We start from the raw sequence: 72,089 nt of genomic DNA on the forward strand, positions 1-72,089 counted from the left end.
CTTGTCTATAGACTGGGCCTTCATGAATCCACCATAGGTTGGCCTCGAGCCCAAAGTAAAACGAGGCCAGCTCGACTCGACGTTCTTCTAGGCAACCCAATACTTCAAAGATCTTATCGAACGTTCGGATCCATTCCTCAAGTATTACAGGGTTTTCTTCCCCATCAAAGATATGAGGACGATGACTCAACACCTGACAAGCTACGTTGCAATTCCTATTGGGCGGAGGATGGTTATTGTTGTTGAGGAGATTGTTGCTCAGTGCCTGGGCGATCTGGGTCGACTGATGCAAGTTCTGAGCCAACTGTTCATTGGTAAGCGTCTCAGGGGTCCTTGCACGGTTTCTTGGTGGTGTCATCCTAGATTCTACAGGTTTAACATCGGTTATATATGTGGGTCAGGAACAGGCACCCTTACCTAGCGTCTTAATTACAAGAATGAAAGCTAAACAAGGAACGAACATAGGAAAACTTAACAGAAAGCGATAAATAAACTCACAACCTCACCACGCGTCATAAGATTCCAACATCCTAAGTACTTAAATATCTAGAATTCGAGCTTAACATCTTAAAGTCTAATCCATAAGGCATTAACCTAGGGTCGAACTTAGCCTCTGATACCAACTGTAACACCCCCGATTTTCAGCATAATTTAAAACCATTAAAGCTTACGAAATAAGAATAAGTCTATCATTAAAACCCAAATAAACGAAAACCAAACATAATAGTGTAGGGGTGCTATGCCACAACTAAGCGTGAGAACCTAGATGCACAGGCTACTAACTAGCTAATCATAATCCATAAACATCATTTGCATACAAAATGGCGCACGGGCCGTCAAACTAAGGCTACTCACTAACTAAACTAGGAACCGCAACTCCGTCTAACGCACTCATGAGCCAACTAATCTGTACCTAAAAAACATGCGGTGTAGCAACCGTTAGCGAATAATGCTAAGTAACCCACTCCCACGTGTTAAGTACAATATATGTATAGATATAAGAAAACCATTTTGAGACTTGGGAATACATAATTATAGTCCTAAAGAACTCTAGTTTTCAAATCAGGATGAGGACTCATGACATACCATTAACAACGACACGACATGACACATTACGATACAAGCATACAAACTATGGCCACAAGACAAGACAACAATAAGAAACACAATAACAGACCATGACCACCAGACACGTCTATGTTCCAACCTTATACCAAGTTCCAACCTTTACGCCGCTCTAACCTTATATCAGTTCCAACCTGTACCTCCAGACCACCCTGTACTCCATCAGCCTTATCCCTCCGGAGCAATGCTCCCCTCCAACATGACCTCCAACATACCACCGATCTCTCAGCACACGCAGTGCCATTACATAAACTTGATTGTACCGCATCACAATAATCTAAACCCAAGCAGTTCACATAACATAGGTACCGCAGCACCATAACATAAGCACGCGTAGTGCATCATACCACTAACATTTTTTTTCCACCAATCTCATATCTTTTCATCACCCATGGACATCAACACCACATTCAAGACTCAACAACAACTTCATCAAGGGATAACCAAGGAAAGGGAGAGCTTACGAATAGACTCACAAAGACATGTGACATCAATATAAACATACAACCTATGGGGAATAACATAGATCATACTTTGGACCCGCACAATAAAAGTTTAGACCTCATTCATAAACACGACTCACAAATCCTATTTACGGTACCTAGGACATTATTCTAGACTCACAAACACCAAAGGAGACACTGCGGTACACGGGGTTCGACCAAACAGAGACCGAACGGCCCCGCACCAGCCCGTACCAGCGGGCGGTACGGCGGGTGGTCAACCACCCGCCGGACTGCCCGTCGGCGGAACCTCCCGTTCCAGCGGGTGGTCCTCCACCCGCTTGCCGCTCGCTGGAGCACTTCGCCGTTCCGGCGGGTGGTCGGATTGGGGTTCGTCCCCCCACCGATTACCCACTGGAACAACCCTTCATGGCATTTTTCCCACTTCGGGAATTCACCAGTTATGCCCAAATTCAAGTCCAAACACCCCAAAACTCACATCAACAATAATAGGGACTTGAATACATAGAAAGACTCGACGAACAACATTATTGAACCCTAAACACGAGCTATAAACATGCTTAAACAGAAGAACATGCATATAATTACCCCAAGATCATCAAGAACATCAAAACTATCAAGAAACCACAATACGAACCCTAAATACAAGCTCTAAATACGCATAGACACAAGAACATGCTTACGATTACCCCAAGATTATCAAGAGTATCAATAGATCACAGTATAAACCCTAAATACAAGCTCTAACAAGGCATAATCACATGATAATGCATTCCATCATTCACGGATTCCAATAAATCATAACATAGCAAGGAAAATAGGTTTTGTAAGACATGGGTTACCTTTTAGCTTAATTAAACTTGTCACGAATTCTACGATTCTTCCTCAGGGTTCTTTCCTAATCGATCATTCCTAGGCTTGTTGATGGGGACTTCTTTGACTATCTCTTTGGGAGGGATTTTCGAGTGAGAGGGAGAGGGATGGGTGAAAGGGTTCCAATTGATCCCTGGTTCTTCTTAAATAGGTTTAGGATTCCTAATGTGAATCTGAATAGTATTGGGCGTACCTTCTTTATTCTAACGGGCTTAAAGGCTTAAATACAGACAAGGGTTCACGGTCTACCATGGACCATACCAATTATTTAAGGGATCCCGGCCAAATTAAATCCTTTTTTGCTACTCCTAACGAAATTAATTAAATAATTAATTCGGATTTAAAGGGTAAAATTATGGGGTGTTAAAAAAACTCTCCTACCAACCAGATTCTTTCCCAACCTTATTCTTTTTCCTTTTTTCTTGTTTTTTTTTTTTCAAATTTCTTGATTTTTTTCAACTTTCATGTTTTTTTTTTTTTGATTTTTTTTTGATACGTAACCTCCAAATAAGTACAGTAAATAGCAAAAAAAAATTCGGACCAAGTGGTTACACACAAGCACTTCAAAACAGAATGAAGAATTTCAAGAATCACCTAGAAAAACAGAATCGCTGCCCTGAATTTGAAGATCAATATCTCAATGACCAGAAGGAATTAGCATATGTGTAATATATCAAAAGAACGCCCAAGAAGAGATATACAACATATCAAAATTTAATATTAAACTGACCTGTGGATCTCAAGATAAAGGTCATTCTTTGAAACTGGTCACAGAATGCGGAAATCTAGACAGGGTATGATTGCGACGTGATTGCGCGTAATTGCGCATAGGATATAGGTAAGAGTGAGATGGCATTGTTTTCTTGACAGAATTTTTGGTAATATGGTGCTTCAGAGGTGTGAGGTATCGTTGATATTGGATGGGAAAATGGGAAAACTCTTTTGGGATAGTTTTTCAAGAAACTAAAGAATATGTATCAAAGATTCAAGAACACAATCAAGAAAGAATTTTTTTATTTTTTATTTTTTGATGTATAAGAAACGAAAAAAAAACAGTATGTAAATTAAGAATGATATGTTCTTCTTTTTTTTTAAACCTAAGGAAAAAAATTTGCAATGTTTATGATATATGACCTAAGGAACCAAATTTGTAATCATTATGAGATAAACATAGGCTCTGAATACCAAATTGATATCAATCTAGTCCAAGGTTCAAATAAGATGGAATATTGTCCCAAGAATGCTCTCAAAAGTAAAGATAGAGATGGAACAAAATACCTTAAATATCATGGGAAACCCTTAGCCCCGAATCCTCAAAGACTTAGAAGAATCCCATTGTAGCTTCAATTACCTTGTGATGTAGCAAAAATGAGTGATGGTGAGTGTACGGGTGTGTAATTTCGTCCTCAAGGGATTGGGATTTATGGCACGCAATACGCAATCACAAGCAACTAGACACTAGCATAAGGAAATCAACAAGAAGCTAAGCAAATCATAACGAGATTGAGGCTACAGCAACTAAAAAAAGTAATACAAACACATATTAACAAGATGTAAACACGAAATAAAGAAATATGACTCAAGATAGAGAGCATTATCATCTAGATGCTTTAACAACCTATGGGATTAGGGAGAAATCACACAACCAAGGAATTAAGGGGATGCACGTAGGAATCCTAGTCTATAAGTCACTCATGTGAACAAATTAACAAGGATTAGAACAAGGAATTGCCCCACTCTCGTGGTGAATCAACTCCAAGTTCTTCAAGAACACAAAACATCCAAAACCTCCAATTTCCCCCATTTTCATAAGAAAAATCAGGTTTATGCAAAAAGTGACTTGGAATCTTGACCCAACTCTCATTGAGGCCAAAAATCCTCCAAAACATGCCAATGAATGTTGTACACCAAGCATTAACAATATATAAATACAAAACCTTCACAAACACATGAACCCTAGGTTGGAGTTCTTTCCTTTTTTTTTCCAATAATCACAAATCAAGCATCAAGATAGATAATACAACCCTAACACAAGTCCATAAACTAACTACTCATTATTAAATAGCATAAAGAACACAAGAATACAAGCATTAAACATAAATCTTGCAAAAGAAAGAGATAAAAGGAAGAAAGCTTCTCTATTGAAAATGGATGGTGGAATCTTGAAATGTTGGAATCCAAGCTTCAAATCCAAGATTACAAGCTTCAAAAGTTTTAAGAAACATAAATTTAAGCTTAATCTAACCTAAAAATATGAAGGGGAATGAAAGAGAGAAGCTAGGGTTCAAGCATAGCTCAAAACCGAGTAGAAATGACAAAAAAACGAACTTAAATAATTTCAGAGCATAGGTGACACGGCCATGTCCCTGGCTGTGTCCAAAATCTGCTCTTCTGGGCAGAGCTACAAAAATTCGCCCAGAAATTCACGGCCACCGACACGGCCGTGAACTTGGCTGTGTCTTTTGGCCTTCAAAACCTCATAATTCAAAACTATCGTCTTCATGAAAGTTGTAGTCCTTCGAGTCTTATTTCCAATGACACAAGAATTACTTCATTTAGACATTCCTAGGCCGAGATATGGTTAAAAAACTAAACAGTGGTCAGTTTTGGATTGTAAGTTTTGAACTTCAACTTCAAGGACAAGTTTGACCCCTGTGGCTTCCTTTTTAGGCTTTTATGTATTTATAAGAATTGTTTCCCTTTGAGTCTCCTTTCTAATGGAACAAGAATCACTTAATTTGGATACTTCTAGAGCGAGATATGACCTGAAAACGAAATAGTGACCAATCCATGCGAGAATTCCAGCTTGTTGACACTTGTTCCACTTTTGCCTTGGTTTAATTTGTCCATATGATCAACACCATTGAAAACATCACTCTTTGGCTCCTTTGGAAGTGTTGCATCCATCTCCTTAGCTTCACCTTGGCTCCCCTTGACTCCAAATCCATCTAACATGGTCTAAAATCCTTCATTTCTACTCAAAGATAATGAATTGTGCATAATGGATCAAATGAGCAAAATAAAGATCATTTTGAACAACATTGTGACACTTCATAAACAAAACAAGGTTAAATATGGGGTAGACATGTAGTATAAATATGAACAATTATGCACTTATCACCTTGATGATGCAATTTTCAAATAACTAGAGTCGAATCTAGTTTCCTTTGATTCATGAGCGAGTCAACGAACCTAAATATAAGGTTGAAGAAAGGAAGATTGATTCGATTCCACGAATCAATTTGCTAGTCGAGTCCACGAATTAGCCACTAATTGAGTCCACAATTAGCTATAAGGTTTCTTACACAAGTGTAAAGAAAAACTTAAAAATTTTATTGAATGAAAGCCCCGTAAAACTACTATGCATGTGTCCTATTTATAGGTATAGGGCAGCATTGTAATCCTAAGTACAATGGGAAAAATATTCCTAAACCTATTCTAGAAAGCAAGTAAATATAGTCCTATTTAGAAAGGGATTTATGGAATCCTTTCTAAATACAAACCAGTGTTTTCTCTTTCAATCCAAACAATTTAAAATAATGATGACTAAAAATAATAAGGCTGATTTAGGCCTAATTTAATCTCCAAAATTAGCACTTAAACAATAGTAAAAAGCCTTGAGTTCTTATTCATCTTTTGCAAATGGGCTTGACTTGGAATTCCACCATCTTTGAACATCATCAATGAAGAGTTGCCTTAATTGATTAGACCTGGGTCTTGTGATTGGCCAAATTGGTACTCTTAATGGATCTTCATTATGTTGGCCCACATCACCCTTTGCGCTGGCAATACGAGGTCCCGACCGAGCTCCTGGTACCTAGTCGGCGCGTCCTTTTGTACAACGATGAGGGTAATGAGGAGGCACTACAGATCGAGAAGAATTTCTTGGAAGAAATGCGGGACACAGCCTACGCCCAAATGGCCGAGTACTAATAGGCTGTAAAGCGTTACAAAGATAAAAGAACCAAAATTAGATACCTTCAGGTGGGAGACCTCGTACTTAGTGATCGAGAGGTCAGTCACCCCACCGAAGGCGGAAAGATGGCAATTAAGTGGGAAGGACCATACAAAATAGCAAGTGAGGTCTACCCCATGACCTACCGACTGGAGACCACTGAGGGTTAACCTATAGAGCGCACATGGAACACCCACCGTCTTAAGAAGTTATACCAATAAACGACTGGTTGTGCCTTTATTTCTTCCCTTTTTTTTTTTTGTTTTGTCTTTCTTTCGTTAGACAATTAGTTCGTTGTAGGAACCTAGTGGCCTGTAATTTCGTGGAAATTCCCTTTCTAGTTGGCAATAAATTTTGAGTTATTTCGGTTAGAACAACATTGGTTATCGGACGTCGCCTTTTCATGTGAGGAGCTTCGATGGGCGGTCATGCCGCGATGGAGTTCGAAGTTGTCACCTCATCCAAGCGAGGGAGGCTGACTCCGCCTTTTCAGGCGAAGAGTTTCGTTGGGCGGTCATGCCGCCAAGAAGTTTCGAGTTGTCACCTCCTCCAAGCGAGGAAGGCTGACTCCGCCTTTTCAGGCGAGGAGTGTCAGTGGGCGATCATGCCGCGAAGAAGTTCAGAGTAGTCACCTCCTCCAAGCGAGGAAGGCTGACTCCTCCTTTTCAGGCAAGGAGTATCTGTGGGCGGTCATACCGTGAAGGAGTTTGGAGTTGTCACCTCCTCCAAGCGAGGAAGGCTGACTCCGCCTTTTCCAGCGAAGAGTTTCGTTGGGCGGTCATGCCGCGAAGAAGTTTGGAGTTGTCACCTCCTCCAAGCAAGGAAGGCTGACTCCGCCTTTTCAGGCGAGGAGTGTCAGTGGGCGATCATGCCGCGAAGAAGTTCAGAGTAGTCACCTCCTCCAAGCGAGGAAGGCTAACTCCGCCTTTTTAGGCGAGGAGTATCGGTGACCAATCATACCGTGAAGGAGTTTGGAGTTGTCACCTCCTCCAAGCGAGGAAGGCTGACTCTGCCTTTTCAGGTGAAGAGTTTCGGTGGGCGGTCATGCCGCGAAGAAGTTATTGAGCATATAGGTTATTGGGCACAAGCATGAGTTCTGAGTTAAAGCTTGATTATATGAGAATATAGGTTATTGAGCATATAGAAGTATATAAGTATATCTATTGAGATCTTTGACTAAGTGTCTTGATTTCTTATCTTCATACTTGAGAATTGTGTATGATTGCAAAACGTTTTCCAACCTATATCTATAGTACTTTACAGGGTTGAGTAGCTTTTATACTTAGCATTATTTGCTAACGGGTTTATTTTCCTATGTGTTTTTTAACCCCTTTTAGGTGGACCCAGTGCTTGAGAGCGCGCGTGATAGAGTAGTGCATAGCTCTAGATTTAGTAGCTATTAGATCAGTGCCCTCTTCCCTTATTAGCACTTTGCTGTTGGTTGTAGTTGAACCACCTTGTTTTGATGGTGCGTAGACACTGGGGTTTGTTTCCCTTGTTATGGTGTTTTGTTGAGCTTTTGACTCTAGCTTTCAGTTGATCTTGTTAGCTTGTGTAGTTATCAAGAGTGGGTGACTGTGGAGGTGACATTCCTCTTAGTTTATTGAAATGAATTGTTATCCTAGTTTATTTAATCTACCCTTGATTAATCCCATTTAGAATGATTATATTGGGTTTCAAAGTTTAGAAAAAGGGGATGTTACACTCGTAGGCGGTCAGCCTCACCCACCGAGGGACTTGGCCGTTGTGGAGTTCGTTCGTCTCTCGGGGGCTCGTAGGCAGTCAGTCTCGCCCACTGAGAGACTTAGCCAATTTAGAGTTCGTTTGCCTCTCGAGGGCTTGTAGGCGGTCAACCTCGCCCACTGAGGGACTTGGCCGTTTCGGAGTTCATTTGTTTCTTGGGGACTCGCAGCCAGCCAGCCTCGCCCGCTGAGGGACTTGGCCGTTTCGGATTTCGTTTGTTTCTCGGGGGCTCAGCTCGCAAGCAACCAGCCGTGCCCACTAAAGGACTTGGCCATTTTGGAGTTCGTTTGCCTCTTGGGGCTCGTATGCGTTGATCCTTGCCGGCCCTTCTGGAGTTCGCTTGCCTCTCAGGGGCTCGCAGCCAGCCAGCCTCGCCCACTGAGGGACTTGGTCATTTTGGAATTCGCTTATTTTTCAGGGGCTCGTTGGTAGTTAGCCTCGCCCACTGAGGGAGTCGTGGGCAGTCAGTTGCAAGTTGGAAAACTACTTAGCTAAATACAAAAAGAGGAGAAAGAAGCAAAAGCCCCGCGGGTAGAAATTCATTTTCAAAAAAGCCCCAAAGGGCAGTCAGATTACATCCAAAAAAGAAGGCAAAATAAAGGCTACTCTTAGTTGGCCCCCTCCGATGGTCCAGAGTGGGCGTCCCCAGGAGCGGCTACACTGGTATCTTGGCGACGCCTCAGTAACTGGCCAGCTAGCTCGGCCTTGTCTTCTTCCCCGACCAAGTCTAGCAACGCCGGTCCTTGGCTCCCTACTAGAGTGTCGGGGTCATCGGCTAAGCCAATTTGGCTGCCTACCCCTCCGACTGCCTGATGGTTCAGGTCGACCGCCCCCTGTACATATGCAGGGGTAGCAGGGTTTACATTGTCCTCCTACAAGGCAGCCGGGAGCCTATAGCGGTGCGGGCTGAAGTCTTCGTATCTACCACCCATGGCGGTATAGATCTCCTTCTAGATATCCGCCATCCCAAGCTAGTAGTCTTTCGTCCCCGCCTGTGTCTGATCGATCAGGTAGTCAGGTCTTCACTTCAATCTCTGACAAACACCTAAACTGAAAACTATCTAATTTTTCCATAATAGTTTTGTCAATTACAAGTTGGGGTTTAGACTTAAAACACTAACAAAAGTTTTATCTTTCCAATATGATCAAGAACCAAATTGTTTCCATTTGGCAACTTAGTAATGGCACCCTTGACTGGCCTATAAGAGTCATAATAATGCAGATTGCTGACAATGTGATATGTAGCTCCACTGTCAATTATCCAAGTAAAAGATAAACAAACTTGCCTTCTACAGTAGTATCCTGAAGAGGCAGGAATCTTGACTGCAGGCCAGATTGTGTGGAATTGTCGTTGGGAGTATAGTTTGTGACAGCAACTGCAGTGAAACTCCCTGGGCCAAATGTTAAATTGGTAGATGGGGCTACATTTGCAATAGTTTTTTTTTTTTTTTTTGAAGATAAGACATCAAATTCTTCAACTAATCAGCAGTGACACCAAACTTGTCAACCTCTACTTGATGAGAGGTTCTATAACTTTGGCCTTGACTTTGTCTTGATGCCTGCTGAGATTGTTTGCCTCTTGCTTTAAAACCCAGTGGATAACAGTATTTCTCATAACATTTATCAACGATATGACTAGATTTTCCATAATATGTGAATTGATGCTTCCTGTTATTTTGATTCAAATTCAAATTCTTTCTGTTATGTTATTGTTAGTAGTTGTACTAGGCATGCAAACAACTGTATTTCCAATACTTGCATCCATGTTCTCAGTAGAATTCACAATGATAAAATTAACATTCAAATTGTTAAAATCAACTTGCTAAGACATTATCTTCCTCTCTTGCTTGATAATCATTTTGTAAGCATTAGTTAATGGATCGGAGGTAGTGGTTCAATCAAGAGAATATGAGATTTGATACCTAATTATTCGTCATTCAAAACTTTCAGAAACCTCGTGACTGTGTGAATGTTTTCAGATTCCGAAATAAAGAAAACAAACAACAAATTGCACAAGTGTTTCTGGATTCCAAATACTGTCATCATAACTAATCTTCTTCATAGTTGCACAAAGGATTAAACAAGATGAAAAAACAAACAGGGTAAATTACCCTTTCTGTGAAGCACATAAATAAGACGAACATTCTTGTATTTGGTAATGAATCAATAAAGATGGGATAGAGCGAAGGACAAAATCTAATTAAATGAAGAACGTGGAATTTGTGTTGAAAGCATCAAATTTCGATCCAGAGGTTAACATTGTCTGCAAGCCTTTTTGCAGTAACCTGGAACGTCTGGAGTTCCCACCATATACTCGGGATTCTTGGTGCATTCTCCGAGAGCAGCCCACCTCTCACAGTTATCGTGTTTGTCAGTGCAGCTCCCGATGGATATGATCCTGTCAAATGAATCCACATGAATCCACTTTGTTGCTGACCACTTCTCGCCCTCGATCACAGGACAGCCACGATGGAGGCTATCGGTATCGGGAGTGGCATCTGGATGGAGATTGAAGAAAAGAAGCGCATCTCCTCTATGAGGCTTCACTGAAATATTCCCAGAGAAATGGAAGACGAATATAGCTCGTTAACTCACTGCAAACAAAACAGAACGTAACAATGCTTCAATATATGACTTGTATACAATGGTTACGTCACCTGCAATGCCTTTTTTGGCACACTCGGATAGATCATCATCTGAAACCACTGACCTAAGATGAGATGATTCCTGCAAACAGTTTTAAAGGATTGCTTGCAACGATAGACTTCCATTAGCTTAAAAAAGGTAAGAGAGATGGTAACATGCACACAATGATTGTTTAATCAGACCATGCAATTTGAAACGCAAAAATTATCTAAGAAAATTTGGTCCCTATTAATTGATTTAAATAGATTTAGTCACTTAATTGTCCATTATGTTGCACTTCCAATTGCTGGTATTATATAATTATCAAACCCTGTTAGCAAACTCTTTTTAAGAGGTTATTACTTTTTAGAATCAATATCCACGGTTAAAGTTTCATTTCTCCATGTGAACGTCATTTTTAATAGTGAATATTGATTCTAAATGATAAAAATAACCTCATAGGTTAATGGAGTTCAACAATTTTATAACACTAGGGACTAAAAGTGCAACATTATGAACAATATAGGGACTAAATTTGTTTAAATTAACATACAGGATCAAATTTTCAAAAGTGAAACAATTCACAGGCAAGTGTCGTTTTCCCTTCCTTCAATAATGGGATTCTTGACTATAGAAAGGTTCAGTTGCATGGACGTGCCATTTTCCCTTCCTTCAATAATGAGATTCTTGCCTATAGTCTATAGAAAGGTTCAGTGGCATGGACGGCTAGCCCAACTCGGTTGTTTGGCCCGACATTGGATTGTTTTCAAGCAACCAAGGTTCTAACACTACTTGTTTGAGCTATCATAATATGGATAGAATAGGTTTCACTTCATAGAGAATTTTTTCATAATTTATTTTGAGATTTTGATTGCACATTTTGAACGTGTGTTTAATCACCTTCCATCCAAGAAATGAGTCTGTCTAGTATACAAACCTCCTATTCCTCAAAGAAAAGATATTAATACACCCGCACACATATATACACATTGCCAATATCCTGACTAACAATTACCGCAGTATTTTGAAGAAGCAATAACGAAACTGACCTCTGCTTTAGGGAACACAGTTTCACCACCCTTTCCAACATCACTAAGATACATGAGTACAGTCGCTATGCGGTGTCCACCACGAACAATATTAACCTTGTCCAAGAAATAATCATAGTGTGGTTCATATTTCTGCCCTTCCTCATAGTGTAGTACTTGAATGGATTCTCCATTATCTGATGAAAAGAAATATAGGTGTCAAATGATTGCAAGCTTTGAGATGCATCTAAAATTTTGACATGAAGACAATACAGCAAGGACTAAAGCATATCTTAAAATTCAAAGTTAAAAAAGAAAAAAAAAAAAAAAAAACACATTGATGCTTCACTAACATTCATATATAGTAGCACTAAAAAATCTGCTTTATTGTTTTTTCATAAAGAGTAGTACAGGTAACAAAATTTTACAAACTAGTCATTTAGTTATAATTAATTAGCTTGAAAATAATATAGAAATTAGTCAATAAGAATCACACCTTTGGGCAGAAAAGTCCAAGTTGCAATCTTTTCTTCGATCCCAGAAACAATTGGATCCTGCAGCATGAAAGGGTGTAGAGGAGATAGAAATAATCAGGAAACCCTATAAACAAATTTACTTGTATTAGTGTCTTGCAAGAAACTATATATGGGTGTGTTTGGTTCGAACATGGGAATTGGAATCATTCATATTTGGTAATTGGAATGAGTTTTGGTGAAAGTATTTTGAATGTTTGGTGGTAGGGTATAATTGGAATGATTACCAATATTGATATTTGGTTACGTGTTACCTATAATCGGAATAAAGCTTTTAAAAATACAAAAATAAAAAATAAAAAATAAAGGCAATTGATCTTAAAAGTGCGATGAAATGAGTAGGCAATGTAGTGAGGAAATCCATGAAGTGAGGAGGTGACAAAATGAAGAGGGATAAAACTGAATTAATGGAATGATAGGTGATTTAAATTAGGTAATGAATTTTGTCAGTAATCAAATTCTATACTGTGTTTGAAAAATTATCAACAAAACAATGTGTATTAACCAATCAATTTCTCTATTATTTTCCAGGATTAGTATACTGCATAGGCATAAATGCATTTATTTACAACTCTATGACAATGATGATTTAATTGTGTATATGAATAAAGTAACAAGAAATTCAGATAAATTCAAAGAACTAACCTTATCTTTAGGAATGAACATTCCGGAGCTAGTTCTAACTTCACTTAGCTTACCCTTCCCCGACTCACTATCCGCCACCACTGATCTCTTCAGCTCTGATTTCGCCTATAAATTAATTCCAAACACAAAATCCAGCTTTCAAATGGAATTAAATCTCACAAATTCATCACAAAAGCTTCCAAATACTTACAAGAGAAATCAAATGGTTGCATTCTTCCTCGGTAAGGAAACCTTCATACACAAAAGCTCTGGAAAATACAATAAAACGATATACAGCTCAGCCAGCGAAACCACAATAAATTGTGAGATTTTGATGAATCATCCTGGAAAATCTCAGTCGCTATACCTGGGTTTCCAAGAAATTTGCTTGACCTTAGATGGATTAATGACTGGTGAGCCTGAAGATTCATGCACGATCGACGCGATCACGGAGAAGAGGAAGAAGAGAAGACGAACGAAATCCATGATCTCCCCTGTGGATGATTCAAGCTTCTGTTTCATGACTCGCCATTTTGGTGTCCCTCACAGTCACTTTATTTTAAATCTGCACCGAAAAGTTTTGTTTTTCGCGTGACATATTTCATGCAACGTGTAACATCTATTACCTATATATTAATTACAATGTTACATCATACAATATCAACCAAGGGTGTGTTTAAAAATTCGGAAAATAATTTTCGAAAATTACTTGAAATTTTTCAAGTTTTATGTGTTTGGTAAGTAATGAAAAACATGAGTCAATGGAAAAATAAGACTTGGTCCAAGAAAAATGAGCCTTTATTATTATTAATTTTTTTTTTTGGGGGTGGGTGGGGCGAAGAGTCAAATATCCCCTTTTAAATATGCAATTACACTCATCCACAATTTATTTTAATGCAATGAAACCCAAAAACTTATTAATGAGCTGCTATCACAAGTCATTACGATTCCACCCGCTCTCCGGCGAAATTTCAGATGAAAAAGTGACAACGACCGGCGACTACTTTTCCTCACCTTCACTCCGCCATGGATCCCCGGCTGAAGAATGTATTGCGACTACTTTTCATGGCGGTTACCTCGTTTGTCGCCTCCATTACCCCGGTTGAGTACATCAGGCCTCCGTGCAGGAAAACCTTGAGTTTAACTAGGGATCCATACTCTTCTTTTCAACCTCACCAAGTAAGATATTGAAAAAAAAAAACAAAAAAAAAAAAAACAAAACAAAAAAAACAAAACAAAATTGAAGAAAAAGGAAAACGAGATTATCGGTGATTCTGTGAAGTTACCGTTTGTCTTTCTGTTGATTTCGTAAATTTTTTTTTTTTTTATGTTGGAGTGGAAGTATTTGTGTCAATTTTGGAAACTAATGCCAGTGAAATTTCAAAGAAGAAACTTGTAACACCCCCATTTCCTATTCTTTAGAGCCTAGATTTAAGCAGTCTAAATAAGTTAAAAAGAAAGGAGATAAAGATAAGCTAGGATATATAAATTCAAAAACAACATCTAAAAGAGAGTGTCACCGCCACAGTTACCCACCCTCGAGTAACTGCACAAGCTAAAACTTCTACAATCTAGAGTCAAAAGTTCAATACATAATAGAAAGGGGTATGCAAACCCCGGTGTCTACGTACCAACCAAAACAAGGTAGTCTAGCCACATGAATATCTAACATCAAATCACCAAAGAGGGAAAGAAAGGATAACTAAGGCTAGCATCTACTATGCTCTAGAGTTACACACTACTACATCGAATGCGCGCTCTCATCATGCATCAAGTCCACCTGAAAGGGGTATAGGAAAATAAACCCGTTAGCATAAAAATGCTAAGTATAAAGCCACTCAACCATGTAACATAAATATAGATATAGATTTAGAAAACGGTTGATATTCAAATACATCAAGTATGAGCATAGGCAACATGGAAATCAAACGGTAGATCACAAGTAAGGATACTACATATATATAAGCATGTATACTCAGCAACATATGCATATGTTGGAAAAAATAGCTTGAAATGGCATAAAATGACATATTAAGTGGCTATTTTGTGGTACAATTATCAGTGGGGTCCACTTCCGATTTGGATCGGGTCAAAGTGGATTCGGGTTCTTCGTAGTGAGACGAAGAGATTGATATATTGTGCGCACAAAACGGATAATGGGTGAATGAGATATTGATTCTCAAAGGAGACCCATTTGAGTTGGAAAATGAAGGGAAAAAGTGAGCTTTTGTCCCACATTGATTTGGGAAGAGGATTTGCCCCACTATTTATATATGAGCTCTTATTAAGCTTATTGAATTGTATAGTATAGAGGCTCTATCTCACGCGTAAGCGGTGCAAATCAAATCCCAAAACTTCGGTGTTCATTTTCCAACAAAGCCACGAAATTTCGTGTAGATTATTGTGTTAGTTTCGGCCAAGTGGCCGAAACTATTGAAACTCTTGCATGGGAATTGCAAGTTTCGGCCAAGTTGGCCGAAACTTTGCAAAAGCAGTGGCCGAGGATTCAGCTGTTATGGGATTAATTCTTTGAATTAAATCCAACTTTAATTTTTGAATACTTGGCCGAAACTTTGCAAAAGCAGTGGCCGAGGATTCAGCTGTTATGGGATTAATTCTTTGAATTAAATCCAACTTTAATTTTTGAATTAACACCCATGTTAATGGTTGCTGTTACGGAAGTTGTGGGGTGCTCCTAAATGCCATAATAAAGGTTATTCACTCCTCAATCCCTATATAAGGAGGGGGTAGAGTGCAGCAAATTTATACAAACATATAGTGAAAAGAACACACAACACAAGAAGTGTTTTCTCTCCTCAAAACTCTGCTTCTACTCCTTTCTTAAGCCGAACTGTGTTCAAGGCTTTGCTCTAGTTCGCCGGGTTCGTTCGTTTGGGTGCTCGAACGTCGAACCGTAGCGCGTTTTATCCTGGGAAACCTAGGCCACGGCGCTCCTAGCACTTTTGAGAGGTGGCAAATAAGGTTTTAAGGAAAGAGTGGTCTCTTGACTCACGCTAAAAACCCTTACCCAAACACGAGCCAATCTTTCCTTCTTTCGGTTTTGGATTATGCTTCAAAGCAAAAATCCTCCTTTTATGTTATAGTTTGGTTGGAATTATAATCTGTGTATTATAAATTCCATTTGGTTGATATGTATATATATCTTTTCCGTAGATATTCATGCATATAACCATGGTGGTCTGATTTATATATATATTTGTGTGTATATATATATATATATATATATATATATATATATATATATATATATATATATATATATATATATATATATATATATATATATATATATATATATATATATATATATATATATATATATCAGATATAATATATCGAATAATATTTTATATACTTCGTGTGTGTATATATAAATATTATTTTACGATATTAAATCGATTTTTGGTTCATTATCACCAACGATCTTAAAACCTTAAAATTTTGATAATGAACAAATCGGTGGAGTCCAAGAGTATTGGATCCGTGAATGTTGCCGGAGGTGCACATTCAAATGGTCGGAATGGCAACGATGTTGCACATTTCGTGATGCCAGTTGATGGCAGCAACGTTGGAAATAATATTTCCATGGGAGTTGCAAAGACACACGATGGTGCTCCGGAGAACTTTGGTTCACGAACCGGTAGACCTGTGGCTGGTGACACACAATTGGTACCTATTGTGTTGTCTAGTGGATCGGCTAAAAGCCATGAAGGATCCTATGATGGTGTAATGACAACATGGTCTGAGGACTATGGTAGTGTTACAAATGACTTCAAACGTAATCGAAGGAAACTCAAGCGGAAGCTTAGCTTTCAAGAAGATTACGAAATGAAGGAGAAATGCCACCATGAAGCGAATCGTCATCCTGGTGAAAAGGTTGAGGACAATTTCGCTATTTTTAAAACATGTGGATGGTTGGACGAGTGAGGTCACAACTGAGGTACCCCCGATGTGCGCTATGGACCACCCTTCGTGGAGTGGACGATTGGAAAATGGAACAAGGCACACGGGTTGAAGGATCACTACGAGATAGGAATAAGGAAATTAATTTCCAATGTAATTTTCCTATTTATTTATTTTGAATAAATGTTGTAGTATCCTTATGATACATTTTATTGTTGAATAAAATGAATTGTTCCATTTGTGGGTATTGAACTTTGTATATTTTGAAATATTCTTGTGTAATATTTTCAATATATAAAAGATTCAATACGGGTGCGTAATGCATCATGGAGCATTATGTGGAAAATGCTAAAATGGCGTAACAGCCGAAATTAAATGTAACAAGCGTGTTACATGTTGAAATCCCGCAACGAACTTCAGTTCAGGTTCATGTAAAACGATACGGATTTCAAGAATCAATTTGTCAAAATTTGAAATAACTATATAATCGTGAGCGTAACAGCTCAAGTGTTGAATATTTTAAATAATATTCTAAGAACGATCATATGAGTTTGATTCAACTAGTCGGAAATTTGGTTGATTTGTTCTTGTTAATTGTGTTATAATTAACTTGATCAAAATTCCAAATTATACTAGTATGAAATATGATTTGAGACAAATTGTTGGGACGTCAAATTAAGCTTGAGCTTAATGAGAAATGCTAATTAAACTTAGCATTGTTGAAATGCTAATTGTAGTGCTTAATAGCACTGGACGTCAAAAATGTTGAATTAGCATTACGCAAGAGGCTAATTAAATTTAGCATTGCGAAAAAGTGTTATGTGATTTGCACGAAAGGAGGCTTGGCTAATTGTGTAATTAGCTAATAATCCTTGTGCTAGGTAGCACTGGAATTATAAATTAAGCAACCGAATGTTGCTGTGAGTTTATAAAAGTAATAGAGATTGCTTTGGAATCGGCGCGTTAGTTTGGGAGCAATGATTCGTGCTTGGTATAGCATGTTTCGTGCTTCACTACTAAGCACTGATTCGTGCTTCAATTTCGGAAGCACTGATTCGGGTTTGTGGCCTTTCGGTCAAAACCGAATGGATTCGTGAGGGCTAATCTGTTAGCACCTACGAGATGTGTTAGCGTGTAACACATGTTTATTCTTTAAAGAATAAAAAAGAGAAAAACCAAATTAATTGTGGATTAATGCGGTTACGAACAATCGTTGTGGTGAAAAAAGAAACACCTATTGGTGATTTCAGCGCAAGCGTTAGTGTCGTACTCGAGTGTACGGTACGGTATTCACCTCAGTCGAACGTTGTTGCCGAACATAAATATCAAGACGTTGATATGTTCGGGTCTACCTCAAAGTATGTGAGGTGAGACAATACTTTGGACAAGTGAGTACCTTTTAAATAAGGTTACCCGCATGAAATTCTTACGAATTGTAGTTACGTAGGAAGTTTCCTAATAATGCACGAAATGTGGGGGTGTCTTGCCAAAGGTGTGTATTGGTTCTTAGTACACGAGTCCAAGAGTTTGGAGGTACATAAGAACACGAAAGATTGATTCAAGAAATTCATCGTTCTTGGAAGACGTATTTTTGTGAAGGATCAATAAAGGACCTAACACGTTGAAAGGAACTTTCGGCGTAACTATGGTCGAAGGGTGTGAAGAGAACCCGAGCTCAAAGCTAGACGTAGCAAGAGAGATAGGATTGAAAAATCCTTTGGTCCATATTTTCTGACGTACATGTTAGAGTGTGATGCGCACAATCTAACTTGTTTACTAGGAAATAAATTGGATTTTCTGACATGGTTGTTAGAAAATGAGCCTCGAACATATGTAGAAGTGGTGACTTCTACAGGTGGACCAACCCGAGAGAGGCTATCGAGAGTGAAGTAGATTCTATCTTAAAGAATCACACTTGGAACTGGTTGTTCTTCCTCCGGGTTGTAAAACCTTTGGATCCTAAGTGGATCACTAGTCGGAAGATAAGACCGGTTGGTTATATTGAAGTAAAATGGTCAGGCTTGTAATTGTAGATTACATGCAACGCGAGTGCCACGATTACTTCAATATGTATTCTCTGGTGATGAGAATGAAATCCATTAGTATGACACTTGCCATAGCCGTCTAACGAGACTTGGAAGTTCATCGAAATGGATGTATCACTTTCTTAATAGACATGGAACGACCTGAGGGTTTTGTGGTTCCGCGCTATGGAAAGAAAGTGTGTAGTTGGTGAGATCATTGTATGGTTTGAAACAATTGCCTTAGTATTTGGCATGTAGGTTTTGATCATACAATGATGTGTCACGAGTTTAGTATAAACAAATGTGATAAATGTCTACGTAATGCGTACGATAGACGAGGTCATCACTATTTGTCTATACACGATAAACTCAATGTGGGTAGTAACGATCGAATTCTACCAGGAACATGATTAAATTTGATATTTAACATGAAGGGCATGAGTTTGGCAGATTTAATCTTCGAGATTAAAATCATTAGAAGACCGGATGGTCTCGTGTTAAGCCAATCTCATTAAGTTTGATTGAATCCTTGTAAAGGATGATAATCAAGTGGCTTGGACACCGTTAGATACTAACATACAACTAGCCAATAATCATGGAGATTGTACTTCTCGTGGAGAACACATTCAGATTATTTGGTAGTTTAATTGTATCTAATGGGTTGTACTAGGCTGGATATTGCCTTAGCGGTTAACGAACTCGGTAGACATACGAGTAACCCTAGTGTTGCGCACTAGAAGGCAATAGCGTGAGTTATGAGATACATAAGGCATGCTCGTACTCTAGGCTGCACTATGTGGGATATCTAGCCGTACTTGGAAAGTATAGCACGGATATCAAAGGACACTAAGTCCATCAAAGGCTACGTCTTTACGTAGGCCAGTGCAGTTGGTTGGACGGAAATTCTCGAAATGAATTTGTGATAGCTAAGATCCGACGGGATCAAAGCTGAGAGCCTTACACTCGTGTCGCGAGCGAGTAGGCCGAATGGCTATGCCATTTTTCGGGAATGTTCTTAGTGGTAAACTCGTACCTCCAATTTGTGTGCATTGCGATAGTCAAGCCAAAATTGGTTAAGTACAGAGTTAGATGTAGAATGGTAAGTCTAGACTTATAAGTCGTTGACATAATACCATTAAACAATTTCTCACAACAGGGGTTATCTCTATTGATTACGTGATGTCAAAAGATAACGTAGCGGCCGCTAACTCGCTAACCCGAGGGTAAGCAAATGGTTGTGGAGAAATTGGAACGAGGAATGGGTCTAAAGCCCTTGGACTAAAAGTTCTATAGTGGATACCCAACCTAGCTGGCACCTAGGTTCAATGGGACAACTAAATTATGGAACGGAGCGTGTCACTCTAGGGGTCTCGGACTCCCTACCACTCCTCGTTAGAAACAGTGACTCCCGCACGAGGCTAGCACGTTGATGCTTTAATGATTCTTGAGTATGCGGGATACTCGAGAAAGAATCACCTATGTAAGAGAGAAGTGAGGGTCGCTTCAAAGGAGAATTGTTGGGCACAATTCTTTAGAAACTCTCGCAGAACCAGGAACGGTGACCCACGACCAAAATGGGCACACTCATGAGAACAGAGCATGGTTGGAAGGTTCCTGTGTGAGATATGTCATCGTCTACACAAACGGCAGTCGGTTCAAAGACATCGCGTTCTACCGTACAGCCAGTAGAGTAAACACATCTTCACAAGGGAAGGTTCAAAGGGTATAGTGACTCCCTACCTATCCTATGTAGGGATCGACCGTTTGAACACAGTTGTTTCCGATTTCAAAATACCCCGAAAATCAATTTTTCATTCATGTGGGGGATTGTTGGAAAAAATAGCTTGAAATGGCATAAAATGGCATATTAAGTGGCTATTTTGTGGTACAATTATCAGTGGGGTCCACTTCCGATTTGGGTCGGGTCAAAGTGGATTCGGGTTCTTCGTAGTGAGACGAAGAGATTGATATATTGTGCGCACAAAACGGATAATGGGTGAATGAGATATTGATTCTCAAAGGAGACCCATTTGAGTTGGAAAATGAAGGGAAAAAGTGAGCTTTTGTCCCACATTGGTTAGGGAAGAGGATTTGCCCCACTATTTATATATGAGCTCTTATTAAGCTTACTGAATTGTATAGCATAGAGGCTCTCTCTCATGCGCAGGGGGTGCAAATCAAATCCTAAAACTTCGGTGTTTATTTTCCAACAAAGCCACGAAATTCCGTGTTGATTATTGTGTTAGTTTCGGCCAAGTGGCCGAAACTATTGAAACTGTAAGTTTCAAAGTCTCGGCCATGGGAATTGATTATTGTGTTAGTTTCGGCCACTTGATTATTGTGTTAGTTTCGGCCAAGTGGCCGAAACTATTGAAACTGTAAGTTTCAAAGTCTCGGCCACGTTAGGCCGAATTTGCAAGTGAATTGCAAATGGCCACGTTAGGCCAAATTTGCATGGGAATTGCAAATTGCAATTGCAATTGCTAATTTCGGCCAGCTTGGCCGAAACTTTGCAAAAGCAGTGGCCGAGATATGCGCACAGTATACACGAACCAGAAAGTTGCAAATGGCCACGTTAGGCCAAATTTGCATGGGAATTGCAAATTGCAATTGCAATTGCTAATTTCGGCCAGTTTGGCCGAAACTTTGCAAAAGCAGTGGCCGAGATATGCACAGTATACACGAACCAGAAAGCTTCTATTTGTGACTGTTGGGATTTAATCCAGCTGTTATGGGATTAATTCTTTGAATTAAATCCAACTTTAATTTTTGAATTAACACCCATGTTAATGGTTGCTGTTACGGAAGTTGTAGGGGTGCCCCTAAATGCCATAATAAAGGTTATTCACTCCTCAATCCCTATATAAGGAGGGGGTAGAACACAAGAAGTGTTTTCTCTCCTCAAAACTCTGCTTTTACTCCTTTCTTAAGCCGAACTGTGTTCAAGGCTTTGCTCTAGTTCGCCGGGTTCGTTCGTTTGGGTGCTCGAACGTCGAACCGTAGCGCGTTTTATCCTGGGAAACCTAGGCCACGGCGCTCCTAGCACTTTTGGGAGGTGGCAAATAAGGTTTTAAGGAAAGAGTGGTCTCTTGACTCACGCTAAAAACCCTTACCCAAACACGAGCCAATCTTTCCTTCTTTCGGTTTTGGATTATGCTTCTAAGCAAAAATCCTCCTTTTATGTTATAGTTTGGTTGGAATTATAATCTGTGTATTATAAATTCCATTTGGTTGATATGTATATATATCTTTTCCGTAGATATTCATGCATATAACCATGGTGGTCTGATTTATATATATATATATATATATATATATATATATATATATATATATATATATATATATATATATATATATATATATATATATATATATATATATATATATATATATATATATATATATATATATATTTGTGTGTATATATATATATATATTTCAGATATAATATATCGAATAATATTTTATATACTTCGTGTGTGTATATATAAATATTATTTTACGATATTAAATCGATTTTTGGTTCATTATCACCAACATCATATACAAGGATACTTTCAAGATAGATAATATGCAAGAGATATAAGTGACAAGCAAGACTATACTTTCATGCTTGTACTCAAATGTAATAAATGATACTTTACTTCTCATATACTCATCATAAGGCATATGCTATGCAACAATGGAATTCTATAGATATATATATATATATATATATATATATATATATATATATATATACTAATACTCTCGATCAGAATAATAATATTTTTCTGCCGAGGACCTCAATCATATCTCATGTTTCTCTTTTCTCTTCTTTCTTTCAAATCTGGGTCATGCGAGGCAGGTACTCCGCCGCGGCAAAGCCTCAGCGAACGGTGCTTCCCACACAACCGCCACATCCGTACCAACGGAACCTCAACTCGTGGGGAGGTAGGAACTTCACGATTCGTGAACGGACCTATTCGGGCTCGGCAAATATCAGTCGGCCTAACCTCATCACACCCACAGAACCTATGTCTCGTTGTTCTTGTTTTTCTTTCTTTCTTTCTTTCTGTGGAATCAGGTATCGTACTTTCAGTGTGCACACCCCCTAACTAGGATTCCAAGCCCAGCGGGTAATATCCAACCTAGCAGCTCGGGATTTTTCGACCAAGTTACTTCTAATATACTCTTCCGGCCTTCTCTGACCGTATCATTCTTCTTCTCATAACTTTCTCTTTTTCTTTTTTCATCCGAAAGGACATAGTCTCAACGGGAGCCTCCAAAACATAGTTTTTCCTCACATCACATAAATAGTATATATCTCATTAAACTTCTCTTTTCTATGATGGGAATCTTGTAAGGAATATAGCGGAATAATGCGGAAGCGAAGAATCGAAAATTGAGAATTATTGAAGTTAAATAATAGAGAAAATATATAAATGACAAAATAGGATGGAAAGTATAAAATATATATATTAATCTCTTGAAAAGAGAATATAAGTGAAAAATATATATATGCTATGTAAGAGATAGAATAGGATAGAGATGAATTCAATAAATTGATGTAATGAGTTGCATTACAAAGAAAAGACATTAAGCTATTTATACAATCAAATTGGGAGAGAAATGATAGCATGCGGCAATACAAAGAGGAGAACCGCAATGAACGGAGAGAACGTGTGAGGCGCATGCGACGTGGTGCTGCTGCATGGTGACATCATGTTGGTCTACAAGGATTTTGAGGCACACTTGTTAGGAATATAGCGGAATAATGCGGAAGCGAAGAATCGAAAATTGAGAATTATAGAATTTAAATAATAGGGAGAATATAATAAATGACACAAGAAATAGGAATATGGAGAAAATATATATTATATTATCACTCAAAGAGTATTAAGGAAACTAATATAATATATATATGTATGCTACGTGAGAATAAAGAGAAAGAAAGAAGATGAATTCAATGAATTGATGTAAGAATGAGAGGTGCATTACAAAGGAAATTAACAATGCTATTTATCCTCTAAGAAGCAACAAATGAGGTAATTGCATGGAGACACAATGGAGACAGTTGCGGCATGAAGGAGGAGATGCTCCTATTTCGGCGAGAACTGCAAGAGGGCATGCAATGTGGAGAAGGAAATTTTCTACATGAATTTTAGCCACAAATTATTTATTTCTTAATTCTCAATTTTCGATTCTTCGCTTCAGCATTATTCCGCTATATTCCTAACAAGTGGTATCAGAGCCAAGTTTATTTGAGAATTATTTTCAAAGATGTCGACTGTTACCAAGTTTGATATCGAGAAGTTCGACGGGAAAATTAGCTTTTCTATTTGGAAGGTTCAGATGGAAGCCGTTCTAACCCAGAACGGTTTGAAGAAAGCGCTAGCTGGGAAGAAGAAGAAACCAGCTACAATGACAAATGAAACTTGGGAAGATTTGGATGACAAGGCACATTCAACCATTCTTTTGTGACTGTCTAAAGAGGTTCTACGTGAGGTGGTAAGTGAGACAGTTGCGTCAGATTTGTGGTCCAAGCTGGATACGCTTTACATGGCCAAAACTCTGGTGAACACGCTAGGCCTGAAGGAGCGTCTGTACACAATCCGTATGACGGAAGGTACTTCTATTAAATCTCACTTGGATGAATTCAATTCTATTTTATTGGACTTGGAAAATATTGATGTCATAATTGAAGATGAGGATCGCGCTGTTTTATTGCTTGTATCTGTAACACCCCCTAATTTCCACGCTAAATTAAGCCTTAGACATGCAGAATTGCAGATAACTAGTCATAACATCATACACAGCGGAAGACTAAACAGGGAATATATGAATAGGAAATAAAGGGTGCTATGCCACGTCCACTCAAAGGTGAACGCACAGGCGAAACATCTGCATAAATCCATAATCTAAATTCATTCAGAAACAGGAGTACTAATGTCTAACATTGGCACACAGGCCACAACATCTCAAAACAAAGGGATCTAAGCTAACAGGTTCTAGACCGCACTCTCATCTACTCATCACCTAAAAGAAACACATAAAATAAGGGACGACGCCCGGTCAACGAATGGTGCTGGTAACCCACCAATACATGTGAAATATCATATGTAGATAGATTATATGTATACAAAATCATTTGCGAAATGGGATATAGTATATATCAATTTCAAAAGCCAAGATAGAGATCAACACAAGACTCTATGCACTCACAAAAGATAAGGGAACACATCCCAATACGACAAGAAGCAATAACGACTCACAAGAACTGCTCAAGGTATAATCTACCATCACACAGTAGATTAACACCCGACATGCATAACACAAAAGAATAGGGACACACCCATTGGCAGCACAAGCCTTTGTGACATCACACGTCACAAAATAGAGAAATACACAACAACGGCTACACAAGCCTTCGTGACATCACCCATCACGAATTGATATGCCTTCCTTATGCCCGGTTCCAACCTTATGGCTACCCCCAACCTTATGTCTAGTTCCAACCATTACCTCCAGGACCCCTGTACACCAAGTCCAACCTTTTCCCTCTGAGGACCGTCATCCCCATCCGCCGACAAACCGCCAACAAAACCACCAATTCATAGTACACGAGGGTACCGATCACACACATGGCAACACATGCCTCCCAAGAAATACGTGAACCCAACACACAGGTCACAAACTCCATAATCACGTCATGGCCACCACGAGGACCACTTCCGTACCTTGGTGACTAATGTCCCATACCATTAATCGTGCAATCCAGGTACAGCCACACACACCACACCACAACAGGAATCAATCAACGGATCACAACAAAGATATGAAACCATACTCAATCAAGGAATGGATCACAATCCAACCACAACGATGAATAACACAAGTTATCATCAACGATAGGAAGGTACAAACAACACACACGCTAGCATTTAAACACCGAACTAGCATGCTTATAAAACGGGTAAACCGAAAGTAGTTCCGAAGAACACACAAGACTCATCACGGTTCAACGAATCACAATGTTGAACACTTAGCACGATTCAAGACACCAAACCTACATGGATTCCTACCATATAGTTCTAGACATACGAAACATCAAGAAGACGCTCAAATAGTTCCACAAATGAACATCGGGAAGTCAAAAGACCAAATACCGAGTCAAAAGAATCACAGGGAACAAATCCCCGCCAAACCACACCATGTACCCCGCGGGTGGGCCCACGGGTGGACCTCTACCCGTGGTACCGCCCGCGGGTACACACCCACAAGCCACCTGTACCCCGCGGGTGGGGCGGCGGGTAGGCCACTGCCCGCCGTTCCGCCCGCGGGTACACGCCTGTACAATTGATGAAAGTAATTTCTATATATCAAAAGAGAACAAACGGCATGGCTATATATACAACTAGACTAGCAGAAAGATAGTAACAAAAGGCTAAAGACTAGGTTCACAAGCTGATATATCGTAACTGTCTAATACACCCCCTCAAGCGGTAGGCGGACACGGTACAACGCCAAGCTTGAAACGGAGGTCTTGGAACCGGGAGGCAGAAAGTGGTTTGGTGAAGATGTCGGCAAGCTGATCATTAGTAGAGACGAAGTTCACCTTAAGATCTCCGGACGTGACTTTGTCTCGAACAAAGTGATAATCCACTTCCACATGCTTGGTCCTTGCATGAAATACTGGATTCGAACAGAGGTAGGTGGCGCCGAGGTTGTCACACCAGAGAACTGGGGTGGTGAGACAGTCCAAGGCGAGATCCCGAAGTAGAGACTGAATCCAGACGACTTCTGCTGATACATCGGCTAGTGCTTTGTACTCCGCCTCAGTTGAGGAGCGTGCAACAGTACGCTGTTTCCTGGAACTCCAAGAGACAAGATTAGGGCCAATAAACACTGCATACCCAGCTGTAGATTTCCTGTCGAGTGAACACCCCGCCCAATCGGAGTCTGAAAAAGCGTGAACCACTGGAGACACTGAGCCAGTTAAATGAAGAGCCAGATGTTGTGTCCCACTGACATACCTCAAGACGCGTTTAAGAGCGACCCAATTGTCCTGCTTAGGTTCGTGCATGAATTGGCACAACCGATTGACCGCAAACGACAAATCTGGCCGTGTGAGAAGGAGGTACATTAGAGAGCCAACTAGTTGGCGATAAAGAGTGGGATCTTCCATAGGTGATGAGTCCACAGAGGGTGTCGACGTAACTGCTGTAATTGGCGTGGCTAGTGGTCTGCATGAGTCCATCCCAGCTTTGCGAGGAAGAACCATGGAGTGTACAGGGCTTCAATGCCGAGGAAGAACCATGGTACACCAAGATCACGGATTCTAAAGGTCGAAGAGAGTCGTGTTAACACTGTTTGTACCTGTGAAGCATCATTACCAAGCAACAGAATATCGTCTACATATATCAAGATGTAGATTCGAACTCGTCCAGGATCATAGATGAACAGAGATACGTCTGTTTTTGACGGGCGAAACCCGACACCAACAAGGAAATCATGCAGCCTTCGAAACCAAGCCCGAGGTGCCTGCTTTAGGCCATACAACGACCGCAGTAGTTTGCAGACATGGGTGGGGTACCCTGGATTGGTATAGCCGGGTGGCTGGCGCATGTAGATATCCTCCGTGATGCGTCCGTTTAGGAATGCATTATGGACATCAAGTTGCTTCATGGTCCAGTTATTCGAAACCGCATAGGCTAGTAATAGCCGTATGGTAGCCGGTTTGACTACCGGGCTATAAGTCTCTGAATAATCGATGCCCGGGACTTGGTTGAACCCTTTGGCAACCAAGCGGGCTTTATATCTATCAATTGATCCGTCTGATTTCCGTTTTATACGATATACCCATTTACTGCCTATTACATTCATAGTAGCATCAAAAGGAACTAAAGTCCACGTCTGGTTCTGTAGAAGAGCATTGAACTCCTCATCCATAGCGGTGCGCCACTGCGGAACCTTGACTGCTTGGGAATGGCATGTGGGTTCATCGTCGTCAACAGAGGCAATCATGGCTCGAGGAGGACGCCTTTGTTGGTGTGTCGTTGTGCGCAGGGCCATGGTATGTTTTCTTGTCGGTGAGCGTTTCCTCCTCGTCCTAATTGTCGCGGTCGATGAAGTGGACGGCTGGTAAGAGGAGGATGTGGCACCACCTGATGATGATGGTTGAGATTGTGGAATAGCGCCTCCAGTGGGTGATAGAACCGGAAAGCCACTGTTGCTGGCATCTGGCTGTAGTGTATTGCCGCCAGTGTCTGAATGCAGAATACGGGCACACGCCCATGGGTATTGTGAACCGCTCCCAGTCGCCTGCTGAGAGTGTGTCGTTGTCAACTTATAAGGAAAAACATCCTCGTTGAACCTTACGTGACGAGCTATATAGATTCGCCCGGAGTCCCTGTCAAGACACCTGTAACCACTGAAAGAGTCGGGGTAACCCAAAAACACACGTGACACAGAACGGAACTCCATTTTATGGTGATTATAGGGACGCAGGCACGGAAAACATTCACAATCGAAAACTCGGAGCATATTGTAATCTGGCAACCTATGGAAAAGACGGGAATATGGGCTATGATTTTGTAACACGGATGTTGGCATGCGATTTATTAAATACACAGCCGACTCAAACGCAAACGACCAATATTTATGGGGAACTTGACTGTGGGCCAACAGGGCCAGTCCTGTCTCCACTACATGCCGATGCCTGCGCTCAACAAGGCCATTTTGTTCATGTGTGTGTGGGAAAGACTGTCTATGTAAGATCCCTGCGGATGTGAACACCGAATGCAACTTACGGTATTCACCACCCAGATCGGACTGGATGCCTTTGATGGGACAGGAGAAATATTTCTCAACAAGAGAACGGAAATGAGTAAAAATAGGATAAATGTCGGTTTTATTTTTCATTGGATAAAACCAAATGTATCTTGAAAAATCATCGACAAATAGGACAAAGTATTTAAAACCGTCAATTGAGGTGACCGATGATGGTCCCCAAATGTCGGTATAAATTAATTCCAAGACAGATTTAGTTGTATGATTAGTTTGAGATAAAGGAAAGCGTGTGGACTTTGCCATTTGACACGCGGTACAAATATTATTCATAGAGTTCAAAGATCGACTGACTGAACATCCGGATAAGATTTGACGGAGGACCCGAATATGTGGGTGGCCCAGGCGGTTATGCCAGATTTGAGGTGACGTTTTCGCTGACACTAGAGCCACCGGAGATGACGTTATTAGCGAATACATCCCTCCAATGCTTGGACCTCTAAGGAGCGTTTGATGGGTGACCAGATCCTTCACAAGAAAACAAGTAGGGTGAAATTCAAAATAAACGTGATTATCTTTTGTGAATTTCTGAACTGACAACAACGACGCACGTAACTTTGGGACATGTAATATACGGTTTAGAGACAGTGACCGTAACGGGGTGGGAATAGAAACCGAACCAGTATTGAGGATAGACAGACCTGTACCGTCGCCAACCTTTAAGTGTTCTGTGCCGGTGTATGGTTCTGTGTCATTAATTATATCCTGATTTGGAGTAGCATGAGCGTTCGCTCCTGTATCTGGTAACCAGACATTAGTGAAGGGAGCAGAATGCAAATCATCTTGATGAAGAGCCACATTTGCATGCGGGGCATGAGGACGAACTGCAGGAGGTGGAGGGTTGCCGCCAGTGCCATCGGAATAACGTCTATAACACGTTAACGCCGTATGCCCCGGGATATCGCAAATTTGACACCGTATACTGCCTCGACCACATTGCCCCCTCCCCCGCTGTCCACGATGGCTTCGTCCGCGACCACGAGCGACCGGTGGCTGCTGGCTGAAGAACGCCGCCGGCGGAGCAGCAGCGGCGGAATGAGCATCTTCTAGAAATAGGTACTGGTGAGTGGCGAGAAGATCAGCAACCTCCGGTAATGTTAAGGGATTGCTGTTTGCGGTCAAGGAAGCAACTAGGCCACGGTATTCCGGTCGGAGCCCCCTGAAAACATGAAGATTCTGTTCATCTAGGGAGACCGGCCGGCCAGCTTGCATGAGCTGTTCGATGAGAACCCGAGCTCTGCCCAGATAGTCTGAAGGGGAGGAATCACCTTGGCGCAGATTCTGGAGTTGGGTGAGAAGGCTTAGGGATCGTGCTCTCGATGAAGAACCAAGCGCAGTCTCGACGGCAGTCCACAACGATCGCGATGTTGAATGGCCAATGGCCAAGTAGAGAACTTCTTCGGCAAGGGAGGAAAATAGCATGCTCAAAATGGATTGATCTTGTTGGATCCATAGAGCATGCGCAGGGTTGATGGCCGGAGGGGCATCGGAAGACGACGCAGCCATGAACTCCGGCGGACAAGCGGTGGTGCCGTCAACGAAACCATATAGGTTCTGACCTCGTAAGAACGGCACAAGCTGCGCTCTCCAGAACAGGAAGTTCGAGGCGGTCAGCTTAATGGAGACGTAGTGATGAGCTTGGTTCAACATATTGGAAGATGGGGTGGTTCGTGGTGCAGTTTCCGGTGGTGAGGTGGTGGCAAGAGCCTGGTCGGCAGAATTATCAGGGGATGAGCTGTCATTAGAGGCCATAGGATCGATAAGAAGGCTTATCTGATACCAAATTGATGAAAGTAATTTCTATATATCAAAAGAGAACAAACGGCATGGCTATATATACAACTAGACTAGCAGAAAGATAGTAACAAAAGGCTAAAGACTAGGTTCACAAGCTGATATATCGTAACTGTCTAATATGTACCATAAACAATCCCTTCGGGGATTTTCAACTCCAAGCTCAAATTCAAGTCCAAAACATGCCAAATCTCACCAAATATAACAAAATGACTTGAATCAAAGGAATAGCCAAGCAATGACATACAAGAACCCTAATAACAAGCTCTAGATATGCATTTTCACAAGACAATGCATCAACACTCACATTTCATAGCAAAACACATGTAGAATCCAAGAAATCATCATATAGGTAAGCAAAATAGATTTTGTAGAGCATGAGTTACCTCTTGAAGACTCAACTTTCACTTTAAACACTTCACAAAGCTCTCAACAAGGTTCCCTTTCCACACCCACTTCAAGAACACACCAAACAAACATAAAGATTTCACCTTTATAAAAAGATACCTTAGAAAACACTAAAAACACAAGAGGAGCTTAGATCTTACCCTCCTAGATGCTCAAAAGTATGAAAGGTAGAATCTTGAAAGAAAACTTGAAAGATCTTGGTAGCCCTAGGTGTGGCTAGGAGAGAAAGCTAACTAGCTTTTTAGAGAGAAGAAAGAGAGAGCTTATGATTTTTCTCTTGGAGAGTGTTTGAAGAAATGAAATTTGTCTTCCTAGGTTAGCTTGAAAGACTATTGCCAAGGAAATGTCTTATTTTCCCTTACTAAGATGAAATGTGTAAGGGAACAAGGGAACAACTCACAAAGCTTTAGGTACAACTTTTGACTTTGGGTTGACTAGTCAATTAATAGTCCCCGACTATTGACTTTTCAGGAATTTAAGGAATTGAATTAGGATTAATTACTTAATTAATCCCTTAATTGAATTTGGATTACGGGGTGTAGTATCTCTCCCTAAATCATACAAGCATTTCAAAGAAATTATGTTGTACGGTAATAGTAGTGATACCCTTACTTTCGACAATGTTAAGTCAAACATATTGTCCAAAGAAAAGTTTGACTTTGAAATTAAGTCTGGGGACAAAGGTGAAGGCTTGACTGTAAGGGGTCGTTCACTTGAAATCGAGAATAGCAATAAAAATTCTAGATCCAAGTCCAAAGGACGGAAGTCCAACAAATCCTGTAAGTACTGCAAGAAGCAGGGTCATGATGTGACTGAATGCTTCAAGCTGAAAAACAAGCAAGAGAGAGATTAGAAGTCCGCTAAAGCTTGTATTGTTGAAAGTGATTCAGAAGGCGATGTTATGTTATCTGTTAGCTCCGGTTGCAAACGGAGCGAAACCGAGTGGATTCTGGACTCTGGTTGTACATTCCACATGTATCCTCACAAAGACTGGTTCATCTCTCTGGAACCGGTTGATGGTGAAGTTGTCTTGCTTGGTAATGATACCCAATGCAAGGTTAGTGGAATTGGAAGTACTCAGATTAAAACTCATGATAACGCTATCAGGACTCTTACCAATGTTCGGTATATTCCTGATTTGAAACACAATCTGATATCCTTGGGCACGTTGGAATCTCTGGGGTGCAAGTACATAGCTGAAGGTGGAGTTCTAAAGGTTATAAAAGGCTCTCTTGTTCTCATGAAAGCTTCTCGTTCGGGAAGCTTATACATCTTGCATGGCAGTACTATGACAGGTTCAGTAGCGGTATCCTCATCGATGTCTGATGCGGATCTCACTCAATTATGGCATATGCGTCTGGGGCATATGAGTGAGAAAGGCATGCATCTCCTGAGCAAGAAAGGTCTCCTTGGTGGTTCAGGTACGGGTAAATTACAATTTTGTGAGCATTGTGTTTTTGGGAAACAAAAGAGGGTTAGTTTCTCTACTGCCACACACCGTACCAAAGATGTATTGGAATACATACATTCTGATTTATGGGGACCAACTAAATTCCAGTCTATGGGAGGTTGTAGATATTTTATGTCTATTATTGATGACCTTTCTCGTAAAGTCTGGGTCTATTTCCTGAAATATAAAAATCAAGCATTTTTTATTTTTAAGAAGTGGAAAATACTTGTTGAGACTCAGACAGGTAAAAAAGTCAAGAAGCTCAGGACAGACAATGGCTTGGAGTTCTATGAGTCAGATTTCAATGACTTTTGTGCGGCAAATGGAATCGCCAAGCACAAGACCTTGCCTGCTAAACCCCAGCAGAATGGTGTTGCCGAACGTTTAAACATGACTCTATTAGAAAGAGCTCGTTGTAGCCACAAAAATTAATTATTTCCTAACAATCTCCACCTTGGATCAAATCCACTGTGGGTATTAACAACTGGAACAGTCGAGGCCGTTTTTGGGCCGAGGCCGTTTCTACTTCTTGCTATTTGGTAAATAGATCTCCACATTCATCCCTTGATTTTAAAATTCCAGAAGAAGTTTGGTCAGGTAATCCTGTTGACTACTCTATCTTAAGAGTTTTTGGATGTCCTGCTTATGCTCATTCCAGTACGGGTAAATTAAACCCTCGAGCTGTCAAATGCATTTTCCTTGGTTATGCTTCTGAGTCAATAGGGTATTGCCTATGGTCTCCTGATCCTTAGAAAATCATTCTGAGTCGAGATATCACTTTTGACGAAAATGCACTACTTTCTTCTGGAAAAGTTCCCAGTACAGATGAGACACAGAGTACTGGTGAGAAGGTGGAGTTTGAGTTCAGGCCCATTGACAGTATTACTACCACTAATGGTAATACTAAAGATGATGCATCTACTTGCATCACACCTCTCGTCGAGCCACAACGAGAGTATTCCATTGCTATGGATCGTCCTAGGATGACAATAAAAAAACCTGCTAGGTATGCTAGTGATGATGAAATCAACATGGTTGCTTATGCACTTTCAGTCACACAGGAAATTGATGGTGATCCATCCTGCTATTCTGATGTTTTTCCTAATTCTAAGTTCAAGTAGTGCTTGAGTTTAGTCGACTGTTCCAGTTGTTAATTCCACAGTGGATTTGATCCAAGGTGGAGATTGTTGGGAAATAATATTTTGTGGCTCAAAATCCATGAGACCATCCTGCTATTATGAGGCTCTTCCTATTGCTAAGTTCAAGGAGTGTTTGAGTTTAGTCAACTGTTCCAGTTGTTAACTTCCACAAATGGATTTGATCCAAGGTGGAGATTGTTAGGAAAATAATGTGTGGCTCAAAATCCTTGTAGACCAACATGATGTCACCATGCAGCAGCACCACGTCGCATGCGCCTCACACGTTCTCTCCGTTCATTGCGGTTCTCCTCTTTGTATTGCCGCATGCCCTCATTTCTCTCCCAATTTGATTGTATAAATAGCTTAATGTCTTTTCTTTTTAATGCACCTCATTATATCAAGTTACTTCTAGGACCTAGCGGGTAGTATCCAACCTAGCAAACAAGATGTCATCCACATATAAAACAAGAAAACAAATTTTACTCCCACTCACCTTTTGGTATGTACAGTTATCTGAGGGATTTTCAACAAAACCAAATGAAGAAATTACCCCATCGAACTTGATGTACCATTGACGGGAGGCTTGTTTTAAACCGTATATGGATTTCTTAAGCCTACATACTAAATGCTCACCACCCCTAGAAGAGAAACCTTCAGGTTGTTTCATATAAACCTCCTCTTCTAGATCACCATTTAGGAAAACGGTTTTCACATCCATTTGTTGCAACTCAAGATTAAAATGTGCAACTAATGCCAGAATGACCCGAAGTGAATCTTTCTTTGATACAGGAGAAAATGTCTCCTTGTAATCGATTCCTTCTTTTTGAGTAAATCCCTTGGCAACAAGCCGGGCCTTGTATCTCTCAATGTTGCCTAATGAGTTCCTTTTAGTCTTAAAAACCCATTTACAGCCAATGGTCTTGGCCCCATTAGGCAACTCAACAAGATCCCAAACTCCATTGTCCTTCATGGAATTCATTTCATCTTTCATGGCTTCTAACCATAAGTCAGACTATGCACAATTTGTGGCTTGAGAGAATGTTTCAGGATCATCTTCAGCCCCTATGTCAGATTCTTGTAGATACGAAACATAATAACTAGGAACTGCTGATCGCCTTATCCGAGTAGACCGTCTTAAAGCTGGACCCTCATCACCTTGTATAGGCTGCGGGGCAACTACCTCTTCAGGAACTGGTGACAGTTCTTGAATTGGTTCAGTCTGCATCGGCTCATAATCTTGTTGTATATCCTGAGTTGGTTCAACCATTGGTTCGAAATCTAGTTCAGGCGGCTGCTGTAAGTCCTGAACTGGTTTTTCCAAAGGCTGATCCTCAACAGTTTGTGGAACCTCAATGGTAGGTGGTATATCTGCAGGCAGAACTAAAGGAGCACTGCGGATAAGTACAACCCCACAAGATGACGTAGAAGGTTGAGAGTCAATATGATCGAAGGAAGGAACTAAGTCCTTAAACCGATCACTCCCACTAATCAAGTCATCTTCAAGAAATTTAGCATTCCTTGATTCCACTATCCTAGTAGTATGAGATGGACAATAGAATCTATAACCCTTAGAAGATTGTGCATATCCAATAAAGAAAGCACTAACTGTCCTTGGGTCAAGTTTCTTCTCGTGTGGGTTATATATCCTCACCTCAGACGGACATCCCCAAACACGCATATGTTGCAAACTCGGTTTCCAACCTTTGAATAACTCAAACGGTGTCTTAGGGACAGCCTTAGTTGGAACACGGTTTAATATATACGTTGCTGTCTTAAGTGCTTCATCCCACAACGACTTCGGAAGCTTAGAGTTGCTAAGCATACTCCGCACCATATCCAGAAGGGCCCGGTTTCTTCTTTCAGCTACACCATTTTGGCCCGGAGAACCAGGCATGGTGTATTGGGCAACAATCCCATGCTCTTGAAGAAACTTAGCAAAGGGACCAGGTGCTTGTCCATTCTCAGTGTATCTACCATAGTATTCACCACCCCTATCAGACCTAACTATGTGTATTTTCCTGTTACATTGGTTTTCAACTTCAGCTTTAAATGATTTAAAGGCATCCAATGCTTCATGTTTATGATGAAGTAAATACACGTAGGAAAATCTTGAGAAGTCATCAATAAAGGTGATGAAATATTTCCGACCAGGTATTGTCATATCAGGACAACATATGTCAGTATGAATAATTTCCAACAACGTTGAACTTCTATTGGCACCTTTCTTTGACTTGTTTGTCTGCTTACCCTTAATGCAGTCAACGCAAGTCTCAAAGTCAGTATAGTCTAGAGTAGAAAGTACTCCATCCTTTACCAACCTTTTAATACGTTCAAGGGAGATATGACCTAATCTCCGATGCCACAACATTGAGGAATTGTCGTTAATACTACACTGTTTGGTGCCGTTTTGAACATGTAAAGAATTGTAAACTGAATCACTCTTTAATTTAGGATGGAAAAGACCATCAGACATTGTACCAGTACTAACACAAGTAGAATAACGAAATAACTTGAAATCATTGGTATTAAATTCAAAAGAATATCCGAATGGTACAAGTCTAGATACTGAAACTAAGTTCCTAGAAAAACTAGGAACATAAAAAGTCTTTTTTAACGTCAATACAAAGCCATTGTCCAAAACTAAATTGCAAACTCCGACAGCTTCTACTAATGATGCAATCTTGTTTCCAGAAAAGATGCTACACTCAGTTCCTGGCGGTTGTCTTATTTTTGTCATATCCTGCAAAGAGTTTGCAATGTGGATTGTTAAACCAGAGTCAACCCACCAGGAATTAGTATTAACTTCTGACATGTTAGATTCGAGACAAACAAAAGAAGATGAAATGTTACCTTTTTGGGACATCCATTTCTGAAACTTGATACAATCTTTCTTCATGTGTCCCTTCTTTTTGCAAAAGAAACACTTTTGTATCTTCTTAATGTCTGCTTTAGGGGTTAGTTTCCCCTTAGCAGCCATTGTAAGTCCCTTAGGTTTTCTAGACTTTCTTTTAGGCCTTGTTGTGGCCATAAAAGCACTTTCCCCAAGCTCAGTTACAAGCCGCGTTTCCTCTTGAGTACACATGGTAATCAATTCATTGATAGACCATTCTTCCTTATGTGTATTATAGGCAATTTTAAACGCGCTATATTCCTGAGATAGGGTATTTAGTGCAAAGTGCACCACAAAGGCATCTGGAAGAATAATTTTCAACTTCTTCAATTGAGCCGCAATGTCCCTGAGTTCCATGATGTGTTTCCGCATTCCCTTGACAGTGGAAAGACGCATATTGATAAACTTCATTATCAGGGTACTTTCCAAAGATTTGTTCGCGTTAACAAATTGCTCATCGATGGCCTTGAGTAATGACTTAATTTTCTCAACTTCTTCGACGGGACCACGAATATCTCTGGCAATTTTGGACTTAATGAGGAATACGCCCAAGCGATTGGCTATTGCCCATCGCTCGTATAACATTTTTTGTTCCTCAGTGCTTTCCGCAGTAAGCTCAGCAGGCTTCTCTTTGCGGAGAGCATAATCAAACCCCAATATTCCCAAATTCAATAGAATAGCGTCTTTCCACTCTTTGTGATTATCATAATTAAGGATAGGAATATCAATTGTTATTGATTGAGTGATTGGAAGAGTGACTGTAAAAAGAAAATTGAAAGCTTGGTTAGAATTTTTCGAGGCACAAAATTAGAGAGAGATACTGAAGTACATAACATTACCAATGTAAAATTATGCAAAGATAAATTCGGATGCCATAAAAATTGCCTGTGGCCTAAATTTTTACGCATAATGAATCTACCAAAACTGAATTGTGGAAACGGAATGGGTGCGATTTAGTTTTTCCACCCTTAATGACAAAACTACCAAAACTATATGCCGATACATAATCCCTGTGGGCAAATTATTATCATAGTATGGTATCTCATCCTAATTAACCCTACAAATATAACAAAATTGCCTGTAGGCTAAATTTTGTCATATCACGCAGAGTGAATTACAATATTCTTGCATTAACTTTATGTGAGTAAAACTTAATATGTAATTTTGGAAAAATTAAAGATGCTGTGGCTACTCTTTAATTAACCAAAGAACATAATCACATTAGCAAGAAAACCTAATAAACAAACAGATTAAACCAAAATATGATAAACAATCTTTAGGTATACTCCCAGGAAAGTTGGTCGAGACGAAGCTCGGTTAAAAACCAACTCCTTAGACAGAGTAGTGTCGCAAGGGGACTAGTAGCAACAAGGCTTTTAAGCCAGGGCCATAGAACTAGTATTCCTCCCCAAGAAACTTCCCTAATTCATGTGTTCTCATTTTTTAAGTAAAATCGTTTGAGAGATCTAAAGAGTTGTTTCACCTATGGATAAGGCTTTGAATAGGGTAAACTACGTAGAATTGTTTATGTACTTTATGTGCTTTAGAAACTTTATAAAACACGAGTGGAGTAATGACTGAAGATTGAGTAATAATATGCATAATCTAACCTGAAAGGCACTAATTCACCTAAAAGGCACTAAATAATGCATAGCATATAATTCAGACCTAAAAGGCTCTAAATTTTTCTTAACGAACATACTTTTCTACAGGCATAATTATAACAGTCAAATAATTATTGCAATAAAGAGAAAAATAGCATTCTCAGATTATGCATATTACTCACAAAATACTCCACAATTAAATTGCAACACTGAATACAATTTAATCTAAAATATTATTAAATTAAAATTCAACTGAAAAATTAAAAACTGAATAATTGTTCAAAGTTGAATAATAATTTAATAATAGACTTAATAAAAAAAATTTCAATTGGATAATTTAATTAGAAGAAGTCCAAATATGATGAAGGAATTAAACTGAATGAATTAATGTTGTACGGTATAATACATACCAGGCCTAAAACCATATCAATTCAGATTTGGCCTAAAACCATAACAGGCCCAGATTTAATAAAAAAAAAATTATTTTTTTTATCATTATTATATATGAGCCCAGGTCTGGCCAAAATGGGCCAGACCTGGCCCAAAACCTTAAGCCCTTCATCATCCATCTTCTTCATCTGAATAATCGCAAGCCAGCACCGGAATTTGAAAAACAAGAAGAAATTTCCGACGAAGCAGCGAAAAGGCCAAAAATAAAAAATAATTATCCAATTTAATTTTTTTTTTGTTTCTTAATGTGGAAAAATTATTTTCAGCAGTTCAGAAAATTTAATTGCGGACTCAAAAATATTTACACATGTATCTCAATTATACAAAACCGTATACAACATATGCAAATATTATATATATGCAATTAAACGAAACGAACCAGACAGAGATTATATATGGCGACTGATACCAACTGTTAGACTAAAATATCACATGCATCACTATAATATGTGATAATAGGATCGACTAACCTCCAGCCATAGTTCTTGATATGGTTGAGCGATCCGGACTGCTACAGAGATAACGAGTATTTTGTCTCTCACTTTACTCAGCTCTCTCTAGATGGTGTATGAGGTATGTAATGTGAGCAGTGAGAGGACTAGTGACCTTATATAACCACTGGCCATCATTGTGGTTGATTGTCTTTAGGTCTCCTAAACCCTAACTAGACTCCTAATCATAATGATAGTATAGTTATTAGGTTATTAGTGTTGCACCACATATCAAATACTGAATATTATCATATATATATATTACAACCTCATGGTCAAATCTATACTATAATTAAAAACAAAATCCTATTTACTTGATTTTCTGTCCAAACAATAGTAAATAGTAAAGGTAAATTAAAAAAAGAATGAAAAAAGGAACATAAATATTTCACAATAATATTTTACATCATCAATAAAAAATGTAATGGAAATTAGGTAAATTGAGAAAAGAAATGAATATTAATAATTCACTGAAAATTAAAAATGAAAAAAAGGAATTGAAGTTAGGTTAATTTAAAAATGAAATGAATATTAATAATTGACTTAAAAAATGATCCATAATTGACTAAAATGAAAAAAGAAATGGTCAGATCATTGCATTTCAATTTTTCACAATAATATTGTACGGTATAATACATCAAATCACAATTATGTCATAAATCTTTCACAATTTTAAATAATAAAATGAAAATTAAAAATGGAACGAAAATATTTTAATAATAATATTCTACATCATCAAGTAAAAGTAAATTAAAAATGAAAATGAAATATTTAAATAATAATAATATTCTACATCATTAATTGTAAATGCATATTTTAAACCATAGTAAAGGTAAATTAAAAATGCAACGAAAATTAAAAATGAAATGGAAGTATTTCAATAATAATATTCTACATCATCAATTATAAATGGAACGAAAATTGGGTAAATTATCACTGCATCTGATATTCTAATTGGCTAATTGACTGAAAAAAAAAAGAATAATTGACTGAAAATGAATATGACATTACAAATTGGCTGAAAATATAAAAAGAAATGAATACTAATAGTTGAATGCAAATAAAAATGATCCATAATTGATTAATATAAAAAAAATAAATTGTTAGATCATTGCATTTTAATTAAAAATGGAACGGAAACTAAAATTTGACGGAAATATGTCAATAATAATTCTACATAATAAATAGTAAATGCATATTTTAAAAAATATTAAAGATAAATTAAAAATGGAACATAAATATTTCAATAATAATATTATACATCATCAATTAAAAATGGAACAAAAATTAGGTAAAATTATTACTACATATGATATTCTATAATTGACTAAAAATATAAAAGAATAATTTGCTAAAAATGAATTTGATATTACTAATTGACTTAAAATATAAAAGGATCGCTAATTGACTAAAACTCTACCATTATATATTTTCACCCGAGTCACCTCTCTTGATGGACTGAAGGTGTTAGTTCTATATGATGATGGACAGGATTTCGTTGCTACTACCAATGTCGTCAACAAAGAGGTTTCAATAATGTGTAAATACAATCGTTGATATTATGTTTTTTTTTAATTGAAAAAAATGCAATATATCTAGACAAAAATATTTATATATTCTATACAAATGAATTAAGATAGCAATTCATTCCTATAACTGAGTTGATAGAGAACGAACACATTTGCCTAATTTATATAAAAAAAATACTAAACACATTTGCCTAATTTATATAAAAAAAAATACTAAATAAAATCTCCAAAGTTAAAGTACCGCATGCGTACAACTACACATTACCTATTAATTTGAGTAATTATTTGCTCAAATTCAAATAATGATAACATCAAAACACATAAATAATCCAAACAATATCTTCCATTGCACTATATAATATTTGATGTTCTAATTTAAATAATTATATATCAATCCAAATATTTTTAATATATTATAACAAATCCATTCCGTGCATCGCATGGGCGAAAATACTAGTTTTATATAAAATCATTTTGGAATAAAGAGTTTAAAATACTTTATTTTCTCGTTTGGCCAAAAATTATCGTAGGAACAAAAATAAATTTTATTTTAAAACTTTATTAAATAAATAGGAATTCGGAGAAAACATTTTGGGTTGTCACAAAACTGTGTCAAACCCTAAGAATTTTATTTAAGCTCCATAGTATGCAAAAAACAGTACGTAGGTGATTATGACTTCCATTTGTTGCAATTTTTTGAACTGAGTAAATCCATTTTTAATATATTTGAATCCGGTGAAGCTGGGAACATATCGTCATTTATGGACTCTGAAGTTTGTATTTTCTAGATAGATATTCATACGTTTGAATTTCGGGAGCAAAATATCAGTTCTTGAAAATGATTTGGGGATTGGTGTTTATAAGTTTTGAAAATGACTGTAGGTACGCATATCCTTATTATGGATTCTGAAGTTTGTATATTCTCCGTGACCTCAGTCGCCAGTCATTTTTTCGCTTGAAATTTTACCGGCACCCACCTTTTTTGTTTGAAATTTTGCTAGAGGGTGACTAGAATCCTAATGACCTATGATAGCAGGTGATTAGTAGGTTTTTGGTCTTCATTGCATCTGAATAAATTGTTAATGAGTATAATTACACCTTTAAAAAGTTTTAGGGGGTTAATTGACTTTTCAGCTAAACTTTGATGACCTATTTGACCATTTTTCATTTAAAAAAAAAAAAAAAAACAAAACAAAAAAACAACTTTCTCTTTTTCTTGGGGGAAGTCACTTTCCGAATACACAGTGCGAGCAACTCAGTCTTCATCTTCAGCATAAACTTTTGGCACTCTGATCCGCCTGAAGCCAGACGAAAACCATAGTGCTAGATATCTGGTTGCTGAAAACAAGCCATCTGGTAGTTACAAAATTATAAGTTTGACTCTTAATATAAATAGGGATGATAGTTATAGCCCCAAAATGGGTTTAGCCAGCCCCGCCAGCCCAAAAGGGTGGGGCAGACATTGAATTTTATTACACATATTTTTGGCAGGATTTTAGCCCGTTTCGCAAAATGGCGGGCTTTGGCGGGCAGGCTTGACAGGTTGACAGGGGGCACGCCAAGTCCACCTAGTATGTATAAATTTCTAATATTAGTGTATATATTGAAATTATTGACAATGTGCCCAGAGTTTAATTACTTATGAATGCTCCAAGTATAAGTATTAGTTAAACTGTAAAGAAATAAACTCAATGAGGTGTTTATTTTGTTTTAACATATAGTTACAGAACTAGTTCTTTAACTATCAAGATAAAGCAATTTGCGCAATTAAAAGATAGGTAACCAAATAGAAACAGTAAAGAAGACGCAAGATTTGGTAACCTAGTTCAGAGTAGAATACTCCTACATCTGGGGGCATCCCATGGAAAAGACTCTCTAATTCTCCATTAACTTCAAGAAAGCAATTCTGAAACAAACAAGAAGAACACAAAGGACTCAATAGAGTAACGCTAAACACTTAGCTAAGTTGAAGAGTTCCTTTTATGAAGAATTGACTTGCGATCTCTTAATCTTAAGAATTGAGGCTCCCCCTTAATCGCAGCTTGAATGACAACCGTCAATTTCATTTGGATTTTCCGCCCGTAGTCAATATTAAGTGTGAACTATTGACTTGATGTTGATTTCGTGTTAACTCAGTAATCAAGTCATGTGTTTAGCTCCATACGAATATTTGATGAATAGCATTCCATCTCCTGTAAATTTATGGATCTGCAAATCAACGGAGAAGAGATAGTTTTTAATAGATGAATCCCATAAAGTTCTCAACTTCTGCAATCGTCTTGAACAACTCTTCGAACAATCTATCCAGTTGGTTCTGTCTTCATTCTTAATAGCTGGGAAATGAACTTGATCTAGTTATTACATACCCTAGCTAACTCTGACTCTATCAACTTATTACATGAACTGAACTAAAAATGTTGAACAATTGCTTTGTTCTATAATAAAACTTTAACAACATAGAGGGGTAAAAAATATATCTTCATAAATCTTTTTGAAATATTCATTTTATTAACAATCTCACCCTTTGTTAAGTTTATGGCAAATGCAGTTTTTTCAAACAAAATTAACAAAAGTCAAAGTACATATATTTGTGCAGGATGGCAAATTTGGATGACAACAATCTTGCCGATAGTCCTTTTGGGTCATCTAGCCAGTGTTGTAGCAATCCTCCTATCACACGTCTAGCCATCAAGTCCTCATTGAGTGATGCTTCTTTTACATCATCAACATCAATACCAAAATACATATTAATTTGGTCAAGACCAAAGTTGTAACACCCCTAATTTTTAAACATTTAAAAACTTATATAATAAATGCAATCTAACGATAATCATCCAAACCGAGCATAAACCATCCATAAGAGTCGGGGTGCTATGCCACAACTAGGTTTGAAAACCTAGATGCACAGGCTTCAACTAACTAATCTAAGCATAATCCACAATTTATATTCAAATACAATTCAAGGCACACAGGCCATAGCAACTATGACTAGAACTAACTAATGCTAAATCTGCAGGTCCATCAGCGCACTCCGAGGCTACTAGTCAATACCTGAAAAACATGCGGTGCAACAACCGTCAGCGAATAATGCTAGTAACCCACTCCCACGCATTAAGTACAATATAGGTAGATATAAGAAAACCATTTTGAAACCGAGGAATACATATATAATCCTGAGCAACTCTAGCTTTAAAACCAAGATCAAGACTCGAGACACAATCAATAAGACGACATTACGAATATCATAGAGATACTAGCATGCATCCTACACTTGCAAGATAAGATAACAAATAAGCTAAACAATGTCAACAATGGAATACAACGACGATCAATAACAGCAAATCATCAACAACGAATAGATCCATCTTCCAATCTTATACCAAGTTTCAACCTTTACTCCTCTCCATCCTTATATCAGTTCCAACCTGTACCTCCAAGCCACCCTTATATCGCCTCCCTTATCCCTCCGGAGCAACTACATGCCCCACACTGAAACAACCAACAAGTCCACTAACACGGTAGCACCGAAGTGCCATTCGCATGACCCGTGTCTCTAGCACCACTACTAAGGGGTCAGCGCATATAGCTCTGACATGGCACCACGGCGCTTATACCCTGACCCAAACCTTTAGCCAGCAAGTCTAAGGGGTGGTCCGTGCTTTTAGCACGATAACCGAGCACTCGTTGTGCTATCCGCCAACAATTTATTTCCACCAATCACAATTTCATTATCATCAATCCCAACCATCATTGCGCAATGATCACGATACCCATCATCATTCAATCCATCAACATATAATTGACAATAACAATCAAGGTATAATAGCAACGATACGCACTACACATAAATACCTAGAACGGTACTCAAAACATCATACGAGACTCATAAACATCTAACGGGGTACAACGGGGCATGGGGAAACAACAAACGGGGGAAAACGACTCGCCGCATCACCACTTTCCCGCGGGTGGGCAGCCGTGATTCCAGCAGGTGCCCGGCGGGCAGACCACTGCCCGCTGGAACTGGGCAAACCGGGCAGCAGGTAGGTGGTGGGACTCGTTCCCCCCACCTACCCCCCACTGGTACGAATGTAGAAAACCAGTTCGGGGTTCGTTCGTGGACCCCAAAACAATGTCCAAACACATTCCAACACATATCAACAACAACACGGATTCGATTAACAAAGATTGAACCAAGAATCATTCTAATTACATTCTAACACGATTTCTAAACATGCCAAGACTCGACATCAATCACATAACGGTTCAAGAGCATCCGGAACCTCAAGAACATCAAGAAATCTATATGCAAAGTCTTAAAGACAAGTCCTAGACTAGAATCAACACCCGAGCATGCATAAACCCACCCAAGAATACCAAGAACATCACAACACGAGATTCATGATATAAACCATAGGGACAAGCTCTAGACATAATTAAATACAACATCAAACTAATAACCACACAGTGCCATCAAGAATATCAAGGATAGCAATAATTCACCATATAAACCTAAAGACAAGCTCTAACAAAATATATACATACAAAATCACACAATCAATCATTTAGTCGGAGCCAATCAATAAACAATAGCAAGGAAAATAGGTTTTGTAAGACATGGGTTACCTGGTAGTTTTAATTAAAACTCCTTACAACTTCCTAAGATCTTTCCTCAATCGATCCTCCCTAAGCTTGGTGATGGGGAAATCCTTGGCATGGAGGGGATTTCGTGTGGGGAGAGGGAGATATGGGTGATATGGTTCTAATGTCTTCTAATCCCCCCTTTATATAGGTTAAGATCCCTAATACGAATCTAACTAGGTAAGAGGTTTAAGATTCCTAATTAGAATCCAAATAGTAAAATGTCTACTTTCTTTATTCCTACAGGATTTAAGCCTTAATTAGAGATAAGGGTCCATGGTCCATTTTGGACCACATTAATTAATCAAGGGAATTCTAACTAACTTAAATTCTTTTTAACTATTTGTTAATGGAATTAATTCCATAATTAATTCGGATTTGAAGGCCGTAACACAGGGTGTTGCACCTTCCCCCTCTTACGAGAAGCTTCGTCCCCGAAGCTTAGAAATCGGTTTGAGGATAAAGAGTCAGAATTAATATGGTAGTACATAGGGAGAATATTTTACGGGAAAGGTATATATATAAACATGTATAAATATACTAGGTTTTAGGAAGATTTGGTTCAAAAAGAGAAAAGGGAATGGAAGTTTTAGGTTTCAACCTTGGGAACAAGGTTAAATAGGAATAGGATCAAGGGATTAAAGTTGTAATCTAGGGAATAATGTTGTTAATTTGTAGGGAATCAATTGGAAGAAGGTATCAAGAACGAAGTTTAGAAGTGGTAGAAAGGATCAAATGCTCTATTTGCATTATATAGTTCATGACTAGTGAGATTGACATGATCATATGGATTCATCTGCATAAGTTACTATTTCATAAACTTTTGTACCTAAAACCTATGTTTTCATATTGAAAGCTTTTGCATATCTAATGATAGATATCTTTATAACAAATGAAAAACAATGGTAATGAACATTCATTGCCCGCTATAATTTAACTCAGTAATATACTAATTGACAACTCACGTTGATTGTAATCCGACTCATATTATAAAATTGAAGTAATCTTATATTCCCTTTAAATTTAAATATTAATCCATTAATTTACAACTCACGCTAACGGTAATCTGACTCATAATATAAAATTTAAGAAATCTTATGTTCCGTTTAAATTTAAAAAGTAACCCCACTAATTTACAATTCACGCTGACAAATATAGAGCAACTAACATTTAAAAATAAAATGTGAACAAAAAGTAAATAATCGTCTATGAAATGATAGATAGGTTACAACAAACGAAAAACTATGGTAATGAACTGAACACTCATTGCCAGCTATAATTTTACTTAGTATTAGACAAACTCATTTGTCTGGCATGGTAAACATTCCCATATATGGATGCCTTATAGTTTAATACAATATAGTAATACCCTAATTAATATCACAATAAATTTTTTATTGTATATATTATAATATATATTGAATTATTATATTACTATACATACATATGTGTATAATCACACTACATATTATATCATATTGTAATATTTTAAAATTTAGAAATTTTGTTTTATCCCACTCAAAATGACGTCATTTGATAAAAAAAAAAAAAAACAAACAAAAAAAAAACAGTAACATACTAATTGACAACTCATGCTGATTGTAATCCGACTCATATTATAAAATTGAAGTAATCTTATATTCCGTTTAGATTTAAATATTAACCCACTAATTTACAACTCACGCTAACGGTAATCCGACTCATTATAAAATTGAAGTAATCTTATGTTCCGTTTAAATTTAAATATTAACCCACTAATTTACAACTCACGCTAACGGTAATCTGACACATATTATAAAATTTAAGTAATTTTATGTTCCGTTTAAATTTAAAAAGTAAGCCCACTAATTACAATTCACGCTGACAAATATAGAGCAACTAAAATTTTAAAATAAAATGTGAACAAAAAGTTAATAATCCTCTATTACATGATGGATATGGTTACAACAAACGAAAAACTATGGTAATGAATTGAACACTCATTGCCAGCTATAATTTAACTCAGTATTAGACAAACTCATTTGTCTGGCATGGTAAACATTCCCATATATGGATGCCTTATAGTTTAATACAATATAGTAATACCCTAATTAATATCACAATAAATAATTTATTGTATATATTATAATATATATTGAATTATTATATTACTATACATACATATGTGTATAATCACACTACATATTATATCATATTGTAATATTTTAAAATTTAGAAATTTTGTTTTATCCCACTCAAAATGACTTCATTTGATAAAAAAAATCTGAAAAAAAAAAAAAAAAAAAAAAAAAAACAGTAACATACTAATTGACAACTCACGCTGATTGTAATCCGACTCATATTATAAAATTACAGTAATCTTATATTCCGTTTAAATTTAAATATTAACCCACTAATTTACAACTCACGCTAACGGTAATCCGAATAATATTAAAAAATTGAAGTAATCTTATGTTCCGTTTAAATTTAAATATTAACCCCACTAATATACAATTCTCGCTGACAAATATAGAGCAACTAACATTTAAAAATAAAATGTGAACAAAAAGTAAATAATCATCTATGAGATGATGGATATGGTTACAACAAACGAAAAACTATGGTAATGAATTGAACACTCATTGCCAGCTATAATTTTACTCAGTATTGTAGGTACTGTTGGTAGAAAACACAAATAATAATCAAAAAATAAGATTATTATTTTCTGGAAATAAGGGAAGAAAAATTGAAGAAATTTGGCTAGTGTTTGGTGTTGGATTTTTGCAAGAGTCAAGTGAGCACTCTTTCCTTAAAACCTTGTTTGCCACCTCTCAAAGATGCTAGGAGCGTTGTGGCCTAAGTTTCCCAGGATAAAACTTGCTAGTGATTCAATGTTTGAGCACTCAAACAAGGAATCCGGCGAGCAAAACAGGCTATGAACACAGTATGGCTAAGAAGGAGTAGAAGCAGAGATTTTTGAAGCTGGAAAAATATACTTTCGTGTTGTGTAATTCTGTGTGGAAAACTCTACTACCCAACTCCTCTTTATATAGGGGTGAAGGATTTAATAGTTTTTAATTAGGCACTTAAGGGCACCCCTTCCACCTTCCTGTAACAGCACCATTAACATGGCCTTCAATTCAAAATTAAAAATTGAAATTAACTCAAAGAATTAATTCCGTAACAGTAGAATTGAACACCCAACGGTCACAAAACTGCACAGGTTCGTGTAGGCCGAAACTTTCCAGTTTCGACCCCAGGCCGAAACTGGAAGTTTCGACCATGGGTCCCAAGTCTCGGCCTAGGAGGCCGAGACCATAGTTTCGGCCCAAGGCCGAAACTGCATGTTCGATCACTGGCCGAGACCACGTGTAGTTTCGGCCACAAGGCCCCAGGTCGAGACCACGCGCAAGACCACAACATAACCTCCAGCGGCGTGTTGGAAAATGATACCGAATCTTGGCATAACATAGTCCGCAAGGCCAGCCAATTTCCGGATGACATTCGTGCCCGCAGGTGCTGGCGCACACGAGCTCATTTTGGCATAACTTAGCCCGCAAGGCCAGCCAATTTCCGGACGACATTCGTGCTCTCAGGTGCCGGCGCACACGAGCTCAAGGCCAGCCAATTTCCGGACGACATTCGTGCCCGCAGGTGCCGGCGCACACGAGCTCGGGCTTGAATCAAGCCTTTTTCAATCTCGTCTAGTTGGAATTTGATTTGCACCCATATATGGATGCCTTATATGGATGCCTTATAGTTTAATACAATATAGTAATACCCGAATTAATATCACAATAAATTTTTTATTTTATATATTAATCCGACTCATATTATAAAATTGAAGTAATCTTATGTTTCGTTTAAATTTAAAAAGTAACTCCACTAATTTACAATTCACGCTGACAAATATAGAGCAACTAACATTTAAAAATAAAATGTGAACAAAAAGTGAATAATCATCTATGAAATGATGGATATGGTTACAACAAACGAAAAACTATGGTAATGAATTGAACACTCATTGCCAGCTATAGTTTAACTCAGTATTAGACAAACTCATTTGTCTGTCATGGTAAACATTCCCTTATATGGATGCCTTATAGTTTAATACAATATAGTAATACCCTAATTAATATCACAATAAAATTTTATTGTATATATTATAATATATATTGAATTATTATATTACTATACATACATATGTGTATAATCAACTCTACATATTATTGTAAGATTTTTCCTAATAATATATATTATATATTATATATTATATATTAGGGCCTTAATTAAGTGGTGCAAGTTTACTAGGCTTATTAAGTGGTCTGGTTGGACTGAATAACTAGAAGTTGTTAGTCAACCAAATTTTGTGCCTAATATAATCCTGGATTGATGGGATACAGGATGATGGATGTTAGCACATTCAGTTACGGTACTCAAACTGCTCAGTAGATACCAATACACCATCTAGGATTCTGAGTCAGGTCTGAGGCAAAACATGGCTAACGGTCTACCGTTAAGAGGCAATACAACAGGAACATCAACTGTGGCTGGAGATCAACACGGCTACGCTTCCGCTCTCATACGAGGTCAGGTTTCTCGTATACTATGATTCATATAGTTAGACTATTGTATATCTAACATTTGGTATCAGAGCCTTTATAATCTCTGTCTGGTTGATTGTATTGCTTAAAATCAACATTAAGTTTTCCATATACATTGAGCTTTTGTATATGTTCATCTATCTAGCTTTCAATTACAATTCTTTAATTATTCAAAATATGCATATAAAGAGCAAATATTGTTTGATATAATTGAGCAAATTGATCATGTATATTTTGGAATTTGGATGGATCATTTGTAATTGATTTAGGGTGGCTAGAATTAATTTTAGATGATTGGTGAGCAACTGTATTTTATTTTCGAGAACCATTTGCCGGCGAGACGTTCGACGCCATTTTTCCTCCTGCAGCCGCCGTTGTTACGTCATTAAGCTAGGCGTGCACAGCGGAAGGAGAATTGGCATTGCGACGAAGCTGGCGTTGCATCAGGAGGAACGGTGGAGGCGGGGCTGGGTTTTCTTGGCGACGTCTTTGCTTGTTCTTCTCCGTCAGGAGACGCTGGCTACCGGCCGCTGCTACTCCATCTCCGTACTGCTCTTAGGGACGACGGCGGGTTGAGGGCAGTTGATATCGAGATATGGCGTTGGTTTTGGCTGACGACAGTAGACGGACGGTGATGAACGCACGACGCGAAGGAACGTCGAGCTCTGCAGATTGTTGTCTGGTCGGTTGCATCGCAGCAGACGGACGGCGGAGGCGGTGGCGCTGTGACGAGACCAGGCGGCGGAGGCGGAACTGGGATTTCCCGGTGATGTCGCTGCTGCCTTCCTCTCTTTCAGGCACGCCAGCGAACATATATGTTGCTGTTCGTCCGGTCTCTGTTCAAGAAGGCAACTAGGGCTGATTAACATGAAGAAGATGATGATGGGTTATGAGGGTTGGGCCGGGTCAGGCCCATTGGGGCAGACCTGGTCCAATACTAAAAAAAAAAAAAAAAATCTTGGGACTATATAGTTTGTGTGGGTCTGCTTCAGTTTTCCATCATCATATTTAGACTTCTTCTAGTTAATTCTTCAGTTTAATTCTTCCTTAATTAATTATTAAATTATTATTCAATTTGGAGCAAATATTAAGTTTTAATTTGCTATTTGAATTTTAATTTAATGTTAAGGTGCAAATTAAATTGCCTTGAGTGTTGCAATTTATTTAGTATATATGGGTTAATAATGTATTAATTTGCACATCCAAGCATGCTACGTGTATTCATAAATTATTGTTATAAATATACATTCATAATAGCATGCATTAAGGTTGGATTTAGCATATTATTAACTCATAAATTCATTATTAAAATATCATTCATTTTTGGATCCTTAGGCCAATTTTAAGCATTATGACCTATTAAGGTAGCTTGTTTTGGTTTCCCTTTAATTTTGAGCACATTTTAATTTTATGTGTCTGTGGGACTTTAGACCCTATTTTGAACAAGCTATTTAGGACCTATCTTGGGTCATTAAAGTATGGTTCCCACCATTTTGATTGATATTTTAAATAATAATTATAGCTCTTTTTGAGTTTATAACATGTTTATTAAGTTTTAATTATTACTAACTACCATTTTTTGGTATTCATCGTTGGTAATAATTTTAAGTTTTGGGTCTACTTCAGTATTAGACCAATTTTCATCCATGTTATAATTCACTTGGGCCATTGAGGTCTATGAGTCTAATTTGAGTGATTAAGTGCTATAATTATTGTCTTGGTCTGTTTTGAGACATTAAGAATTAAGGATTTAATTGTTATTTTGGCCATTAAGAATTACAAACTATTGTTTAAGTTGATTAATTTTTTAATCTATCAATAGTTTTTCGGGGCCTTAATAATAATAATAATAACTCTTTAATTTTATTGGCAAAAGCAATATAGTTGGTATATTGTGTATATAATGGTAATTTGGTTATTACCTTAACTTTAGTCTCCCTAAGTATCATAATAGTCATGGTTAATTATTATGTGGTAAAATTGAGATTAGTATTTGACATCCCTTAATTACAGTTTTGCCTTTATTGTAATTATTATTAATTATCATTATTAATTACTGTTATTAAGTTTAGGGGCTAATCTCATTTTATTACTTTTCATAATAATTATCATTTAATGGTAATTTGCTATATTTGGTACATTGGCATGATTACCACTTCATTTTACATGACTATTAATGTTGGTAATTAAGTTCTACCAATAAATTTTTTAACGTACCATTAGACGCTGCATCGAGTTTATTGACACCGATAGTGAAGATTGGGAGAATTCTAGAGTCTTTTCTTCTCTTGTGGATCGTCATCGTTGTTAGCACAATTGAGAGATGCGGTTTGCATCATTAAGGTTAGCCATTAATTATCTTTTATGGTTATTATTGATAATTAGTGCTACAGTTACAGTTAACCGCTAATTTGGACTAGTCGCATATTTTATCTTTAGAAAATGGAAACATTAAAAGTGCATTACCATACTTTAGTTTGTCATTACTAATGTTAATAGTGATTATAATGTTACTTATTGCTATTAATAATTAATTAATGATAACATTAATATTGTTATGGTATTCAGATATGCATCTTAAACTGTTTCCAAATAAATTTATGTGACAATACCCCAGTTCAGAAAATAATTTTCTGGACATGAATATTTTTCGGACTTCAAATTTTATTAAGTTTTCAAAATTTTATCCGAAAACATTTATAAGTGTTAGTGATTTTGACCATTGTTTTTTCATATTTAGTCTCCTACTTAATGTGATAAGATTATTATGACTATTTATTGCTATTTTGGTTATTTGCAATTTTGCCATTAATAATAATAATATTATCAACTGGGTTATGGAGAGTGATTTTGAATCAATTTAGTAATTTTGGAAAAACATATTTGCTAGGCAATTGACTTTTGTCATTAATTCCATAATTCATTTAGTTCTAGGAATTATGATTTTAGTTCTGATTGCCCATGTTTGGTTAAGTATGAATAAATGAATATTTTGTTTAAATTCATATCCTTTAGTTGATTCATACTCTTTAGATTGTTTTATGCATTCGATCATATTAAGTACATAATATTAAGTTTAATCATGTAATTAGGGTTTATGAGATTTTAATTTACAAATGCTAGCATATCCTTTTGGTTTGATATTGTTTGAATTTCTAAATTCAGTTATTTCTCATAAATTTGATCTTTATGCATTAAAACATTTTCCCATGGGCTTACAATTTAAAATTTTTAAAGTATATATTCAGTACATTATTATTCAAAATGTTGGGTCTCTTTTGGTTTGGACTCATCGGTGTTTGAATATTAAGTTTATACTTTAAAATCTCATATTGTAAATTGCTTTAAGTTATGCAATTTATTTGGAGTATATGAGTTTAATGTTTAATTTTATGCATATTTGTCCTAACCATAATATTATGTTTTAAATTATGCAATTTTATTATGCCTTTAGCAATGCATACTTTGAGATTGAATTATATTAGTTCCTATTTAAGTTGGACTTATGCATAAACTTTAGTCGCGGTAGTGCCTGAATTTAAGCACGTTTAGTCCGCTATTTTTAGTTCACCATTTAAGCTTTAATCATAGGTGAACCCTACAGTTTTCTGGTGTATACCTTACAGTTTTAGGTTCATACCCCCAAAGAGTTATACATTAAGTATATATGAATCGGTGAGACATACTAGTTTTAATGGCCATGACTTAAGAACATCTTGTGCCACTAGTCTCCTTAAATTGATACTCTATCTAATGAATTGGTTTTCAGTGAGACTTAGTCTCTAACCAACTTTCCTTGGAGTATATTTAGATTTTTCCATCACAATCTGGTATAATCTGTTTGTCAAGATGTTAAGTATTCCTTGCCAATGTGATTTTTTCATTAAAGAATAGCCAAAGCATCTTTAATTTACTGAAGTCTCTTAAGTTTTCAATCTTGGTTAATTAAGGAATAGCTACAACATATTCAGCTACCTAAGATTATTAAGTTTTAATCACATAAAGTTTAGGCAAGAATTCGATAATTGTCTAGTGATCTTATAATTTTAATTTGGTTTGGGAGTAGCCACAGCATCTTTAATCTGTTAAAATTATATATTAAGCGGTTTATTTTGATCACATAAAGTTTTGGACATATCTTTTGTGATTATTGTATGTAATATGATGAAATTTAGCCCACAGTCAATTTCGTTATATTTGTATAATTAATCAGGATGAAATACTGGACTACGGTCATAATTTAGCCCACAGGCAATTATGTATCGGAATGTAGTTTAGTAGTTTTATCAGTGACGATAGAAATAAATCAATTTATTTACTTTATGGTTATTTGTAAATAATTTTCAATTCTATCATGAAGTTTAATTTTATGATGTAAACTTTAGATCATATTTCTTAATTTGCCCACAGGGATTAAGAAAATGAACATGATCTCTTAAGTTTTTTATCATAATGGTTGTAATGAATCTTATTGACTAAAACTTTAGCCTACAGGCAAGTTTTATGTCATTTGATTCTTCAACTCATTTGATAATAGTTTCATCATAAATAAAATTTTTCAGTTGGATCTAATTGAGTAAAACTTTAGCCCACAGGCAAGTTTTATGTCACTAGATTCTTCTGGCTCTTTAGTAATAGAGATAGAATATTATCATAAGGGTTTAATTGGATTTAATAGAATTAAAACTTTAGTCCACAGGCAAGTTTTATGTCAATAAATCACTTAACCCATTAGATAATAATTTTATCACAATTCTTAGAAATTATAAATTTAGCTCAATTATAATTCTAAGTTTCATGGTTTGCATTGGCAAAACATGTTTTCAGTCACTTCCCAAAATGTAGTCACTTCTATTAATTAATCCATGAATCTTGCTCGCTTCTTCAGACTAACTGTAGTAAGTTACGTGATTTGACATATCTCTTGGATTCCAATAATAATAAAATGTATCTTTTGAGCCAAATTCTAAACTTGGTTTTGAAAGATGTATTTTGTTTTTTTTTTTTTTAGTATGTCCAACTATGGTGGGGAAACATATCATCATTATTTAGTTGGACTTTAATTGGAACCAAAAATTGATTATTTAGTATGTTCAACTAATGGTGGGGAATTATGTCTTCATTTGTTAGTTGGTCAATAAATCAATTATGAGTATGTATATTATTAAGTTCATTCTATTAATTTCGCTGAAGAATGTTTTAATCATTGGGAGTGATCATTTAGAAAAAAATCATTAAGATACTCCACTAAAGTTTTTGGATTTAATTATTGTATTCATACATTTCAAATTGGATTGTATGTTAAACAATATGTCCAAAATATTTCACAAGTATTAATCTTGTATTTGTTCATATAAATTCATAAGTTCAAATTATTGAACATTTTGTTGTGCAACATATTTATGAAAATGTTGTAACAATATTAAGGAATTTATTAGAACAAAAGCATTTCACTTGTGGTGCACTGTCATTTAATAAATTCTTCAGTGATTAATAGAGTCTTCGGTTTCTTCAAAATTGATCCTGAACCATTTCGGTTGTAAGGGCTCAAAACAATTTTGTGAGACATATATGTAAGACTCATTATGTTCAGTTCATTTAAAGTGAACATTGAAGTTATTTGGGAAGTTATGGTGTATGATTAAGATTTCAAATTTATGGACTCAGGCCTTTGGTTTATTCTCTAAGTTATTGGAATGCTTCTATGACTTGACTATCTTTTGGCTATTTTTGATGAGTGGGAGTGACAGACGTGTCAACTCCAAGCTCTTAGCTGTTAGAGATAGTACTTAAAGTTAACTTATAAAGAAGTCATAGAATATAGTTAGCATTATGCTAACATTAAGAGATCTCTACTTAAGGCATGCTTATAAAGTTTTAGAGATCATACAGTGTACTCTTTTGTACAATAATTTGGATGTGTTTTCTCCTTCAGTTGTGCACATAATGTATTTTGAGAAACATCCCTTAAGGTACCGAGAATAAACATAGGGTTTGTTCATAAAGGACCTAAGTTGGAGAATTAAAATGCATGTGACCATAATGGACACTACTCTGATTAAATAGAGGACATGTCACTATGATTCATGTGTTTTGTTCTTTGGTGAAGGTTGTGCTAGTACTTGCACCAAGTGGGAGAATGTAAGATTTTCCCTAATAATATATTATTATATATTATATATTAGGGCCTTAATTAGGTGGTGCAAGTTGACTAGGCTTATTAAGTGGTCTGGTTGGACTGAATAACTAGAAGTTGTTAGTCAACCAAACTCTGTGCCTAATATAATCCTGGATTGATGGGATACAGGATGATGGAGGTTAGCACATTCAGTTACGGTACTCAGACTGCTCAGTAGATACCAATACACCATCTAGGGTTCTGAGTCAGGTCTGAGGCAAAACATGGCTAACGGTCTACCGTTAAGAGGCAATACAACAGGAACGTCAACTGTGGCTGGAGATCAACACGGCTACGCTTCCGCTCTCATACGAGGTCAGGTTTCTCGTATACTATGATTCATATAGTTAGACTATTGTATATCTAACAATTATATCATATTGTAATATTTTAAAATTTAGAATTTTTTTATCCCACTCAAAATGACGTCATTTGATTAAAAAAAAAAAAAAAAAAAAAAAAAAAAAAAAAAAAAAAAACAGTAGCATACTAATTGATAACTCACACTGATTGTAATCCTACTCATATTATAAAATTGAAGTAATCTTATATTCCGTTTAAAATTAAATATTAACCCACTAATTTACAACTCACGCTAACGGTAATCCGACTCATATTATAAAATTTAAGTAATCTTATGTTCCGTTTAAATTTAAAAAGTAACCCCACTAATTTACAATTCACGCAAAAAGGTTGGAATTGTTCGGCAGGTAAAACTATTTTAATTTTCAATCTTTTTTTTTTGAGTATCACTGGCTCTATTACATTGTAGTATCTGTTCATATACTTTCTCAACCTGCTGAAACACAAAGAACCAATAACGCCTCCACTAAGACTCGAACTCACAATCTTCCAAATGAAAGTCCAACCCGGATACCATTAGACAACATAGTCCTGGTATTTTAATTTTCAATCTAATACATCTATTTTATCCATTTTTTTTTTGTATATATACTAATTTTCACACAACATGTGCAAACTATTCCAATAAGTCTGATACAAATAGCTCCCTAGGGCGAGAGAGATAGGTTAGAGGAAGTCTTGATCATGCACGCATAGTGCACTCACGACGCACACACACAAAACACATGCACGAAGCACACCAATTTTTTACTTTATATGATTTTAAAATCTTCTTCAGTTCATGATTCAATATTCAATTTTTTCAGTTCACGATTTTAATAAAGCGAAACCCAAATATTGAGCTCTTGTTCTTAATCATAACCGAAAACTTTTGATTTGATTGTTATAGTGTCCGGTTCAGTTCGAATTGAACCGTGATCATCCCTACGTATAAGCAATAATTTGTTGGAGAAGAACAATAAATAAAATATTTATTTTAAGGGTAGAAATGTTAATTGAATATATCTGAGGGGAAAATTGTTACATTTAGAATAATTGAGGGGACTAATGTGAATACATGAATAATTTAAAAGAAATAAGTGTTATAAACATATAATTCGAGGAGAAAATGTGCAACTTTTCCAAACTAATATAATATACTGTACGTATACACACAACTCATTTAATTAAGGTGTATACTATTTAAAATTATATATTAGTTTTATGTTTGAGAAATGAGTCGGATACATACGTTATACTCTAAGCACATGTCCATCTTGCAAGGTAGGCATAGTTCCATATCAATAATTTTTATATTGTAAGGGGGTGTTTGGTTGGATGATAAAACATTTTTCATGGAAAATGTTTTTCTAAAAGTGAAGGAAAATGATGTTTTATGTTGTTTGGTTGGAAGGAAAACATTTTCCATTGGAAAAAGTTTTCCTTAAAAATGAGGAAAACCAATTCCTAGCTCATCCTAGGTATTTGTTTTTCATGGAAAAATTTTTCAAATTAAATACTTTTTTGTCTTACGAATATTAAAGAGTTAACTTTTTCAAATTAAATCCTTTTTTTTTTCAAAATATAATTATCAGACTTTAAAATGACAAATAATCCTGTAGAAACCCTAAAAATATGTAGATTTGTAAAGTAATTTACGTGATGGAATTAGTTTGAAAATATAACTTTATTTTTATTTTATTTGCAAAATTTCTATAATAATTTGTAATTTAGTCTTTCTTTCAATAATATTATCTTTTTTATTGTTAAAAACACTTTATTTTTATTAATATATTATTTTAGACATGGTCAGTCGTATGTCACTACATCTAGAGTAACAAATCCCAATGAGTTAAAGATATTAATTTGTGATGAAACTGATCATGATTATACCTCCACAAATAATATTGTATACAAAAAAGTTTTTAATAATATTTATTTTCACCGTTTCTATTCATTATTCCCCATCTTTATTATTGGGGTGCTTGTAATATATATATATATATATATATATATATATATATATATATATATATATATATATATATATAACAGTATTATTTCTTAATAATATTTCATATTACAATATACATAATCTACTTTAAAAAAATTGTATATAAATTTTTTAATATTAACTTAAAAATATTTATAGACTGTGCATCGCACGGGTGACATACTAACGTTTTCCTAAAAGTGAAGGAAAATGGTGTTTTATGTTGTTTGGTTGGAAGGAAAACATTTTTCATTGGAAAAACTTTTCCTTAAGAATGAGGAAAACTAATTCCTAGCTCATCCTAGGTATTTTGTTTTCCATGGAAAACTAATATGAAAATTTTACCCTCATCATTCTTTATTAATTACTCTTATTATTATTATTATTATTATTATTATTATTATTATTATTATTATTATTATTATTATTATTATTATTATTATTGTTGTTGTTGTTGTTGTTGTTGTTGTTGTTGTTGTTGTTGTTGTTGTTGTTGTGTAAGGTTATATTTGTCATTATACTCATTATTTCTTACCATTCCAAACTCAACCAAACAATGAAATCTATTTTTTTGGAATTTATTTTCCATGGAATTTCAATTTCATTTCCCTTCAAATATTTTCTAGCGAACCAAACAAGCCGTAAATTCATAATTTCTATATTGTAGATCCATAATTTATATACTGTAGATTCATAAAATTTATACTTTAGATTCATAATTTCTAAATCGTAGATTCATAACTTAAATACTGTAGATTCACAATTTCTATACAGTAGATTCATAATTTCTATACTACAGATTCATAATATCTGTACTGTAGATTCATAATTTCTGTACTGTAAATTCATAATTTCTAAATTGTATAGTTATCAAATTATGAACATATAGTTCTCTGATAAATTTTATTGGGTAAATAAAAATAAATGAATAAAAATGATGATTTTTTTTTTTAGATCAATCCGAGCATGACGCATCATTATTTCAGAAAGGAGTAATAAATGGAGTAGAAAGTAAGAGTAGACGTAGTATAATTCTACAATTTTTATTTCGTACCGAAGTTTTAGAATTTTACTACTCTTCTTTACTTTTCACTGCATTTTTTTTACCATTTAACTTGAAAAATGTCAAATTTGTTATGAAAGACTTAGTTTGTGGCCATTATTTACACTTCCTAATTGATAGGAAGCATTTGTTATATATATTGTACATGTAAAGTCTGTTGACAACGAAATTAATGAGAATACTCCCGTATAGTTTTCTGAGCAATATCAATTATCGTTTTACTTTTCTCTCTCTCTCTCTTTGTTCGGTTACTTTGGCGTTGATGATCACCGGAGATTAATGTGAGGAAGAAAACATTTACGCGTAACACGTTATCAGCACGAAGCTCTCAATCAATCCTCGGTGAACGGTACACCCTAATTACATTTTCAGAAATGCCATCCAATGTGAATGTGTGTGTGTGTGTGTGTGTGTGTGTGTGTGTGTGTGTGTATATATATATATATATATATATATATATATATATCATGTTTTGGGAAATCTGTGCTATTGTGTTTTTATTGCTGCACTGCTATTATAAGTTTTTGATTAGGAGTGCATCTAGATAATCAATTGCATACCCTATTGTCTTTTCGTGCAATGTTCTCTGCTTTCATACCTTGATTTTGCTTTGTACACATAATGAATAAGGACAGAGGTACACTGCGATAGTGGAGGCCACTGTTCCTTAATGTATGTTTAATGCTCTATCTTCATTACCTTTACTGTATGATGCATAGTGTGAAAACTGTAAGTATACATATGATACACATTAAACCCATTTATATTGGCTAATTTAATTAACAAAATAATTAGAATTATTTTTGAAATTAATTTATGGACCATGGACCGTCTCCTATCAAAAAGGTATGACTTTATGTTTCTACCGCATGAGTTCAATTGGAGGTTTCGAATATATGAAGAAACATATCAGTTATGTCTTTTTTTTGGGTGTTAATTAAAACATATCGTATGGCTATGGTTAATCTGTTAAGTGTGGAACTCTTCATTGCATGGGAAATTAACGAGTGGCATTGGAAATTCCAGTGGAAACAAAAAGTATGGATTTATTATTTAATTTGCATGAGAAATTAACTAAGTGACAGTGAATGGATGAAGGCGCACAAATAGCTATTGTTTTGGAAAGTTGGTTGCTTTGGATTTAATATATAAAGGATGACTTTCTTATCTTCATTACATGAATTACCAAGCAGAAACATTGAGGAAACTTTCCAGATTAATTACTTCATCAAATTTCTTTATATATCACTTACTATGATACATTGATCGAGCTGGGTCAGGTTGGCTGCATCAGGTTCAGTAGTTTGAGTGCACAACATTGTAGATAGCTTACACGTTCCAATCCCGAGTTAGATTGTGACAAACAAAAATTTTAATTTTATAAATCCAATTTTAAGAAATTCCAAAATAGCCATTTTCACTCCGTTAAAAACTTTTGAGATAAATTTGGTGTTTGAATAAGTTACTTTGAATTACATTTTAAATTAATTCAACATCGAAACTTATTTTAATTCCAAAATCCTAAATTTTCGGGTACTTCGCGTACCAAGTTTTAAACTGAGAAACCTATCTGAGTGAGATCGGGAGAAATCTGAACCAAGTGTTTATATAGAAATTATTTTTGAAAAAATCTATTTTGACCCCCAAATTATTTAAATTCACCTTTCTAGACTATGGTCCATGTTGCAAGGTAGACCATAAGCTTTTCAATCCCTTGTCTGATATTTTTTAGGATCAACCAAAAGACTACTTTGCCCTCCACCAATCATTGAGTATCATCTTACGGTTTTGAACCCATATAAAAGGAATAGTAAGCAAACCTTTTCTCCTGATTCCATTCTTTGTCTTCCCCAACCTTAAGCTCTGCAAGAAATAAGGGAGAAACACAGTAAGTTTCCTAGGCTCATTTTCCATCCATTCATCCATTTTTCCATCTAGCTTACACTCTTTTGCTTCCAACCTCTGAGATTCTATTCTTAAGTTTTGTTGCTTGGTTTGTTTGAGATGTTTAGCTGGTGAAGGCGGTAGTGGTTGAGTTGGGAAGAAGAAGGAATCCGCACAAGAGGAGGAAACAACAAAGGTATAACCCCATGGACTCCCATCTTAAGTTTTGGCTCTGTGAAGCCTTTGTTTCATAGGTAGAAATGAGTAGAAATGCTAAATTTTTGAAGTGTTTGAGCTATTAAGTGATCTATTACTTGTCTATGATGTGTTGTTGATGCTTTGTAGTTAAGAAAAAAAATTGGGAGTCGAAGTAAGCGCATCGACATCAAGTTCTTAGCCATTAGGGAGCGTGTCAAGAATAAAGTTGTATTCATTGAACACATTAATACTTAGTTGATGTTAGCAGATCCCTTGACTAAAGGCATGCCTCATTGATCTGGTTCAGAAAATGGGACTTTCGTCCACTTTGTAAATTTGTATATACATTCAGTTCAGTTTAATGAAATTCTTTTGCACTTCAAATACTTTAGATATTTCATATATTTTCTTTGAGTGTGTACACTTTTCAGTTCAATCTCAATAAGAAAATATACTTCAGTGGACTTGAAACGAACATATGGTTTGTTTCATTAAGTTTGATTACCTAAGTACTCGAAGGCAATTTTCATTTGATCATAATGGATACTACTCGCGCTAATGAGGACATATCATTATGGTTGGTGTGATCTTGTTCTTTGGGTTCCATGTTTGCACGAAGTTGGAGAATGTAATGTTTCCCCTTGTTATTTGATAAGCGCCAAAGACACTTAGTTTTAAGGTCTATTAGGGGTGTAGTTTGAGCACAACTATGATCCTTTGTGTACCATTTTGAGTCATTTAAGCTATGTTGTGTATTGTGCTTTAAATTATCACTACACTTTGTGTTTTTGTGAATACTAGGAAGGTTTGAGCTAAAAGAAGGCATGGTGGCACAATCCGGAGCAAAGCAAGATAAGGAAACAAGCCGAAGACAAGCCAAGAAGAGCCAACGCTCGTTGGACGTGCGTTGGGAGAAAACAGAAACGTCAACGCATGGTCCAATGTGCGTTAGACGATCGCGTAGAGCAAATAAGTAACCGGCGAACGCACGTTGGCGGGTGCGTTGGGTGTGCGTTGGAACATCACTTATGCGGAAATTGAAGGGAGCTATTTAAGTGGCTAGGATAGATTAGAGTAGGGTGTCTTTTTGGAGTTTTGGATAGTTTTAGATCATAATTTCAGATTTTAGAGTGAGAAACACATTTCATTTCCTAGCTCTACCTTCTCTCTAGCTATCTAGTGAAGATCAATTGAAGAAGGGGATTGACACTACTCTTCCAATTCAAGTGATCAACATTGTAATCTACTTTGGTACATTCTTTACTTTAGCATTTCAATTGTTTACTTAGATTCATGTTTGCAATTTCAATTCTTATGGCTTTGATTTGCTAGATTAGCTAGGGTTTGGATTGTGATGTTTTGATTTATGATGCCAATGTGACTTAATTCTTAGATTAGGTGTTGAATGTTGCTATGTTTGGGAATCTTGTTGTTGTGGATTGTATTGTATACATCCTATGGAGCTAGGCCACCTCCTACGGTTGTTCTAAGCTAAGCAAGTGATCTAGGCAAGAGATTGCTAGATCACTTGAAGCTTCTATCCTTGACATTTTCTAGCCTAATGATCCGATAAGACTAGGTTGGGAGGTACTGTAGGCAAGGTATTCGAGGAAAGGCCATAGAAACTCTAAGAGCCTAAAGGGGAATTCTATTGTCTACTAAGACAAGTCCTAATAGTTGAAGAATGAAAGGACACAAGCTCTATCCCTAGATTGTAGCATATTCATAATTCTACACCTATGGCTAATAATCTTGAGTGCATCGTGAACAAAACTAACAATTCAACCCTACTTTCATTTCATTGTTTAGATAATTCAATTGATTATTTGTTTACTACAACCATAATGAAAAGGCGTGACACGACTTCAAGTACACACAAAGCTCTTTCTCTATATTGACACCAAGAGGCTACTCCAATTTGTGATCCCGTGAGAACGATAAAAATCCGGGATTCATCCCATTTGTTAGACCGCAAAAGAAGCAATGCCATTATTATAATTAATAGGATTGTTATAAAAATAATAATAATAATATTTAAGTAATTTATGTGGTGCAAACTATTTAGGCTGATTAATTATTAGAACTTGGTCAGCATTAGGTAATTGGTTACCTACATTGATAGGATGTAGGTCTTTAGACTCCTAAGTCCTTCCACTGCTCAGTTGATGACTTATATTTTGTAAATCGATTTATATTGCAATTACTGGGTATATACAAATTAGTTTTCTATGATGACTAATCTGTCACCCCAAAACATAAAAATAAAAATCTCATGTTACTTTTAAGAACCGACACTAAAAACAGAAACACCAATTTTTTAAATTGACTCCAATCCAAACTTTTTTTAATAGCATCAATGCAGAAGGTGCTTCACGTTGGTTGTGATAACAGCAAATTCTAAAGTCTTGCCAGGTTTCAAAAAAAAAAAAAAAAAAGTCCTAGCTTGCACACAACATTATACATTGATTTCAAAAACGTATATAATTGCCATAAAAATGTTTCCCTTCATTTAAAAATGTTCTGGCGCTTAGTGATAAGTCATGGAATAGCTTATAATTGTGCTTCATTTTCTGCTTAATTTTGATTGAATGCTTCGTAAGTGTGGTGGAAGAAGGCTTAATTTGATGTATTTGTGATTGTATGAGGGAAAGATTTGATCTAGGCTTGCATGAACTGGAAAATAGGACATTTCGGGAAGAGACTAAGGCAAAAAGGGCACAACAAAACTCCAAGATAGAGCTTGGCACGGAGCAAGGGAGAGAAGACGGCGTCCAAAAGTGGCTCCGAGAGGTGGTCACGATGGAGTTCACAACGTGAACTCCTCTATTACCAAACTTACCAGTTTTCGGTTGTTAGGCGTCACGTTGATGGTTACGGTGTAACCACCAGTGTGATGGCCTAACATCCGCAAGTGGCCTAGCACTTCACGAGGTCACACCGTAACCTCCATCTTGACTTGCAAGTTCTAGGTGTCACACTGATGGTCACGTCAGCGTGAACCCTGAAAGGAGAGTTGGTCTGAGGGTTCACGATGACCTTCACGCCGTGAAGGTCATAGTGAACTCCTGCGTTCTGGAGGTTACTAGGCAAGGTCTCGATGGAGTTGTGAACTCCGCCGTGATTAAGCAACCAGTGGCAACTCCCAAGCGGTTATTTTGGCATGATTTTCAAGTATAAATAGCTTAGAGAGGTTATTTTGTGAAAACTTTTCATTTCTCAGTTTCTCTCTAGCTTTTTCTCCATAGAAACTCTCCCAAATATTTCTATATTATAATCCATCATCATTTGGAAGATCTAGAGGAAGGTTTCACTTTGTAATTATATTGCAATTGAATATCAAATCTATGATTTGCTCTTTTAATTTCAAGCATCAAGATATGTTTTTCCATTTCAGTTCTTGCATTTAATTTTCTTTGTGATCTTGAATTCAATGACCGTTACTTCAATTGCTTCTTTCCTTTTCATTTCAATCATGAGTAGCTAATCATCTCTATGAATTTGGATTGAATTTCCTGGTATGGATGCCTATGTGAATTGAATTTCCAAATCTAGGTCTTGATGATGAATTTGATTTTGAAAATAGTGAATTGTATTGACTCTTTTTTAGTTTGGGCCCAACTTTGCAAGAGGTTTATGGATTTGGTGACTCTCTTATGAGAATAGGGCTTTACCATAGCCAAATCTATCACATTTCTAGCTCACCTTTGAGAAAAGGGAGTTGGAAGGGAATGAACACACTAAGTTTTTATTTAATTGTCTCACTTAGCCTAGTTGCTATGAGAATGGGACTAGGGACTAGGTGATAAATCAATGTCCATGAGAGTGGCTTTGACACTTAAACCATTTCCTCAATTTCATTGTTAAGCATCGCTTGGCTTAGAATCTTAGAATATTCATGAGCATATATGCAAGGTTGTTTGATCTAAATCTTCCATTTTTTTCATTGTCTTTTACTCAATCAATTGCTTTCTTCGATACTTGTTACTCTATGCAATCACCTACTCTCTTTGGGTTAGCAATCAAACACTCAATGCACTTGTGTTTAAACCTTCTCTACCCAAATCATCTCTACCTACTCCTTGAGGACGATACTCACTTTTCACTCTCACTAGAAATCAACTTTCAAATAGCGTCGGTGCCAGGGAGTGGCTTCTGTTTGAGTAGTGAGTCCATTTGGATTAACATGAGAAAGCATTCAAGTTAGAAAGTCCTCCCATTTACTTGTTTTTTTTACAATTTACTTTGTTTACTTTTGAACTTTTTGTCACTTAAATTGATACTACTCTCACAAGCAACGACTTTTAGTTGCAAGAAACATTCTTTTGTCCTTGTGATTGTAGGTTGAAGGGTAGTTTCATGCAAACTTGATCCAAAGGTGTTCAAGGACTACTAGCTATTGACCACGAGATCAACATAATTGTAAGGTGGAGAAACAAGGCAACCTGCAATCAAGCACCATCTCCTTGTGCGTTGGGTCACGGTCACTGACAATTGTTTCGGGGATGCCATGGAGTTTGACAACATTTACAAAGAAGGAAGCAGCAACAATTGTGGCATTATAGGGATGACCAAGAGGAATGAAGTGAGCGTACCTAGATAACCCACAGACGATCGTCAAGATGACAAATTTACCTTGGACCTTAGGTAGACATTCGATGAAATCCAAGGAGTGTCGTTCCAGACGAGTGTAGGAATCGGTAAAGGTTGAAGAAGAACGGACGGGTGTAAATTCTCACTTTTGCAACGTTGACAAGTAAGGCAGTTAAGGATGAAGTCACGGACATCCTTCTGCATCCCCGCCCAAAAAAATTATCGGGACAGGCGAAATAACGTTTTTTGCACTCCTTCGTGTGTAACATCGTGCAAAGGGATGACAATGGGTCGGGTGTGGGTCGGGGAGGGCTACATCCATCACCCGACCCACCTTATATTTTCTCCGCCCACAGTCCCACCCCCATTGGGTGCGGATTCCAACTACGGGTACCCACCACTTATAATCTTATTATTTTTTAAAAAATAATAATATTTAAATTATTTACACATAATAAAATAATAAAATTTATTAGTTATACTAAAACATAAAATAATAGAAATATTTAAATATAATAACTAAATTGTTAATTTTTAAAAATAAACTTAGTAATTTAAATATAAAAATAGTAAAAATTTACATGCACTACTACACAGAAGGCTTTTAACGTCGGCAATTTAGGGCCTTTAACGTCGGCTAAAAAGCGACGTTGTTATAGGCGACGTTGTATAGTAAACCATACGACGTCGGCTAAATTAAAAACCGACGTTGTATATTTTTTTTTTTATGTTTTAATAAGACTTTCAACGTCGGTTATTACTAAATAACCGACGTGTATACTTATTTTTTTAAAAAAAAAAATATACCACGTCCGTTATTACGAAATAACCGACGTTGTATATTTTATTTTTTTTAAAAAAATAAGTATACACGTCGATTATTACTAAATAATCGACGTTGAAAGTATTATTAAAAAATAAAAAAAAATATACATACAAATTCGATTTGTATAAATATTTTATAAAACCAATGTTGTATATTTTCTTTTCTTTTTGTATACAAATATATATATATATATATATATATATATATATATATATATATATATATATATATATATATATATATATATAATATTTTATAAAACCGACGTATATTTTATTCTTTTGTATACAAATAAAATATACAAAGATGAACCATTGTTATACAAATGGACCATTGAAATGGTACAAATGGTGACTTGATAATAAATATATCTGATCATGCAAGAGATTTGGTAATGTGTTCTCCTATTTACCTATATCAATGCAGCTAATTGACATAGTATACCAGTCACAACCTATTTGCAAGCAAAGTCAGCAAAAAAGGTTCAGGCAAAGAAGGAGCTTTTCTCACTCTAAATGAGGCAAATGAAGCAGCATGGGCTTCAAGAGCTTGACTGCGTTGCTGATCAACTGAAAATAATTGCATGCTCCCTTTAACAAGTTGTGGTCTCTGTTACACAACCCAAAAAAAGATTTAAAACAACAGTCATTTATCTTCAACAGTCGTTATTAGGTTCAAATGCACAAAAATCACATTGCTACTTTTAAAAATTCAAACATCTAACGGACTTTTCGTATAAGTTCTGAGCCTATTTAACTTTTTTTTTTTCTTCCAAAAATAAATAAAAGAGTTTGATTAGGCTCAAGAACAATTTGTGTCAAATATTAAAATGCTTGAATTCAGGTAGATTCATTATTCAAACTACTCAAGTTAAGCTCGGTTCATCAGTAACCAAATCGAATTTAAACATTCATCAAATCGAACTCGAATAATTTGACTTGGAAGCCAGGAAAGATCTCCATGGCAGAAATCTGCTTACACCTCGGTTGCTTCTCTTCCAACTTCAAAGCCTCAAAGCCTCAAAAAGTAGTGAAAATAACAATACAAACTGGTGCAAAATCAGAGATGTGGAAGAAGACGAGTCTGATATAAGAAAGCTAACAACTTTGCACTACAACAAAAATGAATCTCGAGTATACTCAGCAACAAAAATAGTTTGAATCAGTTACCTTTTCCCTCGTCTCATCATTCGCCAAGCGTAAACCTAATGAACCTCCTGACCTTTACGTTCTCCCCGAGAGTCGCAACAGTTTGCTTCACCAAAACGCTGTCGTCCTTAATGAAGGGCTGCTCCAGAAGAGTAAGCTCTCCAAGCCTTTTCGAAACCCAGCCCTCCACGATCTTCCCCCTTGTGTTCTCGGGTTTTTTCTGCAGGTCTTCTCTCTGCATTTCCAATTCTTTCTCCTTGCTCATACTTATTATGTGCAAATTAAAACTGTACCAGTTAATGCCATTTATGGTCTTAGTGTACTAATGTCATTTGAGGAAATATATTTAGATCAAGTCTCCTTATTACAACAACAAAACTAAAAAATGAAACCATAAAATCTCTGTAAGCCAAAGAAGCAGTGCACTAGTACACAAGGGCAAAACTAGAAAAGAAATCACATGATCTATTGTGATTGGAGCCAAATTATAAATAACACTAGAGCACATAACAATGTAATTTTTCAACTGAACAAGAACAAGAAAATTCCAAATACATAACTATACTATATTAAATATTAATTATATCTACCTATGACATAATAGCAACAAAAACACAGATAATTCAGAAAAGTTGACTAGAATAATAACTATTATAAATGTTAAACAATTATAAATGTTAAATAAAGAGACTGCAGTCACACAAGTTATATTTGCAAGAAGAATAATTTAAGCACCTGATGTTTGTTACCAGACTTGGCAGCTTCAAGTTCATGAGAATGATCAGTATCCTTCAACTCTCCCTACAACAAAAAGGTTAGTTTGAGAATCTGGAATAAAATTGGAAACAATAGATCGCACTTGGAAACAAAATTAAAAATTCTCTATTCCCAATCCTAATACTCTACATCAAAACACAGTTCAACTCTCTAATACCCCATCACCCAAACCCTAACCCTACCCCAAGGGAAAATTACCAAATAAATTCAAATAATTAGAAATTATAAAATTTAAATACTAATTAAAAAAAATTACCAACGGGAAGACAGGCGGCAGTGTCGGAGATGTGCGGTGGCTGTGGATGTGCGGTGGGTGGCTGTGGCTGTGCAGGTTAACATCGGAGGCGTCGAACCGAAGGCTTGGGCGCTGGGAGCCTGGGAGGTGTGGCGATGGCTATGGCGCTGGGCGGTGTCGCGGTGGTGGGGACACGTCGCGGTGAAGGCTTGGGCCATGCGATTTGGGCGATGCGGAGGCGAGGAAGAATGCAGTTGTTATATTGTAGACCGCGGTGCATAATCGATTATGCACCGCGGCCCATATACGACACCGTTTCTTTAAGTAAAGAAACGGCCCGCCGTTAGAGTTAACGGAGTCCGTTTGTTTGGTGTATTAAACACCAACTGACACTACAGTATATCCAAACCGACACTGCAGTTATATCAAAATGATACTATAGTTATAGTGAAATGAAACTGCAGTGTATATAAACTGAAACTGAATAACATTTCACATATTTGAGTGTATATTGTACAATGAAGCTGTAATTATATCAAAATGATCATGTAGTTGTGTTTTAATAAAACTATAGTGTATATAAAATAAAATTAAATAACATTTTCACATATTTGAGTCTATAAAATATCGAATGAAACTATAGTTATATCGAAATGAAACTATAGTTGTGTTCAACTGAAACTGCAGTGTATACAAAATGACACTGAATAACAGAGTTACTTTTTGTAAAAGGGTGTGAAACGGCGGAAATAAACACTGTTAATTTTTATTTAAAAAAAAAAAAAGACGCGCGGTGCATAATCGATTATGCACCGCGGTGCATAATATAATTTGCCGGAAGAATGAATGGGAAGGGGGCGCGGAATATTTGCTTTTATTTTTAGATTTGGAGAAGGGTTTTAAAAACTCTACGACGTCGGCTATTAACTAATAGGCGACGTCGTGATTTAAACGAATTTAAAAAAAAATAAAATAAAATAACTTATAACGTCGACCGTTTCAATAGCCGACGTTGTATTGTATTTATTTATTTTTATTTTTTTTATTTGTAACATATAACGTCGTGGAAGCCTAACGTTATATGTGAATTCTGTAGTAGTGATGAAGTTATAGAAACTCATATAAATAACAATATGGTGGGTCAGGTGGGGTTCTAGGCAGGTTTTGTACATAGAACCCAAATCCAACCCGACCCACTGCGGGTTTATTTTTTTTTAAGATCCACACCCAACCCGCCACCCACTACCACCCAAGAATAAGTGGAATAAGTGCGGATGTACGTAATAAAAAAAAAAAAAAAAACCATACCTTTGTAACAAAGCAATCTGTGATACCCCGAAAATTCACCTTACTAAACTCTTATTTTATTCCAAAAAATTGAAATTTAAAAACCTCTTTCTCTTCATTCGATAATTTTCCTACAGATATATAATTTAATATTTTTAAACCTTCTATTCCAAAGTTTTGATATAAAATATTTATGTAATTATTATGGCTTTGGAAACCCTACATTAAGGGATATATTTATTTGCCAAAACTTTGATTTGAAAGGCTATCTGAAATGAACCAGTGAATATGATAGAATTGTTTTTAACCCAAAAACGATTTTAAAACGAACCTAAATTATAAACCGAGATTTTAAATCAAGAAAGGATCAAATTGCCCTTCCTAGCCATGTGAACAAATCAGCCCTAGGGTTTTGAGCCCCACCTATAAATACTACCCTATTCCTTGTTCTACCACATTTTTCTCCTTTATTCCTCCTTCAAGAAACCAAGGGTTCCGGCTAGCTTAGAGATTTCAACATCCTCTAGTAAGCCTTCTCCTTGTCATTTCTTTTTCTTCCTTATCTTTCTCATTTCTTCCTTCTTCCTCTTACTGCTACGTATGTACTTTATATGTGGGAGTATGTTGTTGCTTGTTTGGTCTGGGAGTCTTGAGAGGTGGTGAAAGAGAAGATTAAGCTTGAGGATAGAAAGGAAGGATTCTTGAGGTAGAGGCTAGCAATCTCAAGGTATAACCCATGGATGCCTAAACCTATTATTTTTGTCCTAAGTTATGTGATATAGTTGTTTGTGTGTTTATATATTTTGGGTACTTAGAATGAAGAAATGAATGTTATTTGATGTTCAAAATGATGCATATTGGTGATGTGATACCATTGATAGATACCCCAAATCAGACAGCCGGTCAGGGGTGCAAAGCAAGACAGTTAGACTCAAGCACGGCCTAACACTTAGCAGATGGACAATGTAAACACCCCCGAATTTACCAACATTTTTAAACTTAATTCAGAGGAAACAGTCTATCATTAAGCATAACATAAAGCGGAAGCTAAACATGATTCGGGAGATGTTATGCCACACCTACACAACATTAGGTGCACAGACAAACACTAACTACTAAGCAGTCTAACAGATCAACTACTTAGGCTCACAGGCCTCAACAACTATTAAAGAAAGAGATCTAATCTATCTGATCTACAAGTCACTAGCGCGCTCTCCAAAGCTACTCAACCTGTAAAAGATAAGGGGATAACACCCGGTCAGCGAATAATGCTGGTAACCCACCAACACGCGTTAAGTATCATAATATACATATATATAATCAAAACCATTTGAAACTGGGAATACATTATATATCATTTTAAAGCCGAGAGAGAGGAAACATCAATAGACTCATCAATCACTCACAACAAAGAACAAAGACCAACATACTCAATAAGACAATAGAACCACAAGCAATAAGCTCAACAATAAGGTACAATGTACGAGTCACAATGAAGGATTCACAAAAGACATGCTCTTAAGCAATGGAAGACAAGATTCACACCACAACGATTTCCAAGTCCTCATAGGACACAATCACTCCAAGTCATATACCGTGGAGTCAGCACCACGGCTCGATTCATAGTGGATCAGTGTGGAGGTCTCCAAATCATCAATCATGTATCACGTATTCATCGCAACGACCCGGATCACATGCTATAGTGTCATCGCAATGACAAGGACCGCAGCCCAATGGAAGCAGAGCTAGCAACTTTAAGTGTATACACACCCTATTGAGATTCCAAGCTCAACGGGTTAGCTACCATCTCTGGCAACTGGAATGAGTTTTCCATGTTGCC

General features: G+C 36.7%; 3 protein-coding genes and 1 long non-coding RNA gene across 5 annotated transcripts in view; all 4 read right to left on the reverse strand.

The window, feature by feature from the left end:
- LOC109153499 overlaps positions 1 to 358 on the reverse strand; it is a 1,116-nt gene extending 758 nt beyond the window's left edge. The window contains exon 1 of the mRNA XM_019301367.1: positions 1 to 358. This exon is cut by the window's left edge and continues 6 nt beyond it. Within this exon, the coding sequence (XP_019156912.1) occupies positions 1 to 358 (358 nt within the window).
- A 9,867-nt stretch (positions 359 to 10,225) lies between these two features.
- On the reverse strand, positions 10,226 to 13,485 carry LOC109153519 (probable prolyl 4-hydroxylase 4). Its single transcript, XM_019301383.1, has 7 exons — positions 13,338 to 13,485; positions 13,182 to 13,239; positions 12,992 to 13,096; positions 12,310 to 12,367; positions 11,835 to 12,010; positions 10,818 to 10,887; positions 10,226 to 10,706 (listed from the first exon to the last, which is right to left on the reverse strand). Exons 1-7 carry the CDS (start codon positions 13,454 to 13,456, stop codon positions 10,414 to 10,416), a joined length of 879 nt encoding a protein of 292 aa, XP_019156928.1. The 5' UTR covers positions 13,457 to 13,485; the 3' UTR covers positions 10,226 to 10,413.
- A 15,703-nt stretch (positions 13,486 to 29,188) lies between these two features.
- LOC109153500 lies at positions 29,189 to 30,501 on the reverse strand. The gene is made up of 2 exons (XM_019301368.1): positions 29,391 to 30,501; positions 29,189 to 29,217 (listed from the first exon to the last, which is right to left on the reverse strand). Exons 1-2 carry the CDS (start codon positions 30,499 to 30,501, stop codon positions 29,189 to 29,191), a joined length of 1,140 nt encoding a protein of 379 aa, XP_019156913.1.
- A 37,181-nt stretch (positions 30,502 to 67,682) lies between these two features.
- On the reverse strand, positions 67,683 to 69,210 carry LOC109153518. Of its 2 annotated transcripts, none has more exons than XR_002049520.1 (3): positions 68,984 to 69,210; positions 68,686 to 68,751; positions 67,683 to 68,185 (listed from the first exon to the last, which is right to left on the reverse strand). It is a non-coding gene; the product is annotated as an uncharacterized LOC109153518 (long non-coding RNA). The 2 variants fall into 2 exon arrangements; XR_002049519.1 differs by having other exon boundaries at positions 67,683 to 68,237.
- Positions 69,211 to 72,089: the final 2,879 nt, after the last annotated feature.

Source organism: Ipomoea nil, unplaced genomic scaffold (assembly GCF_001879475.1).
Source record: "Ipomoea nil cultivar Tokyo-kokei standard unplaced genomic scaffold, Asagao_1.1 scaffold2494, whole genome shotgun sequence".
NCBI classification, from domain to species: domain Eukaryota; kingdom Viridiplantae; phylum Streptophyta; class Magnoliopsida; order Solanales; family Convolvulaceae; genus Ipomoea; species Ipomoea nil.

Bases quoted from the DNA above. Each gene is read 5' to 3' on its own strand.
- LOC109153500 (XM_019301368.1), bottom strand. From the start codon at position 30,501: ATGGCCTCTAATGACAGCTCATCCCCTGATAATTCTGCCGACCAGGCT. The intron at 29,218-29,390 runs GTCTGTCTATCC...TTTCTTGTGAAG, and splicing joins AAAGGTTGGCGACGGTACAG to GATCTGGTCACCCATCAAAC.
- LOC109153519 (XM_019301383.1), bottom strand. From the start codon at position 13,456: ATGGATTTCGTTCGTCTTCTCTTCTTCCTCTTCTCCGTGATCGCGTCG. The intron at 10,888-11,834 runs GTCAGTTTCGTT...AACTGTTTGCAG, and splicing joins CTGTGTTCCCTAAAGCAGAG to GAATCATCTCATCTTAGGTC. The intron at 10,707-10,817 runs GTGACGTAACCA...GGAATATTTCAG, and splicing joins TGCCAAAAAAGGCATTGCAG to TGAAGCCTCATAGAGGAGAT.